General features: G+C 43.4%; 4 protein-coding genes across 4 annotated transcripts; 2 read left to right on the forward strand and 2 right to left on the reverse strand.

Annotated features, from left to right (window-relative positions):
• Positions 1-1,077: 1,077 nt before the first annotated feature.
• abcb11b (ATP-binding cassette, sub-family B (MDR/TAP), member 11b) lies at positions 1,078-13,967 on the reverse strand (the record flags this gene model as incomplete). Its single annotated transcript, XM_079236970.1, has 24 exons — positions 13,711-13,967; positions 13,467-13,554; positions 12,419-12,552; positions 12,160-12,331; positions 11,668-11,792; positions 11,416-11,590; positions 11,173-11,286; positions 10,940-11,050; positions 10,712-10,837; positions 10,068-10,271; positions 9,818-9,988; positions 8,973-9,174; positions 8,800-8,869; positions 8,271-8,391; positions 7,930-8,097; positions 7,371-7,475; positions 6,899-7,060; positions 6,421-6,624; positions 5,439-5,680; positions 4,108-4,264; positions 3,501-3,698; positions 2,339-2,545; positions 1,694-1,840; positions 1,078-1,278 (listed from the first exon to the last, which is right to left on the reverse strand). The coding sequence occupies exons 1-24, from the start codon at positions 13,950-13,952 to the stop codon at positions 1,078-1,080; spliced, it is 3,846 nt and encodes a 1,281-aa protein (XP_079093096.1). The 5' UTR covers positions 13,953-13,967.
• Positions 13,968-19,799: 5,832 nt separating this feature from the next.
• Positions 19,800-22,187, forward strand: LOC306752902 (retinol dehydrogenase 7-like; the record flags this gene model as incomplete). Its single annotated transcript, XM_079236732.1, has 4 exons — positions 19,800-20,112; positions 20,599-20,857; positions 20,941-21,104; positions 21,188-22,187. 4 exons carry the CDS (start codon positions 19,800-19,802, stop codon positions 21,406-21,408), a joined length of 957 nt encoding a protein of 318 aa, XP_079092858.1. The 3' UTR covers positions 21,409-22,187.
• A 322-nt stretch (positions 22,188-22,509) lies between these two features.
• Positions 22,510-26,078, reverse strand: atp5f1b (ATP synthase F1 subunit beta). The gene is made up of 10 exons (XM_079236731.1): positions 25,932-26,078; positions 24,895-25,068; positions 24,616-24,790; positions 24,324-24,445; positions 24,042-24,226; positions 23,776-23,934; positions 23,505-23,627; positions 23,183-23,395; positions 22,895-23,096; positions 22,510-22,784 (listed from the first exon to the last, which is right to left on the reverse strand). Exons 1-10 carry the CDS (start codon positions 26,032-26,034, stop codon positions 22,687-22,689), a joined length of 1,554 nt encoding a protein of 517 aa, XP_079092857.1. The 5' UTR covers positions 26,035-26,078; the 3' UTR covers positions 22,510-22,686.
• Positions 26,079-33,181: 7,103 nt separating this feature from the next.
• LOC306752987 (uncharacterized protein) lies at positions 33,182-58,464 on the forward strand (the record flags this gene model as incomplete). The annotated part of the gene is made up of 35 exons (XM_079236819.1): positions 33,182-33,332; positions 34,224-34,798; positions 36,253-36,273; positions 36,360-36,422; positions 38,341-38,394; positions 38,528-38,572; positions 38,733-38,759; positions 39,149-39,193; positions 39,297-39,341; positions 40,478-40,531; positions 41,748-41,816; positions 41,920-41,988; positions 42,985-43,053; positions 46,228-46,296; positions 47,095-47,163; positions 47,690-47,758; positions 47,877-47,945; positions 48,029-48,100; positions 48,189-48,257; positions 48,381-48,452; positions 48,571-48,639; positions 48,983-49,051; positions 49,376-49,444; positions 50,553-50,621; positions 50,987-51,055; positions 52,171-52,239; positions 52,339-52,407; positions 52,499-52,579; positions 52,728-52,763; positions 53,155-53,191; positions 53,396-53,953; positions 55,882-56,132; positions 56,215-56,449; positions 57,437-57,631; positions 57,824-58,464. The coding sequence occupies 34 exons, from the start codon at positions 33,182-33,184 to the stop codon at positions 57,622-57,624; spliced, it is 3,645 nt and encodes a 1,214-aa protein (XP_079092945.1). The 3' UTR covers positions 57,625-57,631; positions 57,824-58,464.
• Between the last annotated feature and the right edge of the window lie 2,551 nt (positions 58,465-61,015).

Raw genomic sequence — 61,015 nt, forward strand, 5'->3', positions numbered from 1 at the left:
TGGTTTCTGTCTCTTAATTATCACAAAAAAGGAATAATTTGACATTTGGAAAAAGAATGAGCTTTCTTACTGAGCGTTAAACGGGGAAGATGGATACCACTCTTATGTCAGTACACTAATTGTGAAGCTAGAACCAGCAAGGGATTAGCTTTACATAAAGGTAGCAGTAGCAGCTAGTTAGCTTAGCTTATCATAATAACTGAAAGCAGGGGGAAACGGCTAGCTTGGTTCTGCTAGCACCTCAAATAGTATAGCTTTAGAGTGCACTGAGCCAGTCTAGCCATTTCACCCTGCTTTCAGTCTTAACGCTATGCTAAGCTAACTGGATGCTGGATCTAGCTTCATATTTACCATATAGACATGAGAAGTATCAATCTTTTCATCTCACGCGCGGCAAGAAAGCAAAAAGGCTTATTTCTGGAACTATTGCATTTCATAAAAACTTATTTTATTTGTAATTATAATACATACAAATATTATTCTGATCACACTCAGAATTAAGAATATATTCCCTTTATTACAGTCAGGGTACGGTAAATGGTAACCATATGTATACCTGCCATAACTGTGATGTGTTTTGACATGAATGATATAAATAATATAGAATTAATCTTTATCTCTGTCGGTTATTGTTAAGAGGACTGGTTTGGAGCAGTAGACTCAATTCAGTTTATTTTGTATAGCCCAAAATTACAAATTTGCCTCGGAGGGCTTTACAATCTGTACACATACGACATCCCTGTCCCAGGACCTCACATCGGATCAGGAAAAACTCAACCCAAAAGAACTGTGATGTATTGTGCGATACACTTCTGAATCATGCTGTATAAAACGTGGATCATAGATGGACAATTGCCAACACAACCCAAAGGCAGTGAGTAACTTCCTTTCCCCTAATTGGGTGTGAGACTCACAGAAAAGGACCCCAACCCAAAAATAAATAACTGTAACACTGAATAGGTGTATCTTCTTTCTGTTCGATAATTTGGCTTCAGGTCTCTGTCCATGTACAGCAATTGCATTGCTCCTTACACGCTTGGCTGCCTTGATAATTGGTCACTCTTCCCCCCGAGCACGTTAGCTGATTGGTGCTCCCGAGGTAACCAGGTTGTAGTAGGCTCCCTTCCGTGCCATGAGCTGGTCGTGCGTTCCTTTCTCGATCACAAAGCCCCTGGACATGACGGCGATGATGTCCGAGTTCTGGATGGTGGACAGGCGATGGGCAATGACGATGCACGTCCGACCCTCTCTGGCTTTGTCCAGGGCGCCTTGCACGGTCTGTCATGGTACAACACAAACATGAAGCAGTGTTCCGTTCTCCCCACACAGGAGACAATTATAGTAATTTCACAATCACGCGCTGATTACTATCATTAGAATGTTCCAGTGTATCAGTGCGCCTCAGAGGCCTCTTTGGTCCTCAGCGTGGTTCAGCCGTTTGAACTGGAAAAGCTACTGCATAGCCCCGCAGACACAAAGAGGCTCTACTGGAGGGCTGGTACGAACTGTGCGCTGCTGGTGATAATAATAGAGATGATGAATGATAATGACGTTAATGATAATAATAATTAACTGCCGACCCGCCTTGCTCTCTGTGCCCAACGAATATCAAGCAGCTTGCACTGAACTGTGATAAGAAGTGTGTGGATTCAACACACGGTGACGGCGCTGATCAGAGTTTAATGAGGCGTACCTTCTCGCTCTCGGTGTCCAGGGCGGAAGTGGCCTCATCCAGGAGCAGGATCTTGGGGTCGCGGATGATCGCCCTGGCGATGGCGATGCGCTGCTTCTGACCGCGAGACAACTGAGAGCCCTGGGCACCGACGTTTGTGTCGTATTTCTGAGGCGGGATGATAATGAGAATACAGTCGCTTCAACAACAAGTTGAGAGAACACAATTACACACATGTCACTTTAACATACACTTACATTGACATTATCTGTTTGTCTGAGCACTTTATTTTATACTTAATTTAATTCCCATTGCACTGTTGTTGTCGTTGATTGTTGATTGTTGTTTGTCTCGTCTAACGTCTCATGTCTAATGTTCCTCGTTTGTGTAAACATTCCTAACAAATAAACGGATTCTGATTAATCAAGGTGATCGAGATGTATTTAATTTGCCAAGGGAAAATTACTTTCTGCAGCTTTAATAAACATGAAATATCTGAGCTGTCAGCCAGTTGTCGTATCCAGCAAACGACAGTTGTGGACCCCAAACCTAAAACAAATATATGTTTACAGTCTCTCACTGACTACCGTTTGTCGTTAGAGCTGTAGACGGGCCTCTCCTTTTGAGTCCTCACCACAGACATTCCACACAAAATGTCAACAGTACCTCAGGAAGTGCCATGACAAAGTCGTGGAGCTGGGCCTTCTTGGCAGCAGAGATGACCTCATTCATGCCGATTTCCCGTGAGTTGTCGCCGTACTTGATGTTCTCTCCGATGCTGCAGTCAAACAAGATGGGCTCCTGGGACACGACGCCGATCTTGGAGCGCAGGAAGGGCACGTTGACGCGGGTCGAGTCGTGGCCATCAATCAGCTGCGGGAAGCAATTGATTTTACCATTAGGAGAAAGCAATATAATAACCAAAGACTGGAAATACAATCCACTTAATGAGTTATCATAACACCATCTCTGGTGTAATTCTTCTCCTAACTATGCAGAGGTGATGCTGTCCTTTTTAAATCTCAAGCAGGGAATCAGGACTACGCGTTTCCAAACCACTTCCAACTCAATTAAGGCCATTTGAATCTTGGCAGGGATCCCTTACTGGCACAAAGGCAAACCTCCATCCTGTGTGGAGTGCCCTTTTTTATATGCAGCACAAAGTCAGCATAAATGTCCGATTGATGAATGAATTGAAGTGATATGAGGGTCAGAAATACTTCAGTCACTGAATGTCCAGTAATTATTCTTTGACTTTGACAAACTTCTTCCAGTGACACTACAACTGAGTCTCATGAGAGTGCAAGCTGAAGCAGATATGTCTTACTCATTTCACAACGAGATAGCTCACATTTTGACACTGATCACTATAAATCTGTTTGTGTTGACCTGGCAAATGGAAGTCCAATATTAACTTTCCTTTTAGCTCCGTTCTTGGTCTCCATCGGCCTCTCATTAGCTTCTAATTGCTCTGTATTCACCAGCTAGCAGCTAACTTTGCCAGTTAGCTATTTGTTGCTCTGCTGACAGCGTGCAGAAAGGTCCACAGAAGACGGCGTCCAACCTTTCTCACTGGCTTATAGTACTTATAGCACTGAATTTAACTGAACCTTGTGTCAAAGTAATGTTAACAATAAAAAGATCAGAGCCCCTTTTAATATAACAATAAAAAGTAAAAACTATATCTTCCCTCTAATTGCGATTATTAAGTTGCATGAAATAAAAAGTACAAGTACCTCAAAAATGTTACCATTAACAGAATATAATAATTAAGAAACAATTCTTTGAATCAAATGTACATCTGCAGGATGCCGCCGTGTGTCCTCACCACTCTGCCCTGGTCGGGATCATAGAACTTCTCCAGCAGCTGCACGCTGGTGCTCTTCCCGCAGCCGCTGCTGCCCACAAAGGCCAGCGTCTGGCCGGGCTTCACCGACACGTTCAGCCCATTCAGGACCTGGATGTCTGGCCTGGTGGGGTAGGTGAACTTGCAGTCAATGAACTCGATGTTCCCTTGAAAGTTTTCCTGAAAACACAGCGGAGGGAGGAAGAGAGGGGGGGATAAATAACAGAACAAAGGTTATAGGTTTCTCTGTGTTAGAAGAGGTGGCTACCTCTTCTGGTAATACAGAGTTTAATTTAATAATAGTTCTTTCATTATTTAAAAAGCCTTCCATCTTTTAAAGGGCTCCGGGGAGTGTATTTTTCCTTTGCATGTACAATATTTGATATAAGGACTAGCAATCCTTCCTTGTCTCCTCCATCTACACATCTCTCTTTCATGACTAATGCAAAATTAATGAGCAAAGCAATAAAGGAATAATAAATTAGACTTTTCATCATGGAGAGAGCAGGCAGCACTCATTTTTTCATACACTCAGCATGCAATGTGGTGGAATAGCACATAATACGTAGCATAACACATGCCATCGTACCCATTTATCTCCCTTGTCGCTGTAGACACTGATCAGAGGCACGCGGTCCAGCAGCTGGAAGAAACGTGCCGCGGAGATCTTGGCCTTGGCGTAGTCTGGCGTGTAAGAGGAGGCTCTGCCGAGGGCCGTGCCGCTGGTAACGATGGCTGAGATGACCCTGCCAGAGAAGCCAACACAATGTCACTAATCAGACATCTTCTCAATCTTTTTGTACATACACTCACCAGAGAATTGTCCTTCCAAGTCATAATTCTTAATATATATATATATATATATATATATATATATATATATATATATATATATATATATATATATATATATATATTTATTTATATATATATATATATATATATATTCTTAAAACACACCCAGTTTCAAAAACTATTTCATGGTTTGCATTATTTAGCAACAGCTGTTAGATGTATACATTATGTGAGTACCTCTCCATACAGTAGTTGAGTGGTGTAGTGGTGTAGGCTAACCAGATACAAATTAGCATCCCACTTGTTCCCTCTGCAAAAAGCCAATGTTTTTTTTCCCATTGAATTTTAGAATTTTTGCAGAAAAAAAGCTCTGTTGTTAACAAAAGTTGATAACTCATACACGTTTTGTTCAGCAAGATAATCTTCACAGATGCAGCTAATGTTGCTGTAAACTCCACGCTCTCATGAGTGTGAGTATACACAACGAGGCTGTAAAGGCGGACCAGTCGGCGTGATGTCGAGTATCATTGAGCCACTTGTTTGCAACCTTCTTTTTTAAGACCAATAAAAGCTTCAAAATTCACGAGCATTAACTAGCGTATTTTACGTTGCAGAACAAAACGTTCAAATCTCTTCAGCTTGTGTTAACCACAGACCTTAGTTCAGTCAGCTCATTTACACATTTCACGACTCATTCCTGCAGCTCTTTTTGGCAGTGACGGGATCCACCATGTTTAAAAAAATACAAATGAGACAGTGAAAAGCAGTGTCGCCTGGAGTTTAAGGAGATTTGTCAGTGCGTACGCACATACAACCCACAAACTGTGAAATAGGATGACCCAGTAGGTTTTGTGGCCTGTCGAGATATATTTTTGTCGCAAACCAAGCAGACTAGACTTTATTGGGACGGAGCTTAAAGAGAGCCTTAAAACGGAGAGTTTCAGAAAGAGGGAGGATACAGGTATATTCAGTCAGACAGTATGAGAAAAATAAGCAAACATGTTCGAGTAGAAACCCAAAATACAAGTAAAATACAGACCCTGGAAATTAGCATTATATGTCAACTTTAATTGTGGATTAAATAGCAGTAAGGATAAGGAAGACCTGACAGCCTTCTCCTCTCACCTGAACACCAGGCTGAAGTGGAGCCCCTCCTGTTGCACTAAGTAACCTCCGAACCTGTAGGAGGCGGAGTTGGTCAAAAAGACGACGCACTGGGAGAACCCATAGCAGGCCCCGTACACTTTAGCCTTCTTCAGGGCCGCTTCGTACGGAGCGATTAGCTGGGCCTTGTATGTGTCCACAAACATCCTCTCCTTGCCCAGACCCGCGATGGTGCGGATGTTGTTCAGCGCCTCGCCGGAAATCTACAAATAAAAAAAGACTTGTGTTGAAGGTCTGATACCAGATTAATAAATGACAAAGTTAAGGTAAAACAAGACAGATAGTTGAAAAGAAGTTGTTCCTAATTAATTTCTCAGGTTTTTCACCTGTGGAAACTTATGATACAGATAAAGCATGTGCTCAGTCTGTATCTCTCATATCTTATCTTATGCTGCTGCAGAAAGCCAATTTCCCCCACAGGGATCATTACACTTCCAATCTAATCCACTTCATTGAGGTGGCTTGGGGTTACTGCATTGGAATAAATGAGATGGTTTAAAGGAAGTTGACAGTACATTGATTGTGAACTCTCACTGTAACATGGTGGTGTTTCATGCACTACGTGTTGTCGGTACTATGACAACATCTGAGGCCTGGGTGGCCTCAGTATTGAGCCAGACAGCTCTGTGCCTGGCTTACCAAATTACAGGAGCAGCTAATGAAAAAGCTACTGTACGAAGGATCTGAGTTCAGCTGCAGGGCTGGGGAGCTTTATCCTCAGTGATGAGAAAAACTGAAACCTGGAGCTTAAAATAGACACTGTGTTTAAGCTGTCTCTTATCTGCTGTCGGAAGACGCGTCAGCTGATGACGCCCTAATAATGACACGTTGCTTTTGACGTGGAACACAGAATACTGTTCAAACTGGATGCTGATGCAGTCGTGAACGACGGGTGAAAATAGATGTTTGGTGAAGCTGTACAGCATAAACAACAAAGTCTTACCTGTCCGGCGGTCTCCATCGCCTGCTTGTCCTGCTTGGCGAACCCCGTGAGCATCTTGGCCTGGAAGGCGCCCGACAGGGCAATGAACGGCAGGAAGCACAGGATGAGCAACGTGAGCTTCCAGCTGAAGAAGAAGGACATGAGGACGGCCACGCCGATGTTGGTCAGAGAGTTGACGATCATGCCGATCTGCGAGCCCGTGGCCTTCGAGGAAGAAGTGGAAAAGAATGGTTTGAATTCAACGCACATTTTGATTCAGGATACCACTGCCATGTTTCTACAGTAGCCCAGAACAGACAAATCAAACACTGGCTGTAGATAGGACCTTTTGCGCTTTTACCTGAAGGCCATTGTAGTTCTCTAATACGCTAGGAAAGGGAAGGATGAGTTCAGTTTCTTTCATGTGGTTTAGCGCTGAATGTGGGACTGAATTACTCTTTAAAAATCCCTCTCTTTTTATATTGCGGCCATCACTCACTCCTTGAACTTGTGAGGCATCGGTCGCCAGGCGGGTTGTCAGAGCTCCGGCGCTGTTCCTGTGATCATCAAACCAGCCGATCTCTTGGCCCAGCATGGCCTGGAAGCCGAGCCGCCGTAACCTGCGGGTCAGCAGCTCTCCAGACTTGGAGAAAGCGTAAGCCTGGAGACACACGCGCGGGAAGTGTTTTTATAAAATCCAAAATACCATCACAGTGATCTTCAGCATAATGTAAAACTAATCAGAGAAAATTGCGTCTTTGCCGCCCCGCTCCCCCAAAAGGGTGTCAGAACTCTTGAATCAATCATAGAACAGCTTCTCTGCAAAATGGAATATCTTTTTCGTTCAAAGAAGGTATTAATTTGAGAAAAAAAGAGGAGCTCTCTGGTGACTTTCCCTCCAACCTTGAATGCAAGGAGGGGGCGAGGCCGGCAGAGAAGCACTAAAGCAATCAGTCTGGCTGCTACTCTACCTGCAGCATCTGGGTGAAGAAAGTGACCACGCCGACCATGACAAAGAACACGCAGATACTATCAATCTCCTTCTTCTGAACCACGACATCTGTTATTGAGAATGTCTGCACAGAGAGAGAGAGAGAGAGAGAGAGAGAGAGAGAGAGAGAGAGAGAGAGAGAGAGAGAGAGAGAGAGAGATGAAAGAACAGAAAACAGAACAGAAACATGTTAATATCGACCATCATACACAGACACTTTGAAAGGACTGGACTAAAGGTTGCACATGGTTAGCGGTGTCAAACGGTTGGAGTTAGAAACACATCAACATGGTTTGGCTTAGCTTTGGACAAACTATTTGATTGCAATGGCAGTTTGACCATGTATGAAGAGTTTCTATGTACATTTAGAATCAAAAGTATCAAAAAGTATATTGCACGAAATAAAATGCCACCAATGTATACAGGCCTTTTGCATTACAACCAGGAAACTGAAATTAATGTTTTTCCAACTCATTGAAATTAGATTATTATTTATTTGTGTGTATTTTCAGAACTTGCGATGACATCCGGAACCTCACCGCCAGGATTTGACTGAACAGTAGAGAGTAGACGGGGTTGACCCCTCCATTGATGGCAGCACCAATGGATCCAAAAACCATATAGGGCCACTCGGGTAGGTTGTACTTCAGGATCCTGCTAACTGGAGCAGGCTCCACTGGTTCTTCCTCGTCCTCTGGGACGGCATTCTGAGCATTCACAGAAACAAATACACATCAGCCGGCAGTCAAAGCTGTTCCCTGACTATACAATCTGAGGATTATTATAGAAAAATGAACACAAAGAACATTTCAAGTGGTTTGATACGGTTTGTAATTATATGTTGGACCTGCTTCAACCTCCCACATATAAAATTGGATACCGTGAATTTGTCTGCCTGTGACACAGAGTAGGCTCTGGGGCCGAGCTCTCCAACCATGGGAACAGCAGACTCTGGGATCAGATTGGACAGCTGAGAATGGGACCGCTGGCGAAGAGAGGCTCTGCAAAAACAAAACAACTTCCCATGTCAAGGAAAAAACCCACAGCTGCTGATATCCATCTCTTCATGCACATGAATATTCATTCAAAGGGAACAGGAATGCGTTCTGCTGCTGGTGTTCTCCGTGCACTCATTACTGGGTGCTTGTAACGGTGGCGTTCGAGGACCTCAAGCCTCCTCCGCTGTTTGCAGCACTTTGTAAGTGGCTCTGGATAATAGTGTCAGCTAAATGATCCAAATGTCGAAGTAATTGTAAGAGAGCAATTAAGTAAAATGAAGGTGCCAGTTCCTGCCATGACACAAAATGACTGCTGTAATAATCCTATTTAGATGCAGTCAGGACCGTGGAAATGGATATTACAGTTTACACAAATAAACAAATGAGTGATGAAAGGCGGGGGAGTAATACCTCAAACTGGCACGGTAACTGCCTGCTCTGGATAGATTCAGTCTCGCTGTTTCTTCTTCTTTGTCAGCCACTAATGCAAGACATCCAAACAAAGGGCGGCGATCACAATCAGCAGACCCTCATAGTTTCCACATGTTGACAAATATCCTTCTGGCACATTAGGTTGGACCTACTTTGCCGAGCCTTCTCGTTCAGAGCCTCGTCTCCCTGGCTCTGCAGCGTGACCAGAGTGAAGTAGACGCCCTTCCTCTCCAGCAGCTCGTTGTGTTTGCCCCACTCCACGGCTCGGCCGTGCTCGAAGCCCACGATCACGTCGGCGTTCTTTATGGTGGACAGGCGGTGAGCGATGGAGATGGTGGTGCGACCCATGCGTACCTGTGACGAAACCAAACGTATGTCGGGACTAAGAACAACAATCTTCCATGCTTTTACACCCAAGTTTGATTTCACGTTGTTGGCTGTGAAGTGGATTTATTTTCTTATTTCCTTATCAAGTACTTTCCTTTATCTATAGGTCTTATTGTTTGATATGTGGTAGAAATATCCTCTTGCCGTTATATATAATTACAATGTTAATTCAGTATATTGAAATAAAAAGAGACCGCACACTCAGACTTCAGTATTGCGCGGCTTTTCCAATCGCTAATAGAAACCGTGTTAACCTTACAGCAGCACAAAGGGTTTAAATTCACCCGACTGCGCTGTCAAGCAAATAGCATCTGGTACTATTTGCACCTATTTAAATTGCGCAATATGCAGAAGGTTGGCGCAAAATGTATCCCCTTTCTATGTAAATGAGCCTCGTAGCCAAAACAGTCCAATTCACACAAAAACTCTCAGTCACAGTGAAGTGTTTTTTATGTCTTTTGTTGTCAAAACAAAAAGATGACTCTAAACTACATTTTAAATTCAAAGGTTTTTCTTTGTATTGTCCTGTCACCAGGCTGACAACACAATGCAACCATAAATCATCCCAACCTGAGATGAGAGCAGAAGCTAATTCAGCACATAGACTCACTTTATCCAAAGCCTCTTGAACTATAGCCTCGCTCTCGTTGTCCAGAGCGGAGGTTGCCATGTCCAGCAGCAGGATGCGAGGATTCCTGACCAGCGCTCGAGCGATGGCGATACGCTGCTTCTGGCCGCCGCTCATCTGACCGCCACCCTCCCCCACTAAGGTGTCGAATTTCTGTTTTTAAATGACAGGGAAAGTTATTAAGCCGGTTAAAACTCGACATGTTCACACTTGGAAGCCCTGAAACCGTCACCTGCGGCAGGTCCATGATGAAGTTGTAGGCGTTGGCCTGCTTTGTGGCAGCGATGATGTCATCCTTTGAGACGCCGGGTAGACCGTAGCGTATGTTCTCACTGATGGTGGTGGCAAACAGCACGGGCTCCTGCTCCACAATGCCAATCAGCGAGCGCAGCCATTGGATGTTCAGCCCTCTGATGTCATGGCCGTCCAGGGTCACCTGAGTTGGAGGGCACAGAGAGCTGGTTGTGTGCTAAAATTGATGGACGATGCTATTAGAGTACTTTGCCTGCTATAATGTGTGTTCTTTTTTCTTTTTTTGCAACAATGCTAGTTTCAACTGGTAAAGTTGTTAGTCTTGTGCATAACCTTCATTATGCTGGAAGGGGCTTTTTCCTCCTCTGGAAACTGAAAGCAATAAGAAAGTAAGGTGTGCAAAGACCTCTAATTTAAGTAAAAGTGAAAAATGAGGCTGTTAGGACCCATTGGCTGAATAATGAAACAGATTATCATGTTCTTCTATCACCCTCGGGGGACGGTTATTTTTGAATCGACTAGAATAAAGTCGGCAGCGACAATGTGTCGAGGGAATCTTCAATCTCAGCGGTGGACAAAAAGCACCACTGAGGAGAGAATCACTGTCTCGGCTGTCAAACCCACCATGCCCTCTTTAGGGTCATAGAAGCGCTGGAGGAGCTGAACGGCAGTACTCTTCCCAGCTCCGCTCGGGCCGACGAAGGCTGTGGTCTCCCCGGACTTCACTGGGACGCTGAGCTGGTCCAGTATCTGAGAAGAGATCACATGACGCCATGGCAAAAATGTGTGTTTCCAGAAATCAAATTCTCCCCTCAGCTATACATGACAACGAGTGTAGACGCATGCAAGTACCTTGACTTCAGGTCTGGAGGGGTAGTGGAAGGTCACATTGTGAAACTCAATATCTCCTTTGACCCTGTCTAGCTTGTATCCAGCCTCAGATAGACAATCAATCTCCGGCTCCTGGCAGTAGCACATTTATGAAAAATGAGACTTGTCAACCCAAAACAAGGGTTTCCTGTAAATAAATACGGCACCTTATAAGGGTTAAAGTCTTGCAAAATGATAATATCAAGCATTCTCACTCTCTCAATAGTCTCGAAGATGATGGTAGCAGCGCCACGGCCTGAAGCAAACGCCTCCAGACATGGGGAGGCCTGCCCCAAATTCATGGCTGCGATCAAAACACCGAAGAACACCTAGAAGGAAGACGTCAGTGTGTTATCGCTCCAACGGCTCTTTCGGTTACATGGAAATGGTGAAATTCAATGTGTGAGTGTTTAGTACACTTTTCCCATTTGCTCCAATGCTGATCTCTGGTGTGATACCTGTAGTAGTGTTCCTGCTGTGTACTCCGCAGTGTTCACCACCAGGTTGGAGCCATACCAGAAGCCCAGAGCGTAGCACAGAAAGATGACCAGCCACATGTATCCGGTGAAGAAGCCCATGATCAGACCCTTCCTGATGCCCACACGCTGCGCTGAGATCAAGTTCTTGTCGTACCTGCAAAGAAGAAGAGCTCATGCACAGCTGCATAGAGGAAAAATTCGATCCTCAACCTTCATCTGGCAAGTTTCTACCTTTGCACTTCTTTTTTCTCCCCACCAAAAGCAGCCACAGTCCTGATGGAGGAGAGGACTTCGTCTGCTATGGCTCCGGCTTCGGCGTAGGCCTGCAGCTCCAACCCTGTTAGCTTCGCCACGAACTAGACAAGAGAGGAGGAAGTAAACTCAAGTTAAGTCAAAAAGACAAGTCAAGAGAAGTCACGTCAACAACTCGAGTCGAGAGAAGTCGAACCAGGTAGACAAGTAAAGAGAGTCTAGTGTTAAAGTCGGCTGATGAAAGGTCGAGTCAGAGGAAGTCAAATCATCACGTCTTCAAGTCAAGAGAAGTTAAATCAACAAGTGAATGCAAGTTTAGTACAAAAGTCAGGACAAGTCAAGTCATCAAGTCGGCAAGTCAATAGAAGTCAAGGTAAGTTGACGAATAGGCTTAAGACAAGTCTAGTGAACAAGTCCATAGAAGTCAAATCAAATGAACAGATGCCAAATCAAGTCAACAGAAGTTCTCACCATGGCCATGAGACCAGCTGCAAGACCGATCATTGGGCTCGCTGCGACAATGACAAGCGTTAACTTCCATCCTTTCACGAAGCCGATGCAGAAACCGCACACAAAGGTGGTGAAGCGCTGCAGGAAAATGGAAACTTGGTCCGCGATGGCGTCGTTGATCTTGTTGATATCACTGTAACACAGATATATAACCACGTTAACGCTGACACATCAAAAATGTTCCATGGCACAGGAATCATGTGATCATCGCCCCACTCACTCTGACATGCGAGTGTTGAGCTCCCCCACTGAGGTGCAGTCGAACCAGCCGATCTCCATCCGCATCACTTGGCTGAAGTACATTTTCCTGATGAGTTGAATCTGCTTGGCAGCGGCCGTCACCCACAGGGAGATCTGTGTCGTAAAAGACCGGTTGCGCTCGTATTTGTTAGATATTAAAGCAAACAGGGCAACAAGATGGTATCAGGACCCTGAGCTTCAACCTCCCTTTGAAGGGTAAAAGGAGAAATGTCACGTAAAACATTTAAGGGGCACTATATGAATATTAAATGATGAAGTTCAGCTTATTCGACATAAGGAGTACAGCTTAGCCTCAGAAAACAGCTGTATAAAGACTTCCGTGGCTTTGGAGGAGCTTTTGTCAAGTTTGAGAAAATAACTGATGATGCATTATGGGAAATGTAAGATCAAGCGATTTTCACCCATTCTAGGAACTAAAATCTGCATATCTCTGCCTCTCCTGCTTTGATTAGATCAAAATCTGTCTCTGGTAAGCCTCCTATCTTTATGAAAGTGAAATACAATCTCTAAACTATTAAGTGCTCTATAATCCAATAGTGTTTTAAAGTCAAAGTAGTCCCTATCCTGCAAATAAGATTCAAACCATCAAATGTGCCATAAGGTCCCATCCAGTTTCCCAGTCTAGTAATATGTTGAATGTAGTCGTGAGATCCAATATATTAAGAACTGTTAAAACAATTGTACTTGTTCATTAGTGAGGGGTCTAGATCGATAAGAAAGGCTTAATAACTGCATGTTTCAGAGCTTGTGGAAAAATAGCCAGAGATAATAGAAGAGTTGACTATGTGCAGAAGATCTGGTGCCATGCAGTTAAAATATATTTATAAAAAGTCAGAATATCAAAGCAGCAGGAAGCTTTAAGAGGTTGGGCAATATCCTTCAAGATCTAATGGGTGATGGGATCAAAATATGTCATGCTGATTGAATTGGTTTTAGGTGGATGGCACGTACAAATCTAATTTTAGATCAGTCTCTTTGTATGAATATAATGACATGTGAAGACCAACCTGAAAGTACCCCAGCAGGAACACAGCTGCTGCAATTCCAACATAATAGTAGGCAAAATTGGTCATTTCATGTTCAATGTCGAGAATCCTGAAAAATAGCACAAATACGGCAAATTAATCATTTATGAAGAACTACCGAACCACATGCACTCCAACGCAGATCTCAAACTTCAAATATCACATCTTACACCATATTTGATGTTGAGAAAAAGGCCATCTCATGCATTTCTCACAAGCCACTTACCCACACGCCCTGTTCTTCAGCGGTATGAACATCTCCCACGTTGAATTGTTCATGAGGCTCCCGTCCGTGTAGTTGCTCTTCCACTGGATCGTGTTGTTCACGCACTCCTTCCTGTCGTCGCGCAGCTCGTTGATCTCGATGTCGTAATCGATGAAGGTGTCGGTGAGCATGCCGAACACCAGCAGCATGAGGGGCTGGGCCGAGCCGTGCAGCACGGCGCACACGGAGCCCGCCACCATCATCAGCACATCTTTGCACGTGGCGAAGCGGAACTGGAGAGGTGCGTTTACAACACTCGCATTAGGTGGACAGAACTCAAAGTGGACGTAAGGAAAGAAGCCATGCGTCACACAGCGAAGAACGCACATCTTACCAGCTGAAAGAAGCCGACCCTTATCGCCGGTTGATCTGCAGCTCCCTGGTTTCTGTTTGGAATAGAAGGCTGATTAGTTTTTATTGGAGGTGAATGTGTGCAAGGATACAGTTCCTGTATTGCCATCTTGTACTCACTTCTCATCATCCTTAGAACCTTTTGTGGCCCTACATGGAAAAAAACAAAACACGCGATGAGCTGCTAAACTTATCTCCCTGTTAACACTTTGAAAATATAGGCACAGAACACGTCTATAGGTGCAGTGTGTAGGTGTGTGCGCCATCTAGCGGCGAGTTTGCAGGTTGCAACAAACTGAAACTTTTCCTAAGCGTGTAGGAGAAGTACGGTGGAGATGGGAAATGGCAGAGCCAGAGTTTTGTTTGCCACGGTTCTCATTTTTAGGTGGTTAGGGTTAGTTTCTGCTGTAATGGATCATCAAGTAATAATTGTTCATTTAAAGGCACTTCTATCAACCTCTGTTCCTTTTATTCCCACTTTTCCTCATCAGCGCTGCAGATATTGAACCAGCCCTTTTACCACTCGTTCCCTGGCAGATGGTCAAGATGAAGATGTGTGTGTCTGTCTGTGTTTGGCTGCTCCTCCCTTTGATGCTGGAATTCACCAGTCAAGATCATTTAATCTATCAACTATGTATGTAATGTATGATCCTGTACGGTGGCCCTGAAAGCTCAATGCACTGCAAATTAAGAGAGATTAATCAGTGATGAAAACAATCCTTAATTGGACCCAATCTTGCATTAAATCGTGCAATAAATCATAATTTCTAATGCACATTGTATGCATTACTTAAACATGTGGTTTGTACCCTTTTTGTTCAGTGTTAACCTATTTTCTGATGCAGCAGCGCTGTTAAAGACACAATACAACTATGACATGTATATTTAGTCTGACCTCGTCTACCTACTAGTCAAGTAAAGACAAGTTTAGTCAACTAGTCAAGTAAAGACAAGTTTAGTCAACTAGTCAAGTAAGGACAAGTCTAGTCAACTAGTCAAGTAAAGACAAGAAAGTCAAGTCACACATAGTAAGTATTACTTGAAAAACTCAACCCATAATTAAAAAACAGTCATGTATAACCCTTAAAACAATATCCAAGATGAGTCCCAAAAAAGCATACTTACTTATTGGAGCCAGCTGGTTCTGCAGCACAAGAATAGAAAAAGCATTCAACTTTTTTTACAATTGCATCCGTAGATGTAATATAATAATTTCATATTTTTGTATTCAAATAAAATAACAGATCTCCGTATTATTTGATAATTTTTGGAGTATTTCTTGTTAACTTTTGTTGTGCATTACCGTCATTGGAAAGGTCGTAGCTGTGGTTTTCATGTCCCAGTTTTTTTATGTTTTGCAATTTCACTGATCCGGTCGGCATGTTGACACTTCTAAAAAAAGCAGAAATAGAGCACATTTCACATGTCCAAAGACAGAATAATTAGTGTTTCGTAATGATGGTAATGCCAAAAATGAAACCCCACATGAGGGAGCATTTATTTAGGACTTTCAAGAGAGAATGGGACATACCTACACGCTTCCTTTTGAAGTCTATCTTTCTTATCCTCGTTTGAAACCCAAATCCGCAGCGCTCCTTCACTTCATCCCAGACCTTCAGTTGCTACTAATTATTGCAGTGAGCAGCACACTGAGTCTCCCGTCAGCGAGACCCACCTTCTTATTGGACAGGACTGGCTGGGACTCAGGGTCAGAGTGTGTTGTTTGAGGGTAAGTGTCCTATCGGTTTATGCTGCGTAAAAGGCCAGTGAACTCAGCAGGGCAAATAGTTTACCTGCGGAGGATAAACCACACTATCTGAACGTGACTGATTTACTCACATTGTTATGTTATCCTTTAATATTGTACAGTGTATTTGGCACACTGTGCAGCAGGCAAGGTGCCAGTTCACATACTGGGCACTGCCGAGGCGCTAACTGGCCCCATCCCTCTGACACCTCTCCAGCTGCATGTCAATGCCTGCTGTCTGTGCATGTTTGGCCTGAAATGAATGACAAAAATATAATAAAGTAATTCTCCTTCTGAATCGCATGCGATTGTGTTCAAACATAAAAGTCCAGTTTGTTTACTTGGTGTGGACACGGATGCTACAGCTCCTCTCAAACTGGAAACTGAATCGTTACGCTCGCTTGATTCAAGCTAACTTTATGACTTATCTTCGCTTTTGCTACATAGTGTTTGCACATTTAATATCTCATCACACACTCGAAGCTAGAACTCGGTGTGACCATACACGTGAGCATGGTTAGTGCTTGGATGTAACTGCTGGTTGACATTTAGGTCATTGCCCTCGTCCAGCTCGACTTCCTCAGCAGCTTCATGTTGCGCATACTTCTGTCATCCTTTTTCACACTTCTAAAATCTAAATGTGTGTTTACTTACTGATGCTGTTGAAGGTTTGCTTACATCATTAGGTCTATATTTCAGGTTTTAATCATTTGAGACAATCACAAAAACATGCTTAATTTTCATCTTTCAATAAGCTTTAATTATGTCTGAGAATACAAAAGCCTGCTAGTGATTTATTTTGTGAGAAATATGACGGACACGCGTACAGATGAAAACAACTGGATTGCTCACTGGTGTTAATATACTGTCGGTCATTCACTGCTGCCTTCAAGCGCCGTCAGGAAACTACAAAGAGGAATATGTTGTTTTTCATGAATAAAGTGTAATATTTATTAATGCCATGCATGAGTGTTGTGTTAAGTCAAGTTAAAGGGAACTGGGACTCCAGTCCCATCAGAAATATTGAACAATGAACTGATTACACACAAACAGTAAAAAAATAACAGTGTTAATTGCAACTTTAAAGGTTGCAATTTTCCATGTTTGCCCAGGTTGCTGTGACATTTAGAGGTTGGGAAGGCTGCATTTACAACTGAGCGTAAATTACTTTATTTTGTTTAGCACCGCTGTGTAAATAACAACCATCTCGTATATTTCTATGACATATTTTTCCTATTGAAACATTGAACACAGCCCGGAAGCATTTACATGCGCAAGACATTTGTAATTGCTTCTTTATTATTGGAAATATGAGTGCTTGAAGGCAGCGTTTGCACAACAAGGGAATTTACAAAACGGCACTACTGCCACCTTGTGGTATAAATGTATAGACATATAAAAAGTCTCAGATGACCCTGCACACTCTGTAGAAACTGTGCTGTTACCTGTAAATGCAGTTATTTCACACATACCAAGAAAGGAAAAAAGCTCAATAACCTTAATAACCTTGAGTTTAGATAGTTCTCTGGAAACGTCAACTGCTCTCTTACATAATGAGGGGAAATAGGAAGAAGCTAGTTTTCTACCATTAGCACTGCAACTTGCTCATGCTGGAGAAGGTCAAACAGTCAGCTAAAGGCCGAGATGTGTTTTAAAACGATAACACGTCGGTGAATATTGAGCTTAAATTCATCAAGTGGACAGAGATACGCCTCCACTGTGACCAAAATGGTGTTCCTTGTCTGCCAGATGTAGAAGTATCATTTGTTTGCTAGCACCGCTTCTTGTTTGCTAGCACCACATAAGAAGACGCTACCTCCAGTAACGGCTTCTTATGGCGACTGTACGTCAGTTCACCTTATAGTTGGTTCTTCTGATCCCTAGTGGATAAATATCAAATAGCAAAGAACATGAATCTAACGTGAGAACCTAGAATGCTAAATGTCCATTTTAAAAAGTAAGAAAGTGACATATATTTGCATTCATTTGTTCATGCTAATTATTTTTTTTACTATAGAGTTGTTTTTTTCACCACAAACAGAAGATGCACCAACCATACAGATGTAGCTAGCTAGCTAATGGTACAAGCTAAAGACAGCTCAGGCTAAGCTAATGCTGTTTTTTACAATAACTTATTTTCTGTTATTTCACCTCCCCCTCTCCTTTTTAATGGCGACTTCATAGGTTCATTATGTGAAGCACTCCACAATTTTTGATTACTGCACCATTTCTCTCAACACTGAAACAATGTTTATTCAAATGAACACGTCTTAGCCTCACTGCCACATGTATGTTTCGTACATTTCAGATTTTTGTCTGAATGATTTCACAAAACATTGTGAAATTCTGATTTCACAAAAGAAGGCATGATGTTTCGTGAATCATTTCGGACTTTAGTGACACCAAGTATTTATCATACAAAGAGTCTGGCACAAAATCCTTCCTCTCAAACAGTGACCAAGTACTGTGAGCGACACACAATAAGTTGTCACTTGATGAGATAAGCTTTCAAACTGTGGATCACAGGTAGATTTTAACCGCCTGATTTTGCTCATACTGGACCAACTAACAATTAAAATGTTGCTTAATTACCTGTTAACACAGATAAGTAAATACTATGAATTCATATTTCTTAGTTTGTATTATTCCATTACTTTAACTGTTTAATATACAGTAAATCTAAATAGATGACAGTCATGTTGGGTCGAATACAACTCACAACTTCTAGGCACGCCTTTATGTGTTGTCAACATCACTGACTGATCAACCATCCCAGAACATGACCTATGCATTACACCCTCCCGTATTATTATACAGGAGACATACATAATTAAATAGGCCACGTAAGCATATCAATAAATGAGCTATTAATAAAATTCACTCAGTAGTCTTTAAATGAATTATTCACACAATGGTGTCATTGGACTTTGCCCCCTGAGCCTGCTTGTACTTTATGGCAAATGTTATCCAATGTGTCTCTGTAGACAAGCGGCTGTTACTTTTCTCGCCGGTAGGTGGCGGGGTGGGCGGGGTGGGCGGGGCCTCCGCTCGTCTGTTGGTCGCGAGCTCAGATATCGGTAGGATGCGCACGCCTCACCGCTGGACTACTTAAACCCGATGCGGGACGTCCAGGAAGAGCTTCTACGCAGCAGGTAGGGTGTGGGGTCCGGGTCCGGGTCCGGGTTTGGTCTTTTAACGCTTTGTGGACGCTGTTAACTCGAAGTTAAAGGAGTTTAAAATGAACGAGCAATTTATATTTAGATACTGTGTCCGTTTGTTTGTGTTTTCATCTATCTGGCGTAGTTAGGAATGCAATATGCAACAAACCGCCGCGGGTGTCACACATTGGTGTATCAGTCCGCTCGCTCGGTTCATTGCAGTAAAGCGATAAAGGAGTTAATAAACCTCACTATGACGTTGTGGCGCCGACAAAGTTAGTGAAGCAACAATGAGGAAGTTCATTTTAACTGCAAGAAATGTCACTTATCATATATTTTAGTGTTAAACATGTTTTAAAAGTAACATAACTATTGCTTCCTCGTGTTATAGTTTTATTTTTGTAGATATGTAAGTTTATTCAGGAGTTACTGTTCTAACTGGACGATTAGACCTTGACCAGTGTTAGTGTGTTGAAAGAGTTCTCCTGTGCTTACTAGCTTTGTGACGTGAGATAGGATGTACTTGAAATGCTGACGTAAAAGTACACGAGTATTCACAAAATGTACTTCTATACAAGCCAAAATGCTGTCTTTGTAGTGTTATATTTGTATGTGTGTTATTACTGCATTGTTGATAGTAATACATCAATGAGTATTTTACTGTTGTACTTGAAATAAGTGGAGCTCATTTGAACCATCTTATATAATGTCTATTGGTTAAAGTATAAAGTAAACACATACAATACAAGAAGAGGTGCAGTACTTGAGAGAATGTGATTTGCCGCCTTGCAGTCATGTTCCTGTACCTCCTGGGGCTGGTCGCGTTCTACCTCCTGTACCGCTGGTTCAGGGAGCTGCCACATGTCCCCGACAAGGCCAGCAAGTATGTGTACATCACCGGCTGTGACACCGGCTTCGGCAACCTCCTGGCCCGCCACCTGGACAAGAAGGGCTTCAGGGTGATCGCCTCGTGCTTCAGCGAGAAGGGAGAAGAGGATCTGAGGAAGTCCTGCTCCAGCAACCTGACCACAATGCACCTGGATGTGCGGTCCAAGGAGAGCGTGGACAAGGTTACGGCGATGATCAAGGAGAAAGTGGGGGTGAGCGGTGAGTGGAGGGTCCAACCTGTCTTTTTGTCGAAATATAGCCCAAACTATTGGCTTGATTGCCATGGAATTGTATGCAGGCATTCATGGTCCCCAGAGGATGAATCATGCTGACTTTGCTGGTCACCTGACTGGTCCTCTAAGGTCCCCACAAGGTTGACAGATGTGTGTTTGAAGTAGCATTTCTCACATGGATTGCAATAGCATTTGGTACAGGCATTCATGTTCCCCGCAGGATGAACGCTTATAACTTTAGTGAGTCCTACTGGGGCCTTCGTCAGGTCAAAAATAACATTTTTGGTAGATTGCCAAAACGCACCCAACTCACTACCCTCACGCAAAATGTACTCAGCATGTATTAACATGCTTTGCATTTTTCTGCTCTCTTAACTGTGGTGCAACTCTGCTCTTTGTGAAGGGACTTAATGGGGTCTAATTTAGTTAAAGAGAGTTAACAGTGACTTAGTTGACTGTGTGATCCTCCCAGGCTTATGGGCTGTGGTGAACAACGCAGGCGTGTCCGTCCCCTCGGCCCCGTGCGATTGGCTGTCCATCGACGACTACAAGTCCATGCTGGAGGTCAACCTCAACGGAGTGATCTCGGTGACGCTGAGCGTTCTGCCGCTGATCAAGAAGGCCAGGGGACGGGTGGTCAATATAGCCAGCGTGTTCGGGAGGATCAGTCCAGTGGGCGGCCCGTACGCCATCTCCAAGTACGGCGTGGAGGCCTTCAACGACAGCCTCAGGTGAAACATTAACTTGCACAATCAATACTTGAGAGTTATTCTCTAGTATTCTTTCGCTGATAATACGAAGCGTTTTTGTTCAGGTTGAATATGAAGCCTTTCGGTGTCAAAGTCCTCTGCATCGAGCCGGGGTTCTTCAAAACAAACGTGACCGACGCCGGTATCCTGAGCAAAAGCGTGAAGACGCTGTGGGACCGACTGCCCCAGGACATAAAGGATGACTACGGAACGGAGTATCTACCGAAGGGTAAATTGGGATTGTTGCTTTTCTACATTTATGCCTGTTTAATTCATCCGTTTGTTTAATCATTCCACACATTTTCCTCCCAGCATTAGAGTTAATATCCAACAAAGTTGCCAAGCTCAGCGACGGGGATCTGATGAAGGTGGTCAGCTGTATGGAGCACGCCATATCCGCCGTCCGGCCCCGCACCCGCTACTCCCCAGGCTGGGACGCCAAGCTGTTCTGGCTGCCGCTGTCGTACATGCCCACCTGTGTTTCCGATTACATCTTGACCAAAGAAGCCATTCCTATTGCCAAGCCGGCGTAATGAATGGTGCAGTTTATATCCTCCTGTGTACATGTTATGCAATACAAGTTTCTCAGTGTATTACTGATATATTCATGATCAAAGCCTTGCTCCTATACATGTTTGTGTAGCTAACACAACACTATGCCATGCACAAAGTACTTTCGGTGTCTGTATCCCATCTCTTTACGACCGTGTACTTATTCAAGGCCAGCTTATCTACAGGTAGATAGGACTTTGTTCAAATCAATGTGATTGGTGTGTGTGTGTGTGTGTGTGTGTGTGGAAGGTCAGGAAGGAGCCATATTACAAAGTTCATTTGTACTTTGTGGAAATCCAGCTTAAATTATAATTTGAATATTGCTATTCTAGTGATTAAAAAAATAAAGAGTAGACGGCTATTGTAATTTGCATTGCAATTGTAAAAGTGCACAATAATATACGGACTGGACTTTCACAAGAGCAGAGACACAGGACTGATTTAGTTTCCACAGAATGTATAAAATGCCTGCCGTAGATAGTGTTATTAAATGATTGTGAGTCGTCAGGAGACATTACACATCTATGACTTCACTTGCGACATTGTTGTGCTGCAGGTGGCTTATACATTCTTCCAGGAGAAACATTTTATCCACTTTCCTCAGTATTTAATCAGGAATTTGTACAGGAAGTACTGAAAAATACTGGCACATATCTGGTCATTTCAGGATGTGCTGTACCTACTAGCATGTTATGTGACTGACATTAAGTTGCAAATCATCTTCTTTATTAAACATTAGTCTTGTCCCTCTGGCCTAGAAAACCTGATCCCAAAAACCTCAAACTCCTGGCAGTCTGCAAAATCAATCTATGCAATGTAGAACCAGCTGTAAACACTACATTTATGATACAATATTGGCTCATGTTCTCCCTTAAAAGTTGAAACAAACACTCATCCAATTGTTTGTCCGGTTTTATTTCAGTTCGAGAAAAGCTGCAACACAGTTCAGAACGCTTTAACATGACTCACACTGCCACCTAGTGGTCAGACTGGATGAGGACAGCCATTTCATGAGATCCCTTATGAACAAGATTCTAAACTACAACTATTAAAAGCATGAGAAATATACAGTTGACAAGTAGTTGTGTAAAGACAGCGTTTTATTCCATCTTCCATTGGAAACATTAAATAGAACTTTCTTTCAGGATGACGAGACGGGTACATTTTGTATTTTGACATGTTTTACAAACCAAGTGCTCCTAGCTGCAGAACCCCTCTTGTTTTTAAATCCTCCCTTAACGGTTACATTGTTTAGATGTTTATGCGAGCTCCTTCTCCATTCTGGCGGCCTTCTCAACCACTTCCTCGATGGCGCCGACCATGTAGAAGGCCTGCTCGGGCAGATGGTCGTACTCTCCTGCAGGGGAAATCGGGTAAAGAAAATATTAGTACGAAAAGAGCAGGCAAAGTTGAGGGGCACAAATCTAAAGTGTGAATGATCAAGGACTTTTACGTGACATCTCTTACCGTTAAGGATGCTCTGGAAGCCTGAGATGGTTTCCTTGAGGGGCACCAGCTTTCCCATGTGACCGGTGAAGACCTCAGCCACCTGGAAGGGCTGGGACAGGAAGCGCTGGATCTTGCGGGCGCGGGCCACCGTCAGTTTGTCCTCCTCAGACAACTCATCCATACCCAGAATGGCAATGATATCCTGCAGGGATTTGTAGTCCTACAGGGGCAAAGTAAAATTGTTAGCGTCACCCAGAAAAAAATAAAAATAAAATGCAGGTTTTAAAATACAATTAAGGGCCAAACCTGAAGGATTTTCTGCACGCCACGGGCAATTTCATAGTGCTCTGTGCCGACGATGTTGGGGTCCATGATACGGGAGGTAGAATCTAGGGGGTCGACAGCGGGGTAGATACCCAGCTCAGCGATGGCGCGGGACAACACAGTGGTGGCGTCCAAGTGAGCGAAGGTGGTGGCAGGGGCGGGGTCAGTCAGATCGTCAGCGGGCACATAGATGGCCTGGTGGAGAGAATTGAGGCAACTTTTAATAGTAGCAAATATTTTTTGCACATCATCTTTTTCATAAAACAGGACAAAATGTGAGTGGACATGTACTGGCAACGTTTACCTGCACAGATGTGATGGAGCCCTTCTTGGTGGTGGTGATCCTCTCCTGCATGGTACCCATGTCAGTGGCCAGAGTGGGCTGGTAACCCACAGCAGAGGGGATACGCCCCAGCAGGGCGGACACCTGGGAGTAGGACGACTTTGGTCATTATCAAGCTCTCCGGTCAACAGTCTCAGTTGTAGCAAACGCAAAACTGAGACGTTACAACTTTATTAACTGCAATAACTGTTGCGTTTTTGCATTAGACGCACGCAATGGAAGTTTTACAGACCTCGGAGCCAGCCTGTGTGAAGCGGAAGATGTTGTCGATGAAGAGCAGCACATCTTGACCCTCCTGGTCACGGAAGTACTCTGCTACACTGAGTCCAGTCAGAGCCACTCTGGCGCGAGCGCCGGGGGGCTCGTTCATCTGTCCGTAGACCAGCGCCACCTAGCAGGGACAACCATCGGGTGAGCGGTGGACATTTGCTACCATGACATGGTTAAAAAAAAAAAAAAAAGTGACTTTCTGCCATTATTTTGTGTCAAAATCCTCACCTTTGAGGTGTCGTCCTTCAGGTTGATGACACCGGACTCAATCATTTCATGGTACAAGTCGTTTCCCTCGCGGGTACGCTCTCCCACACCGGCAAACACGGAGTAACCACCATGGGCCTTGGCCACGTTGTTGATCAGCTCCATGATCAACACAGTCTTGCCCACACCGGCACCACCGAACAGACCTGTGGGCGTGAAGAGGATTAGCGGTACGATATTAACAAGGGGCTTCAAACATTCCAGCAAATAAGCAGTCACTCAAACTTGTGTAGCAGCACATACCGATCTTTCCTCCCTTGGCGTAGGGGGCCAGCAGGTCCACCACCTTAATGCCAGTCACCAGGATCTCCTGCTCCACACTCATGTCGGTGAATTCAGGGGCCTCAGCGTGGATGGGTGCAGTGCTGTGGATAAAAATAAAGATATTTCCAGCTATTCACCAAAGAGCAGATGTGTTTTTGCAGGCTTTATAGCCCTCAACTTTTTATTTTTTTATTTATACCAACAGCAACTTTATAGGCATTTTTTTTAGCATAAAGCATTTATTGTATTGTTATTATCAAGGTGAACTCACTGCTTGGTGGAGATGGGACCCCTCTCGTCGATGGGCTCTCCAATGACATTCATAATCCTGCCCAGAGTCTCGGGACCCACTGGGATTCTGATGGGGGCGCCAGTGTCCAGAACCTTCTGTCCACGGACCAGACCCTCGGTACCATCCATAGCAATGGTACGCACCGTGCTCTCCCCTGAACACAACACATTTCACATTGATTTCCCCCTGTATACAAGTCACCCTTCTGCTCATACTGGGGTACAGGACTGAAGGTTACACTTCACAGCTGCTGCTCACCAAGATGCTGTGCCACCTCCAGGACTAGTCTGGACTCACGGCCGGCGACTTCCAGGGCGTTGAGAATGGGAGGAAGGTCGTCGTCGAACTGGACGTCGACTACAGCACCGATGACGGCCACAATGCGCCCGGCAGCCACGGTGGTGGCGGCAGCAGGTGCGACATAGTCTCTGCCTGTAAAGTAGCGGGTGGGCAGTTAGCATCCGTGTGTGCAGTTAGCATACGTGAGCGCTTACAGCCGTGACCTTGCGATGCCAACGGTACTCGGGAGCCCTGAACGCACCACGCAGTCCGCTGAAAAGCACTAAGACGAAACACTGCGTGTCTGGCCGGCTCAATGTCACGCGAGCGTTGTCGGCCAAACGATGAATTAGCTTTAAAAGAAACCGCAATGAGCCGCGTGACGCTCTGTAACAAGTCAATAAGTGTACATAGAAGTAGACATTGATAGTATGCACGCTTGACGAGTCATTTCACCAACTAAACAACGTTATCTTAAAATGACTGACAGCTGAATGAAGTATACTTCGGGCTAACATTGCGGCTACTGCTAATGACAAACGCAGGACATTCAATGGCGAGTTAGTTAGCTAGCATGTCATTTAATCCTCACGCTCATTTATTTTTCTGCATAGACTGAAAGTGGGGAAATGTTGCAGACGACTTAACTGCGTCGCTAATCTAGCAGCCGGACGTGGTTAAAACGCAACATGTAAAGCTAGCTTAGCATGCGCTGCACAGTGTAGCACCGCCTCATGTCATTACACAAAGGTCATTGCTGCTAGCTCAAGGAACACACAGCAGAGTCGTTTTCTGACGCGTGACATCAGTCAATAAGAGCACATATGCACACGTGTGGCCACGTAAACGGTTTGAGTCACTCCAGCAGATGTGAAATTAGACATGTTAATGTGAAAGGCCTGCTACGCCGCTGACAGGCGTGTAGCTAACGAAAGCTAACGCTAACGCTAGCCGAGCCCCTGCCCTTCTGACAGACTTTTTTCTTCGTAGGATTTCGCTCAGCATGCAGGACTTACGTGACAGGACGGCTGGGGAGCCGACGAGGGCCTTCAGGGGCTGGACCCCAGGCTTGAGAGCCTGCAGTGCCCCGGTGCAGCAACGTCCCACAGCTCCTAACATTGTCAAAATGGCTGAAGGTGGAAAGAGACGGAGGAACTTGCGACTTTATAATGAATGGCCGAGTAGGCGTACTGCGCGTGCGTGCAACGTAAGGGGTGGATTGAGCATGCGCAGATGGTAAGCGCCTCTAGCTGACATTCTGCCCTCCAGGACTGGACTGTTTGACAGTGACTGTTGAATGACAGTCCAGACTACAAGTTAAATATAATACACGTTTCATATTATTCCAATTATTGTACAGTGTTTCATGTCAAGGGGAGTTCAGTTTTCTGCTGCACGCCTGACATGTGTTGTTCTGGTCTGGAGTCCCTTAGATCACCAACAGTGTCCTCAATCCCCAGAGAAATAGCAAAAATATCCACAGTTGGTTCCATGTTCTGACTGAAAACTGAACAGCTGTGCTTACAGATCTTTATCTTGATATTATTATTGTCTGTACTGTTTTACCTTAATATGATGTGTCAGTTGACCTCAATGGTGTACACTTAAAACATTGTATCTGCACTGACTACACAGCTTGTGGAGGTGGTAAACAGCGATTTTAGTACTGTACTTATGTACCGTTTAAATTTACTTGTACTCAACATTAGTGTTTTTTGTTTTATGCCTTGACGTGTAACAGAGTGTTTTTACAGTGTTACTACTTTTACACAAGTATTGAATCTGACTTTTTCCTCCACAGGCTGCTGAATATGTAATGTGGATTACATTCCCGACACCCACAAACATGCACACGTACAAACTGCATTGATCACGGAACCAATCATGCTCTCTGAAGAAGAGAAGGATGTGTGAACATGCTGCAACCAATATCCAAAGTGTGGTGTATTTTTTGGAAGTGCAATGTAGCTCAATTACTGATTGTACAATACACACGTTTATTGATTACTGTTGGGAAAAGAAAACAAAAAAAAACAACTGCTGGTGATGAGTGGCATAATAAATATACGATAGTTCCTGCTGAAGTGTAGAGGAGTAAATTGTCAAGTAACAGAAACTGGAAATACTCGGGTAAAATACAAGTATCTCAAAATGATGAGTACATGTACCACCACTGCTGGTTTATTCTTATTCTGGGACACTGGCAGCTACACAGTTTCACGATTCAGCAGGATTCTGGTGGCGGGTCGTGCAGCTAGAAGATGAGGCCCAAGTGTAAATAAAATGATGCATAAAAATGATTTTTAACCCAACTAGATGTCTTTGACAGTATCCGTTTTTCAGGGCTGTGTCGTGTCTGCAAGTTTTCCTTTCAGGCTGCACAGAAACCATCTTCACAATAAGGTGCTGTGAAAGTAACAAGACTCTGTCACACACTGCAGTCAAAACATGTACTTAAGTAAAAGTCCCCACTGAAAAGAATGGCCCGTCTCAGAGTCATATATATTATAATATTACATTATAATTATTGATGCATTAATGTGCTGATCACTTTAATGTTGCTGCTGGTGAAGAAGCAACGTTTAATTACTTTATAGACGTCTTGGTAGCTTGTAAATGTCCCTTTTATCTTTTGATAATTTATGATAATACATCATGTGTTGATTATAGTTTTCATTATCAATCTGAATTGGCAATTAGTAACTAGATGTATTAAATACATGTGGTGGAGTAAAACGTACAATATTTGCTCTGAATTGTAGAAGCAGAAAAATGGAAATACTCAAGTAAAGTACAAGTACCGTGTAATTGTACTTCAGTACAGTACATTTTCAATTTCAGTCAGAGGATCAACCTGAAACTATAAAAAGAAAGGGACAAATTTAGAAAAGGGTTGGAGACACGCCCACATTCCCAGTGGAAAGTACACCATTGGTTCGGCTAGGATACAACCCAGTCTGTTGGAGGTTAACAAAAGAAAGGACGCATCAGAGCCCTTGTGCACTTGACCATTTGACAGTGGGACAGCCCTCTTGAGTTGAGTGTCCCACAATGCAACGCAGAAAGGAAAGGGAGAGCACTTTTTGTTCGATGTTTATTTATATATATATATAGTCCAGCAGTCCTGACCTCAACACTTGTTGATCAGCTTGGTCACGCTAAAGTGACCAAAAACACTTGAGACAGATCCTGCTTGAGGAGTGGAAGACCGTTCCACAGCAGTGTTCACCAGCAGGAGCCAGGCTGGTGACCATGAGGAGGAGGAGCCAGGTTGCTGTGGCTGTGGATGCTTCTTCCACACGCTACTGAGGCTCCTGACTGTTTATTAAATCAATACATTGTAAAATTGCCAATATGTCTTGTTTCTTCCTTGTTACTGATATACTTCAAGAGTCAATAGCAACAGCAGAATCAGCTGTTCAGCATTGGCAGAGAAGATTATTATATATATATATATATATATATATATATATATATATATATATATATATATATATATATAGATATATATACATATATATATCTATATATACATATATAGATATATATATATGTATATATAGATATATATATATATATGTATATAGTATGGTACTCCATGGCTTCATGGATGTCTTTCCACCTGGACCAAGTGCCTGTCTATCTGTTTCTGCCAGTACAAACGGTTAAATTAATTGATATCTTGTATACTAATGAAAAGCAAATTTAAACTATAAAACTCAGTATCTAGAATATTCTACAATATTATCCTACAGTATGGAATTTGGGACACAGAGCATGTGAGCTTTGAAAATCCAGAGAGGAGTCCACTATTTGTACACTAGAGGGAGCTGCTGTATTTAAAGAGACAAAATGTGCAGGGGATCTTTGCAAGTGAATGTACACTCGTGTGTGTGTGTGCGCGTTCAACGCATAGTGTACAATCTGTGATTCGTACACAGATTCTATAGAAACAGTTCCCTCAGGTAGAATTGGATGTGGAGCAGAGTCATCCAATCAGTAGTGTGTGTTCAGTTAAAATGAGTTCACCTCTATGATTGTGCTTTCAAAAACACACACACTGATGTTTCCCTCTAGAGTACCAGACTGAGCAAGGCTTGGCATCACTCCTGCTAACCACATGTGACTGTCTTCAGGCATAGCTGCATCTCTACTAGTCTGTATTTGTCTGTGAAAACACAGCACATATTTGAATTAATCATCCACTGCATGCCCCAAAGTGGAGTGTGTTGAGAGATAAGTGAGACTGTTTGCGTTGCCAGGCCTTTGTGCTCCGTGTTGTTGGATCATCACAAGCGCATGCATGGGAATACTCTGAATGCCACCGAAAGTCAACAATCTATTTTAACACTTCTTGTGGAAAAAAAGGTTGCCACGCGGCCAAGAGAGCAACGTTGATATCATTCTCCAGTGGTTTTCCCAAAAGCTTTCCATGTTATCCCTCCTCCGTGTTTGATTGTGATTGTGTTGCAGTTACTGGAGCCAAAAAAACAGCTCACGACGGCGAGGGATGCAGGAATGGACATGTTCCAATGCAGCAGAGGCCGATGCGGTAGAAACGTCTGACGACCCACATTACGGAACGATCCGTGCAAACCTGCTCTGTATTCAAATCCACAACAATAACCTTTATTCAAAGCACCGCCTGCATCATGCTGGGGACAGTCTGACAGCAGGGTCATCAGATCAATATTTACATTTGCCAATCCTTTGGTTTATGACCAAAAACCTGCATAAAGAATAACGTTCCTATGAGCCTCAGCTGTATTTGGTGTTTAACGCTGATTTCCAAACGTTAGCATGCTTTAACATGAAACTAAGACACTGGCTCTCAGCATGGGTGGATTATGAGACAATGGGCCCCTGGGCACAGACAAAAACACCACCTCTCCTAGGACCAAGACACAAAGACTTCATAGTTGTTTAGCTTCTGGTTGGTTTGGTTTTGTGTCTCTTTGTGGTCATTTTATGTCTGTTTGTAGTTGTTTAGTCTAACTTTGAACTGTATTGGTCTTTTTGGAGAGATTTTCTGTTTCTTTGTAGCTGTTTTGCATCTCTTTGTAGTCTTGTGTGTCTCTTTCTAGTTGTTTTATGTTTCTTTGTGGTCATTTTGAACCTTTTCCCGGTTCGTACGTGTCTCTTTGAGTGACATTTTGTGGGAGGCCCTGACACTTTGGGCCCCTGGGTCTGTGCCCGGCAGGCCCGGATAGTAATCCATCCGTGCCTGTCAGTAACAAGGCAAAAAAAAAACTGTTAGAAACTCATTAATGCATTGTGATTGACAACGTACACAACTCCATCTGAACGTTTGTTGGTCGGCAACCTGGAACACATTCCTCTGGTTCGCCATGAGAGCTACACTGAGGCTTATCTTCATCTCTACCTCAGTCTGTGGTGGAGCTTTCAGCTCGAATTAAGATCAGACCAGTGTGAGAACTTGTCGGGACATACTTATCTCACACAGGGTTTGCATTTCACCCGCTAAAAATCAACAGCCACGGATAAAAGTCGGTGCTGTAACTATACAGTTTGTTGAAGGAACATGCATTATCTTGTAAAAACAGTGGTTAAACCTGGAAAGATACCTGGAGGGGCAGGAGATATCAAAGAGCTTCCGCAGTGTCGTAAAAGAAAACCTTCCTCTTCCTCCGTTTGTCCTCTTCTTTCTATACCACACACCTTTTTTCCCCCTAGGAAACTATTTGCTATTTACAATTAAATCAGGAGGCTTGAATAAAAATATACTCTCATGCACTCGTTGACTGAATGTCACCCTAATTTTTACAGGCACTGTGGGGTCTGCTTTTAGAAGGCGCAGACAGCGAACGAGCAGGCTCATTATTTGAGAATCCCTGCTGTGAAAGAAATCACAACATTGAGAACTTAACTTTGAAACAGAATGCTTTTTTTTATAAAAGATTGTCAGAACAGTCGTGCTGAGTCCCATTTCTGCATATATTCTGTGGTTTTCCACTCGTGTACGGCATTTCATATTGAAGTCCAGAGCTAGGCCGTGTCCCAGTTTTGCCATATATTGTGCAATATGCAACAAAGCAAGCGTTAAAACTGTAAGGTCGGACAGCAATGACAGCCTCCTCCTTGTTCTCTCTTCAGGCTAGTTCCAAAACAGACGCGATATTAATGCGATAAAAACGTTTTCGCACAAACCCCTCACTTTGCTTAATTAGCTCTCCACACGAGAGGAGCCAAACCAGATTTGACGAGGTCCATCTTCCAGAGCGATGCATTCTTGAGTGACAGCTCACCTTTCCTTCTTTCAGTAATACAGTAGGCAATAAAAACACACAGCGTCATCCCCGCTGCAGACTTATGCGATTCCACCTCGCAGCTTTTATGGCTGCAGACAGTCTCGTGGGATGTTGAGACTCCTCTGATGCGGGACTATGTAGGAATTATAATATGTTCAGGGAGTATGAAACTTCCCTTTGGTGCTGAAAAGGACACCAGGTTTCAATAAAAAGCAGACTGATTGTGGAGAACTTCTAACCCTTCACGTATGGCTTTGAAGAGACCTCTGCAAGAAAAGAGACAACCAACAGCATCTGAGTTTGAACGTAGACAAGGCTGCATATTGGTAAATTGCACCCATTTTAATGAAGTGAGATGTGAAAATCTAACTGTAGACCAAGAGACAAACTCCTGTCTAAAAAGAATGAAACATGGAGGCTATTTAGCAGTAAATGCTACAGTGGCGCGGCCCTTCATACGGGTTACTTCTCTCCAGCTCCATGTGTGTTTACAGTAAATCATGCTGAGAGAAAGACTAACAACGGCTCTGTGTGTTTTCACAGATGAACCACGGTACGCTGCCCCTGAAAGGTGTGTTGCCTTAAGGTATAAATCACCTATCCAAATGTTTCATCTCTCTGGATTAGAACGAGGGCGAGGCCTCTGGAGGCACAATTACAGAACACATGAACAATACCTACTTTAAAGCAGCGACAATAGATACAATAGTGGATTCAATTATTATGTGTATTGTTAAAAGGTAATGATGAACAGAGAATCATCCCGTACCTCTCAGCTTGATGGAACTATATATCATCTTTTATATGCAAAGTTCACCGTGTTGACTTTTTGTTCACAGCTTGTTCCTGCTGCCCCAAATATCAGTTAATACAGGTATGAAACCCAAGTGAAGTCAGAGCGTCTTTAGCTTCTGTTCCGGTTTCAAACCTCGCCGAATCAAGCGGCGTTTCCAAGAGGTAATCCAATCAAATCGAATGAGCCCAGGAGCTCGGGCGCCGGTCCTCTCCATGGAGTCCGCCATGTTGCACCACCATATTTCTACTGCAGCACCAGAACGGACAAATGAAAAAAACAGCTCTAGATGGAGCTTTTTGCATTTTATTGGTTGAATTTGGTGGCGCAAACAAATGTGCAACCTCACAATGTAACCATTGCAAGTGTTAACCCTGCTTTAACATTTCTGTTACAAACAGCCTTCAGACATGTCATTTGTACACTTCATGCCATTATACGCTTCCTTAACTCTCCAGAAATATCACCAAGAACACGACCTTGGTGCTCAGAGAGCAACGTGTACCACACAACACATTGGCAACACGTTGATAAAGCCTTGTTCTGATTTTAACCAGCTGTCTTGGACAATTATCCCCAGGGTCTTTCCTCTCTGTTCTTGTTTAAATAGCACGGCTTACAAAGTAAAAGAATGAATCTGAAAAAACGTGCGTGGGGGCGGGGGGTCATGACGAGGGATTTCTGGAGCGTCCACTGCCTCCCGGGCACCCCTCCCACACTCCCCCTTGAATGGGAGTGGGTGAGTAAAAAAAAAAAAGGGCTGGACTTCCCTTAATTTGCTGCGAGCTCAGAATGACTTGAATCTGAGTTTCATGAGAGCCAGCACACTAACGTTTTGGCAACGCACTGCTGCTGCTGCTGCTGGTGTCAACATTTGGTGCCCATTGACCTTCAGACTCAACTGAGATCCAACCCTGGAAGAGGACAACCAGCTTGATGCTCAAGACATGGAACCACACTAACTGAATGAATAATCTCTCCTCTTTGCTATTTGCACTTCTCTGAATCCCCTCACTGCCAGGAGAGCTTCATACAGCGGAACTCATTAAAGTCCTAAGTCAGCAACTTTGTGAGTTATGCATGCTTGAGTCTCAAACATACATGTTCAAGCTTGTTCTGAGTATGTGTAGTATGGGGGTTGGCATTGAAATGTGTTTGGGTCTTTTTATCCATCTCTGTCTTCTCTTTATCTCCCAGAGAAGTCATGGTCCCCTCGCTGCACTGGCTCCTGCTACTGTGGGGACTGCAAGGTCTTTTGGCACAGGATTATGAAGAAGACTATGAGGAAGAGGTGGTGACCACAAAGAAGAAGAGCAAACTAAGTCCATCCAATTCTATACCGCAAAATGGCAAATGTAAGTCTTTTATTTAATTATGCTTTACATCTTTTCCACTGATGCTCTTCCTCTGAAAATCGGTGTGGAATTCGTGCAGGTGGTCCATCTCACCAAAAAAAAAAGCTGCTGCCACAGGTGTAAAAAAAAAACCTGAACATGATACTTAACAAGGACATCGCTGGAGGATGCCATCCACTTGGATTGATCATATCTCCAGGGCTCCTCAGAGCCATCCATCTCCTGTGTGACCGCTCAGTGCTCCGCTACCCAAATGTTTTATTTGCTCAGGATCTTGTTGCCCCGGGGCGCATTCTCCCTGTGACATATTTCCGTGAAGATTAATGTAATTTATCACCAACCCATATCAGATCTGTGACCTCTTACCATTGCCGAAGGTTGGTGCAGCAAGTTGAGGTGCTTTTACACCCTCTTAAAAAAAATGATACGCCACATTCACAAACTTAACACAGTTTTCCTGAAAATGGGACATCAGCCTACTATGAAGGTGAAAGAGTCAGTAAACCAATGTTCTGCCTTCTAAAAGCTCCACAGATGAAGATTTATCTAATAACTCTAAACAGAGATGAGAAGTTGGCTCACTCCTTAGTTTCTTCCTTCGTCAGCTCCAGAAGAAAAATGTGTTTAATTACTTTTTACCACTTTACCATTACAGATTTACTAGCCCAACATGGCATTTTACTTGCCAAGTAACTTGCAAGCGGGCAATCTTTTTTACTGAACCCTGGCATGCACATATTTTCAAAAGCTTGGCTCTAGGCTAGCTGGTTCCACTTGTTTCCAGGCTTTATGCTAAGCTAAGCTAACAAGTGTACAACAATGTCAAACTATTCCTTTCTTACATTCTTACATTCCATCTTTAGTAAATTACTTTCTCCTCTTACATTTCAGCGCTCATAAGCGAAGAATGCAATGTGGAGTTAGCCTTTCTGATCGACAGCTCAGAGAGTGCCAAGGACAACCATGCCCAGGAGAAACGCTTCGCCTCGGACGTGATGGACCGCCTGCAGAACCTCCGGCTGCAGACGGGCCGGGGCCTCAACTCCCGGGCCGCCCTCCTTCAGTACAGCAGCCACGTCATCATTGAGCAGACCTTCAAGCAGTGGAAGGGCATCGATGACTTCAAGGCCCGAATCGCTCCCATCGTGTACATCGGTCACGGCACCTACACAACCTTCGCCATCACCAACCTCACCCGTATTTACCTGGAGGAGTCGGACCCCAGCAGCATCAAGGTGGCCGTTCTGCTCTTCGACGGCATCTCGCACCCCAGGAACCCAGACATATTTTCAGCCGTGGCTGACGCCAAGAACCAGGGCGTCCGCTTCTTCACCGTCGGCATCACGCCTGAAGCCAATGCGGCTGCCAATATAGCTCAGCTGCGGCTAATTGCTAGCTCCCCGGCCTCGCGCTACCTTCACAACCTGCAGGACAGGGGCGTTGTGGATAAATTCATCAAAGAGATTGTGAGTAAGAATAATGTACAGATTTTGCTTTGGTAGTCAAAGTCTACTTTTTGATTGTATGCATGATTTGGTCATTTTAGATGAAAAGAAGTAACGCATTCTTCCTCCTACAAATCAAATGTTAAATTTTAAAACAACAAATCTATTGTTATCGTTTAAGAAATACATTATGGTCTTGCTAGATTCCTTCCTGTTTTATTTAGCAAAAAACACTTTTACTTACAAAAAACACTTACAAGAATGTGTAAATGTAATGTGTTTGATAAGAGTCAAAAAGCCATTATGCAGAGTGACTTTTGTCAAATTAATCAACCGTTAGAGTCTCTTACGTCTTTGACACTACCCACTGCTTCATTTCTTGTCTTGATGCATCACTGCTGTCATGGTAACAGGTCTGCTGTCATCACCTATGAAATGCACTCGTGACATCAACTCAAGTAAGTTGGGTGAAATAAAAACTACATTCCTCCTCGACAGCCACGTTAAGTCAAGAAGATGTTCCTTTATTTCCAGTGGTTTATGACGAGGGATGTAGGTAACTTTCAAAAAAAGTATATTTCCAATGTAATTAGAACAAACGCTGCAAGGCGACGTCCTGCAGACACAACCGGGCTGCTGGCCGTAACATATGCTCCACATTAAAAACTCTTTGTGGCGAAGTCGGGTGCAGGAGGAGCACAGCAAGTACACGCACGCTACATCATTCAGCTAGCTCCTCGAACGCCACCTCAAACTCACTGTTGATACAGGCGGTACGCATCTGAATACTAAAAGGGGAAACGTAAGAGAAAACTTGCATTGCGGCTCCTATAGCATCGGACCTGACAGCCTCCAATTCCACCGGCATGCAAGAGTCCAGCAGACCGGGCCACAACCAGCCTTTCATCTCAATGCCCGACACAGGCAGCATCTGTATGTCATAAGCATGTTCCTCCATCTCAGCCGAGACACTGTCTTCAATCTTCAGTCAAAGCATCAGTCTTCACCTGTCAGACCGTCTGTGTTGTCTTCCCTCTGCTACGAAAACATCCCCCTGATTTCACTGATCAATGCATGCGGTTTGTGTTTAGTCTCGCCGAAATTTCCGCCATTTCCCCTTGTGCAGAGAATGCGGTTAGCTTTGAAGAGAAAAAGGCGACCCGTGGGGTGAAAAATGGGACCTGTCTGTTACAAGAGGAAACTCTGAGTCCACTCGCAGAATCAGGTGGAGGAGGTCATCTGTCAAACTGAACCCAGGCCAGCTGAGCGCACATTTAATTTGGTGTTTGAGGAGCAGGTGTTTGTGGCTCCACACAATGATGTAACGTTGAGACCAGAATTAACAGCTTACCTCAGATTTTGAACGTTTTCTACGGTCTGTCGTCTGTAAATGTGTGCTGGTTGGATATAAAAGAAACATATATATGCAAGTAAGTCTGACAACATCTTGACATTATTTTCTTCTTGCTCCACAGACGGCGCTGGCGGATGAAGGGGTAAGTCTCCAGAAGTCGGTCTTTCCGGACATTTCCCGATGTGTGTGCCCAAAATTAGTCTGACTCTCCTTTCCCTTTGTTTGAAGTGTCCTCTGGCCCAGAGCAAGTGTGCGTGTGACAAGGGTGAGAGGGGACCCGGCGGCCCGCCTGTAAGTATCCCTCCAACCCAGCATTGGCCCCATGGATACCCAAAGAGTTCATTATTAAATAATTAAATAAGTCATTATAATTAGACATTTTATTTCAAATGTTCAAATATTTTAGCCAATCACAGCCTCTTGAACAAGCAAGCTCAAAGGCTACTTTTATTTATTTAGCTTAACAAGGCTGCTACAACTAGCGACCTAGCAAAGTAGCTAGCTAGCTAGGCGGGATTGGGAATTTGGGTTCAACCTAAGCAGTTTCTTTCAGCAGTGTTTTGGTTGATGTTTTTTTTAGAGAGAGACAACTCTGTGAAGAGTAAAATAGCAGTCTTGTTTTTGTTGCTCTGCCCAGCAGGTGCCAGCTAACACGGCTAACACCCTCCACCCTCTTAAAGCCCAGCTTGTTAGCCGGCAAAGTGAGTTGCTTCAGCGGCCTTGGAACGCTAAATAATGGCCGTTAGTTCCTGTGTCTGTGTGCTGTGTACTCTTAAGACTCTGCTTTTGAAAACCACATCTTCTCTTTCGCTGTCCCTTAAAGACCATTACGCCCAAGCCGACTCGTTATGTAACGCCATAAAGGACAACACAGCTGACAAAAGCACCTTTGATGCTAACACTCTCCATAATTGCAGGGTTTTGTGGGGGTGTTTAGTAAATCATGTGGTTTTGAGAATCTCAGTTTCCCTGCAGCAGTAAGAGTAAAGCAGTAAAGTAAATACCTTACATTCCTCTAACCGTATATTGAGAACAGGCCTAAACAGATATTTACCTGGAAAATCAGCAGGATCTCGTCTGTCTGTCGAGAGAACCCTGCCCCTCGGGATTGTCTGAGGACACATGGATGAGATGTTGCATGCGTGACTTTCTTCGCCTGCCAAAGCCATGTCGCGATGTGAGCGCTCCTTCAATTACACGGAGAAGGTCAGCCGCAATTAGACACAGCGGTTTCACTTTGATGTATTTTCACAGGATGAGAACAGAGCAATTACCCCGTTAAACCTAATGCTTCGAACAAAAGCTGTTTCACATCACTGGTAGCAGGCGCACACTGGCGGAAGCAGTGTGTGCAGTGCAGAGGCATACAGACTGGGAGATGCTTGAAAGATAAGAGCATGCACAGTCCACACGAACTGCATGAATACGGAGAGAAGAGCCAGACACTTGTTCAGGGTAAGTCCTCTCACACAAAGACATCTTGGAGTCCCCCCACTGACTCATCTGCTGCCAGATACAATGGCCTTGATCCATGCTGCACTTCAAACATGTTGTTTCCATGAGGCCTATGAGAGAAGACGGAAGACTATCGGCCGTCATCTATCATTTTACTGGCGGATAAAACAAATCATTGCCAAACTTGGAGGAATTGTTTGGCATTTTGAGAAATGCATTTGCTTTCTTGCCAAGAGTTAGATGAGAAGATGACTACAGCCAGCTGGCAGTTTGCTTAGCTTAGCATAAAGACTGGAAACATTGTTCTTTCCAAAAGTGATCAAATCAGCCAACTAGCACCTCAAAGGCTAATTGACAAGTTAGGCTTTCTGCTTCCATTTTTAATGCTAAGCTAAGCTAACAGGACGCATGCTGTTGCCTGATATTCAACGGACATATATGAGTCATATGTTCTCATCTACATTCTTGTGATCGGTCTCAAATAAGATCATTAGTTAACCTTTAAAATAAGACTTTTTTTAGGTATTGTTCTTATTCAACAGATTCATTTGGATGATCTCATCTCACAGGTGGCCCTGGATGCTATCAATATGATGTTGTCATGCTTTTCCTTTAAAGCTTGGAAACAGGCACACAGATGCTGACACACCAGTCTATCCTGCACACCCATCTTTCTGAAACACTCCTGATTGATTTCCAAGTCATTATTGCACATATGTTCTTCCTAATGGTGCATCCATGACTTTCTCTTCAGGGCAAGAAGGGTCGATCTGGAGAAGATGGAAGCCCCGGCTCAAAAGGAGCCAAGGTGCTACCTACTCATTTAACCATCTGTTGTTCTGAATTAAAATAAAATACACAAACATATTGTCAGTTCAAGATATTGCTGGTGCAAACCACAAGGCTTTTCCCCGTGAAACTAAAATCCCTCTTTCCTTTAGGGTGAGGGCGGGCTCAGTGGACTTGCGGGTCGGGACGGAGCAGAGGTGAGTTGAGGGTCTTAGTGCAGGTCGATAAGATTAAGTCTCACACATTACTCATTGCTCTTCAAGGAAAAGAGACTTGTCTTGTTCTATGCTCTATGTGGCAATGTTTTGGTTGTTGCCTGTCTCCTTCTGACTTAACAAGACTGTTTTGTACACACAGGGAAAGTCTGGATACAAAGGAGAGAAGGTACAGTATGGATTCTGTTGAAGTCTATGCATATGCCCCGATGGTTTGTCAAAGTACCGGGTTCCCACGCTCTGTGAGAGAAACTGGAGAATTATGTTTTCCAGACCTGATGAAGTGCCTTGAAAGGGAGCTTGCATATAGTTGGGAAATATCAAGGCATTTTGTTCTCCTTTTTTCATCTGTGTTTAATGTCAAGCCTGTCTGCAAGTATCTCCAGTTACTTTTCTTTTAAAGGAGTTTAATTATGTAAATTCCATGTCATTAGTTGTTACACGAAATAAAATAAAAATAAATTGCTCCTAGGAAATGACTTGAATTAACTTGATTTTATGCAAAATTAAAACAAAATGCTATGCTAAGGAGTTCACTTGCTTTTCCTTCTCTTACAGGGAGAGAGGGGGGAGTGTGGCACACCTGGAATTAAGGGAGACAGAGTATGTTGCCCTTTAATGTTGTAAGATCTTAAGGCCTCTTTAAGATGAAATATTGTTTAGGATCACCATTGATCATGAATATTAAGCAACTCATATTTTCTAGGGTCCTGAAGGTACCATTGGCCCAAGAGGAAATCGTGGACTTCAGGTGAAATCACCCATTCTTTTTTCTATTTCTTTTTTCCATTAGTTATTGCTGCTACATCTGCCACCATTCTAGCAGGACACATATGCATTTTACAATGATACAGATTTACAGCTCTGAATTTCTGGGGATTTTGGAAACAATGTGTCTTAAAATTGTAGAATTTATCTTCTGAAATCACAACTCTCACCAGATGATTTAATCAGCTGTAGCTAGCTAGCTAATGAACACTCTGTGTGCCGGTTGAAAACCTAGTCTCCAGCTAGCGTCAGTGTTTCTAGCTCACATGTTTGTAAAACAAGAGCCCTGCAAAGGGTCTGAAATATGATTCTCAAAGTTTTTAATGATTGACAGCCAACCTTTTTTTCTGTGGTGGCTTTTTATATCTCCTTTCTACATTAAACTGCTGAGTTGTTCACTGCAACCACTACGTTGAGCTGAAAGACAATAATTGTGTTTGCTAGAAACAATAATATAATGCTATGACTGAGGCGAGTGAGTAAGGATTAGTATTGTTTTTATGTTAGAGTACCTAGCCCTAGTACTATAATACAACATTAAGAATACAAAATTGTATTCATTGTAACATAACCATGTAAACTTTTTTCACATTTACAAAAGAAAATGCTCTGAGGATGAAGACTAACCAATGAGTTTGGGAAACATAATGCTATATTAGGAAGCAATAGCCTAAACTCTATGCCTAAACTCAGAAATAGTAGCATTAGCATCTTAGCCCCATCTCAGTGGATGTTCCTGTTGTGAAAATGAATTTTTTGAACATAATAAATAATGTGTTAAGCTAATAGTGTGCTCCTTTTCCTTGGGGTAACGACAGGTTACTACTACAAGTAGTAGGCTAGTTAGACAGGCATGCTAGCTAGCATCACTCTCTTAATTTATAGCACACAAACATGGAGCTATAGGCAGATCTAAAAGAAATACACCACCCTCCATCCACAGCTGCACAGAGTACTTCAATCTACAGGTCTTTTGCACACTGCTTCAACATGTGGACGCGTTTAGCTTTCCATTTTCATTTCACTATGTCATGTTCAGTGTCTGATCCTTGATCATCTTCATTAACTGCTACTTTATAATACCCATGTGTAACCCTCACACATTTATCCACGATTCAGGGTACGCTTGGTCCACCTGGTGATATCGGACCTGAAGGTACAATGGGTAAAAAAGTGAGTATTCCTCAGCCTTGATGCCTTTGATATCATGTTTTGCAGCGCTTGAACCAAACCTTTGAAATCTGGAAGTGTTCAAGTACAAAAGGAAACTAAGAAAGAGACAAATCAAACGTCCTCCCCTCCGACTGGTCCTTCGTTTACACTTGAGTGAATTCACTCTGTGCCAAAGACTTCCCTTTCCTCTTCTCCAAAACCAGATGCATATCTGAAAGATACAGGGTTTTATGTTTTTTTCCAGTCTGGTTTGAATTAACTCTCTTTTATCGTTGTAACCATATCTGCGGATTCATCAGCACAAAGATAATAAATAACCTTGTTACCTGTGGACTGGCAGAGCTGAAAAATGAAATGTGTTGCTGCAAGTGGAGGAATATACAGTGAGAAAACACATGTGATGTAATGAAGTGTTTTCTCATAGTAAGGCTACATTCTGGAAGTTGACATTTAAAATGCATTCAGATGAAATCCATTTATCACCGGCATGAATAAATAAATAATAATAATAAGATCACAAATGTCAAGTAGCCCTACAAACTGATCGGATGACCATACATTTGAACACTTATGTGTGAGTTATGCTCCATCACCAGTGGAACATTTGAAGCCCCTCTGAAGTGCCTCATCTGTTATTACCTTGTCAGCTTATTTGTCCGTTCCTGCTTTTTAAGCCCCTTTCTCGTGTTTTATAGCTGCCAATTCTGCCATGAACCCACGCTCCCCACCAAGTGTTCCCTCCTTAATTATTTTTGGAAGAATGTTCACGTTGATTGTCTGGCTGTCATTCTATATCACCTGAATGGCAGACTAATGTCTGCCTTTAAACATTGTCCCAACTTGCTTGAAAGGGCAAGGGAAATGAAAAAAAAGTGCCGGTATGCGCATGCTAACATTTCTACACCCTCTTCACGCCTCTCGCGTGCCCTCATTGTGGTGATTTACGGCCTCTGTGTGAATAATTACATTCTTTAAGACTGGAGCCCTATAGTACATGTCTAAACCCCCTTCAAATAGCAAAATATTAAATGAAAAGCAGGGAATGGGAGAACCAAGGCCGGATTGGTAGTTTTGGTCATCGGCAAACCTGGACAGCTCTACTGATGTCCCATCGTGTCAAAGTGAGGCCATGAACCCAGGAATCAGACTATCAAAGCCGTGTTTGTGCATCCGTTTGTTCACTTTCACATGTCTGTCCCTGCCTGTGTTTTTATAGGGGGAAAGGGGACTTTCTGGGCCTCCTGGAATCCAAGGGGAAACAGGGATGGGCCTTCCGGGACCCAAGGTAAAGTCTGACTCCCTATTGTTTTGGAACATTTAAGTCATGCGTCCATAATAATCTACCTGTGTCTCACCCTGCGCTCATCGTGTCCCCTTCCGCTCCACAGGGGGATGTCGGTTACCAGGGGCAAGTAGGGCACCCTGGTCCTCCGGGACTTGGCGAGCATGGACTACCGGTGAGTCAGAAGCACACACGCCTCACACCAAGGCTACATGTGTTGGCAGTGCAATATTAATGGTCCCTTCGCTAAGCCGCAGTACTGATGCTGTTGTGTACCTGTCAAGCTTTCCATTGTAGCACGGCACAATGTTTCATGTTATTAAAATAATAACATGGAAGATCCATCATCAAAATTCATTGTTGTTTTTGAAACAGGGGTCTTGAATGGAGATATTTCTAAACTAACCTGTCATCACAAAAACTTAATTAGTGAGTAAATTATATAAGCAATGCTATACTCCTTGTCTCTGGCCATGGGTAGATAACTGAACTATGGAGCTTTTATCCTATCTTTATTCAAGAGCGTGAACCTTCAATTTGAGAGCATGACAATTTTTTTCAATTCAGATTTTGTAATGTTTTCCCTCAAAACCTTGTCAAACAGCCCCTATCGTGCTTGGATTCGCTCTGCTTCTGCTTTAACTGTATGCTTGCACTTAGATATATTGTTGCTTTCACAGATTTCCTGCAATCCAGCTTCAGCCCTTCTCCTAACACTCACATTTCTTTCTGCCATAACCCTGTCAAAATTCCCCACGCAATAGAATGCCAGGTGTAGTGTTGAGCAATGAAATGATCCTTCCCTCGTGGCCTGCACCTACACAATGTCACTCAAAGAGACACTTAGCAAACAGGTAGAGACTCAAAATGACCTCAAAGAAATACAGAACTACAAAAAGACGATGAAGTGACCCAAACAAATTACAAAAGAGATGCAAAACAACTGTGACACAAAATTACTTTAAAAAGAGGCTGCACAACTATAAAGTGATATTTTTAGTTCCTCATTGTCTCACAATAGACCTTTGACTTTGGCTAGGTTGCTACTGTAAGCATTAAGAGTGAGAATGCTAACTCTTTGAGCTCACTTTAGAGCAGACAAACACTTGTTTGCTGTTGTTTTTTTGTTGTGAATTTCCAGTGGTCATTTACATCGTTTTGTTTTACTCAGGGGCCTCAAGGGCCACAGGGATCCCAAGGAGAGAGAGGACAGATAGGAGAAGGTCTCCCTGGACCAAAGGTGAGTTTGTGCATTTTATCCGGTTGTTGGGGCTCACAGTATTTTCTTGGCACACCTGCACTCAAACCTTTTTAAAGCTTTGAACCCTTTGAACCCTTTGACCCCATTTCATGCGTTCAATTTCAATTTGTCGACCTAACCTGACCTGCTCAAAGGCCCCGCATGGCCTCCAGATTCCAGAGGGTAATGACAGGGCATAGACAGTGTGAATGATTACAAGAGATGATAACACAACACAGAGGTTCCATAAGACGGCCACGGCTCTCATTACCTCATGGTGTGGTCCGCTCCATTCCCCTCTGAGAGCATGCCGGTGCAGTGATGAGAGGAAAATAGCCGGGACGCCATGTGACGTGACAGAGGAAAGAATGAGTCTGTTCCTGTGTCTGTCTCCACTCAGAATGTACACACATTCACAAACACACACGTTGTCACTCTCTCTCACACACACAGGTGCACACATGCTTAGAATCCAACAACGTCAGATGTTCCCTGCCATTAATCTCATTTATTTCCCTATGAGAAATAAACGTGATGAGAAAGCTCTCAAATATCTTTATGTATTTTAATACTCAATACATTTTTTTGCCTCCATGCCGGTGACATTATGGTTCCGGAGTGTCTGTGCATACGTCCGTCAATAAATTGGTATCAAATATGTAAAAATAAAGAAATAATTAGCAAATATTCCTTGATTTGTTAATGCCGCTAAATATAGAATCTTCTTCTCTGGTATTTGGCGCATTGTTGACGTAGTGTTTTTTTTGCGCTCTATTGTACACAAAGACATTTTTTTTAAACGAATGATGTGAAGACGGATTTTTTTCTTAAAACGGGAAAAATATCCCTTTACAAAAATAACATAAAATATAGGCCGTACCTAAATTTAAAATGTTGACTTAACATGCTGTAGATGTTTGTTAATCTTCCACCAGGCGTGTAAAATCACCCATCACAGTTCCTTCAATGCTTTGTAGTATCCAAGTCTCTTTAAGCACAGACGTGTGTTTACATCCACCCTGATGCCGTGTCAGCTGTACGGAATGAACACACCGCTCTCCAATCAACACCAGACCCTTTTGTTGTTTTGATAAATGCAGACAGTCAGCTGGAATCAAAGGTGATTAAGTTAATGGAATGTTTTTTAGTAATCACCAAGGGAATCCCTTTTTATCTCCAGGATATCACAACAGTGTGGCTTTACATCAGAAGGCTCATTCACTATAATTCAGGCGAAAATAATAATTTTTTCCACTTCCCCCACACCTTCATCTGATTTATCATTTGTCGACTTTCCAACTAGTTTCCACTCCTGAACAGGAGGCGGTATATCTCGTCCCCTTAGATTGGCCTCGGGGGTGCTCGTTTTTTCCTTTCCAGGAGATTTGACCGCCAACTCGCAGGTGGCGTTCGTGTTCTCGAGGAGCGTTCTTCACATGACGTGTCTCGACAAGCTCCGGATTCGCAGGAGCTCGGCAGCAGTGTTATTCCCTTTTTTCCACATCACTAGCACCTTGGCTTATGTGCAAAAATGAGATTGCTGAGTTAAGACAATACATTTATGCTTTTTTGACATGCAAATGCAGCATTGCTAATAAATGTATTTATTTGCCTGTCACTCTGTCTCAAGACCTTGGATGACCTTGGCATAAGGCAAATGTTCAATTCTCTGAGGTTTCATACACATCCAGACTAATGTCTGCACACTTTATTGTACTTACTGTCAACTTTGATTACTGTTGTAATCCCAAATTGTATTTCTATTCCGGCCTTTTCTGATTTTTAAATTTACAGATCCTATCCAGACACATTTCAAGAGATGTAAAATAGTCGTTTCCCTCATGAAATAGTCAGTAACCAAGACTCTAACTACTGAGACGAGGTAAAAAGCACCTCTTTCTCCCTTTGTACAGAAATACATATGAAAGAAGAAATAAAACATACTTCCTTTTAAAAAAAATAAAAGCTCGGTTCATCGCAAATTCAACACATTCAGGTGTTTTTACTGCAAAACCTTATTTGGTCTGGTATGACCAATAGTGTATGGGGGCTAAAGTTAGCTGTTAGCACATTACATAGATGTGGCTGTCTCATCTAATGACATGACATGATGAAGCTCACGTTGCTACAAAGTCTAGCTTTAGAATAAACCAAGCTGAGTCTAACCGTATGTGTTTCAAAACAAAGTAAACTGTCATTAAACGTGTACTGAACTGGCTGGAAAACATGTCGGTGGGCATTGAAACATCATGTTCTTTGAAACAGTAAGCTAATAGGCTAATAAGTAAGAAAAATGTGTTATATCTGTTATATATGTTATATTTCTTCCATTAAAAATCAATGTGTCAAATGTTGCTTTCTCTAGGGAACAGCAGTCTCTTACCCACTTTACAATAGACACACACACTGTACTTCAATATACGGCCACTTAACTACAGGCCACTCCAAGACACGCCTACTGATCCACATAACACGGCCATTCTAAGACAAGATTCAAACCCAATAGTTCAGGCGCTGAAACCAAACTGCAACTGCTTTGAGGGCGTTTCAGGCCTGTCATGTAGTACGATGCACCCTCAGATAGTCCAACGTGCTATTAGGAGGTACATACATCTCACATACAATTATATTTCCTGCGTGGTAGAGAGAAACCTCCCCCCTTCAGGCGAGGAATGTAGAAACAGCCCTCTGATGACAACCTGTGGATGCTTTACATCAGTTTATATCGTAAATGTCAGACGGTGGTAACCAACAGGAAAAGCATGTTGGGGTTAAGGGGTCTTTAAAGTCAGATGTGGGACTTGTAATAACTCACAGTGACTTTGAAAAGCATTGTGTTGCTTTCCGTGGTAACAGCTGAAAAAAAACAACTATCAGACGATGAAATGTCCCGGTCTGGATGCCGTCTCTGTAAACGTTGCTGTCCATCAACTTCAGTCCAAGAGGGACATGTAGACGTAAACATAAACGGAGTTAAAAAGGAATGTTTCTACCCAAACCTCAATCAGAGAGCACATGTGGCTCCATGTGGATATCAGATTATGCAAGAGAAGTCAAAATCAGATTCTCTGTCTGTCTGACTTGTGACCGATCAAAGAGAATGAGAAAGGACGACTTTCTCATGCGCTCTCACATTGTCTTTGTATTCATATATTTTCTCCTATATCTCCACAGGGAGAGCGAGGCCTGGACGGGCCGCGTGGGCTCAGAGGACAGACGGGCGCCGGAATTAAAGGAGGAAAGGTAAGAGTGCAAATAAGACGCCTTCACACGAGCACGGAGACAAAGCCAGAGGGAGAAAATAAAGAAAGTTGGCGGCGTCTCCGCTGAAGGCATTCAGCGTGGTGTTGTATACGAGGTCGCAGTCTACGGGTGATGAATCAAGGTCAGAGCCCAGTGTAGGAGGAGTGCCGCTTCACACTTTTTGGACTGTGGGAAAGTTACAGCGCGGTCACACACAAACACAGAAAGGTGCTCTCAATCAGGACGTGTGTGCAGATCCACGCGGCCATCTGGTAATCCACATTACCAGATGACACATCCAGCGCACAGACATGATTTGAAAAATGTGTAACACAATTTACATAATGTCGCTGGAACATTTGGGAATGAATGAAACCCCAAAAAAGAAAAACGTGGGTCTTTTTAAAACAAAGATCGCGTTGACAGTTTTACTGTGTAGCCTGGTGCTGAAGCTCATCACAGATAATTGCAATGTTTTCCTGTGGTAATGACAAAGCAGCGCCTACGGGCTTCTCCTGTGCATTAACTTCGGCGGTTTATGGCTTTAATGTTGCATGTGACAGTTGAAACGACGTAGGAGTTCTACGTATGAAAAGACTTACATCGCCGTACACATTCATTACTGAGACAAGAGGAAATGCACAGGATCTTGGCAACGAACGCCTTTACATTTGGGTGCTTTCCACATAACAATAAATCATGAAATGTTCTAGTTGGCATCCGCGTATGATGCCCCGTCAATTCGACACCGAACACGCTGTAATCATCATTAACCTTCCTTCATATCTGAATCTGCAGGGGGATTTTGGGCCTCCAGGTTTTCCAGGGCCCCTCGGCCTCCCAGGAGCCGGCATACAGGGCGAGAAGGCAAGTGCTGGAATGAAATGACACCCACTTTGGCGTAAACTGCCGTACAATTACACTTGTGCATATTGCTCCTTGATCCCAAGAATGTAAATCCCAAATAAGTATTTTTAGGGACTGTACAGAAATGATTAGGGTCCTCTGTAGCTCCCCATCTCTGCATGACGCTAGCCACGTTGCATTGTGGGTAATTTACGCACCAGAGTTTGACAAGGAAGAATGTGTAAGAAAAAGGGATATCTCTGGTTCTACTTCATTGATATTGTTCCTTTTTTTTAACCCGTCCATCATGAAACCAGCAATGTTATCGGAGTGCAGATGAGTGGACTACTTTTTTTAGCTTAATAATGGCAAGTTTCACTTTTTTGTATGTTCAACGACTAATAACTGGAAAGAACCAAGGGCCTTATGTGTTTTCAAACTTGGCCATCTGTCAATCATTTTGTACAATCGCTTAGTCGTACAGTTTTGACTAAGTGTTAGTTTTAGATGTTGTCTCTCTTTATTACTGTCTATTTAATCCTTGCAGGGCGTTGAAGGACCAAGGGGGCCGCCGGGTGGCAGAGGCCTGCAAGGAGAGGGCTTTCCTGGATCCAAGGTTCGTACCTACACTCAATATTGTTTCAGGGACTCAGTAATCGAAGCTACAACTCAAAATGTGAGCAAAAGTGTTCAATGAGATCTGGATTAAGTCGATGTTGTCTGGTCTCACACAGGGGGACCAAGGTTTGCCTGGCGAGGTCGGCTCCACAGGAGAGCGAGGGGCCGGAGACCCCGGATCTAAGGTGAGTAAAAAGTCACATCAGCAGCAAACATTTATACTTGTACAGTGCTTCAATTTACCACACATCCACAAATCTGTCCTCAGGGCGAGCCCGGGTCAACGGGGCTGTCTGGTTTGCCGGGTCTGCCGGGAGAGGACGGAGCCCCCGGACAGAAGGTAGCTTAAATCACCTCCTACTGCGTCTACATGTTTCCTTTCCTCCAATATCAAACCGCAAAGTAATACAGTTGGTCTGTGTCTTTAGGGTGAGCCGGGACCAGTAGGTTTCAGGGGGTCAGAGGGGGCACCTGGAATCGGCACCCAGGGTGAAAAGGTAAAACAAAAAGTGACACTTCCTGCTTACTTTTTTCCACCAGGACTTTGCTGACCTGCAAATAATGAGGAACATCACAGCTGCTATCAGATTATTAACTGTATTCCCAATGTGATCTTTCAGGGCGACCAAGGCCAAAGAGGAATAAGGGGCTTGACGGGTCCACCTGGCATTGCTGGGCCCTCCGGACCAAAGGTGAGGAGCGGTTGAGCTTCATTAGTCAATATGTTTTGAGGTGAAACTCTGTCCATAATGGTGAGGAAAGATGTGAGTTAATGATTTTGACCTCTTCTCTTGCGTTCATCTTCTTCAGGGAGAACTAGGGACACAAGGAAGGGGGGGTTTACCCGGTCCACCCGGCCGCTTTGTCTCCGGGCCCAAGGTAACTGCTCCCATGTATTGACTGTGAATGTCCCAAATGTTGGTAAAATGTTGATAACAGCTAAGCAGCAGAAGTCGACCGCAGTGGTGGTGAAGACAGCAACTCCCATGATGCCCCGCTGCTTCACGATCACCAAACCAGCTTGATTTAAATACAACATTCATCTACTTAAATTAGAACCATACCAACTTCTGGGCAGTGGGAAGGGGAGGGGCCCATTTGTGGGTAAAACCTGCCCTGACTGTTGCATCATGTTTCATAATCTCATCAGAGGTTTTTGCATAACTTGTACAATATTTCCCTTCATCTAGAATCTAGAGTTGATGAGTGCCCTGTGTTCTAGGGGGATTTTGGCCCAAGTGGTCCTCCTGGTCCGATTGGCGAGACTGGCTACGGACTTCCTGGTCCAAAGGTACCACCCTTTACAAATCTCTATTCTGAAACACAACAGTGTGTTTGTTACTCACGTCTCGGATCACACACCTAAAGCAGGCCACCGTAGCTGTTTGTTTGGAGAGTCAATGATGCGGCGTAATGAGAGGCAGATCCTGCTGCACATGTTCGGGATGCATTCAACCTGCCGTGCTGTCGTTGAGCCAACATTTGTTCAAAATGTGATGTATTGTACAATACAGAAGCATGGGGAGGAGCGGAAAAGCACGTGTGCATTTCTTTGAACGTCTGTATGTAAATCACTTTGTATCCTTTGCGTGAACGGTTCATTTGTCTGCCCTAGGGGGACCGTGGAGATTTAGGCCCTGCAGGTCCATTCGGTCCCAAAGGAGATGGCTTCCCCGGGCCCATGGTGAGGAACTGATTTAGGGACTGACGTGCCCATTTGTCCACTCATAAATCTGTTCATTCATTCCATCCACCCACACATTACATTCGGTCGCCATCTGTCTTTTGCCTGTCTTATTCCCCCCATCAATTCCAGCCCTATATCCACATTTATTACTATAAGTTACAGTACCTGTCCCTCATAAACCTCTACCTTAATTAAGAACATAGCGAGGAGACACAGTAGAGGAATCAGGGGCCAATACAGAGCAAAGGGAAATCTGGGCTTGGTTGATAGGTTGATTTATATATTGTTTCCAAGAGATCTTATTGTTGACAACCGGATCAAATATAACAAAATACAGTTAATAAGTTTCAGTTCTGCTCGTTTTAGAAAACGCGTCCTTTGTTTAGATCATCAAACAAACAATAGATCATAATTATTTGTGTTTGGATGCTGGATCATAGCTTGCATTAGCAACATGGCTAACTCTAGCAGACAGAAATAAACATTGATGTTTTATTTTTGGTTTGTTGTTTGTTTTGTTCCAGAAAGAAACCTAGATGTTTGTTTATGGCTGCTCTTGGCGTCATCGTAGCTCCATTTTTTATTTTCTTTGTTGTGTAATGTGTAACATGGCTACCGCTAGTAACCTGCCCAATATCTCAAGCAAGAAAGAACCGTAAGAACAACCCAGTTAGAAACTGAAACCGCGATTGCATTGCTACTATATGATAAAGTAGAGTATAACAGTATTTTATTTTCATAGGCTACATTTTTCACGGGAGATTGTACCCGGTGGTCCAGAATTGGAGAGAATTGTATAGTAAAAACAAGGCTTATAGAGAACCAATCTAAATGGCGATGATGTCATTATTTCATAGCCATTACATTGTGTGATCAACATTTATAGTACTTCATAATGATAGGTTAAAGCAAAAAACTTGTCCATTTCCACATTTACAGCTCACTAATAATCACAGTACATCTTTTTGTGTATTCCGTACACAAACCGCAGCACAAAGACAATAGTTTGGGACTATTAACTTCTTGGAGTCTCTGCCAGTTTCCTAACAGAATGTCAAATAATTTCACCATCTGAGAGAGTATTCTACCTTTATGTGTCGTTTAGGGCCCTCCTGGTCTGCCTGGACTTTCAGGAGAACCCGGCCAGGAAGGACTGGGCATCCCCGGACCAAAGGTGAGAACTTGGAACCGTCAGATCCAAAATAATGATTGTTAAGGAAGTGCATGTCGTGACAATTGACAAGAGCGTTTTCAGCGTGACGTAATATGATACGGATGAATTAGTACTGCAACGTTTCTCGTTATTAACCTATTAATTAACCTATTAATTAACATCATTAAATGTCCTATACGGTAAGTTCTGTTCATCAATTTCAGAGCTATGTTTAAACCAGCGCTGAAGATGAGTGGAAGTATCTTCCCAGTGAAAGATGTGCTGGTCATTCATTTGAGGAAACTAATTAAAGGAAGCACGATTCTGCTCTGCACGGGACTCATCTGATTGATGGATTGTAAATCGCTGTGTTTTCTCCCTCGCAGGGAGATGTCGGTTTCCGAGGGCTTCCTGGTTTACCGGGACCTGTGGGCGAAGGCCTCCAAGGACCTCTGGTACTTCATAGCTTTTCAGATGTGACTGTTTCCGCAAACACCAGCCAAGGACAACATTGCGACGTGTTTACTTGCGCAGAAAGCGCGATGTGATTTAATTTGACATAGAACCAAGTGGATGAGATTGAGTCATATCCTCTGAAGGATTACCGCTTTGCTGTAGTCAAAGAGTTCCTAAAATGAAGGGGGAAAAAAAGCTTTGTCTTGTGTGCGAACATGCCAACCACAGGGGCCTTATATTCTAAAGGCTGACAGTTCATTTATTTCGGGGTATTCATCTCAATTTCACCCCGCAGCGCTCTGACACATTGGTGCAGAGAGTGAATCTCCACAGACGTATGTGTCTGATGAGAAGCAAACACCCACATGTCCCCAAATACCCCATCCAGAGTCCCCGCAGGCTCCAGACCAGTGTCTCTGCAGGTCCGGGCGCTGTCACAGGCATGCAGCGCGAGGCAGGATTTAATTGAGGACTCAACTAAAGCCGTCCCGTTGGCAGACTCCAGCCCTTTTATCCGTTGAGAGAATGGTGGTGTCAGAAATTCTTGAGTCAGGTTTAGAAAACGGGGATAATCCTCACCTTGAAAATGCTTTTTTCTAGATAAATGACAGGCTGTTTCATTTATATCTGTTCAAGAAAGAGGGATCATTGGTTACACATGTGGGATACACAGCTGGTCTGGCCTGCAACATGCTCGCTCTAGTCGGGTTCAGGTTTTTATTCATGGAGCAAAAATAAGGTCACCCGGTGCTTTCTGTTTGAAGTACTTTTTTGCAATAATAATGTGTGTCTGACAAATACTGGTATAGTAGTATTTGGTACCGCTCAAAAATGATCATTTAGTATATGATCATCATGCTGTATTGAAGACGTAATAGAAACTACAATGTTTTACTAAGGTAATACATCAAGTGAGAAGTTTTCTGCAAGATTTTCTAAATAAATAGATACTTTGAGATGGTCTGTAGGTCTGGGGTTCAGGTTCTCTTTGGATGGGGTTTGGCCTGCCTATCAATGATGTGTATGAGAGGGCCAATGATACCTAAAGCTTGAGTGGGGGGGGTCGTAAAGTGTCACAAATTGAAAAATACTCACTGTGTTCTCTGGACTGCAGGGTAGCCCGGGGCGGCCTGGCTCTCCAGGGCCAACGGGGCCCCAAGGACAAGGAGTCCAAGGACCAAAGGTAGGCAAACAATTGTTGTCCTTCTTATAGAAGTTCATGTATCTATAAACTCTACCTGAGTGCCCTGCACATAGTAGATAATCCATGTGTTTGCTTCAGGGGGAACAGGGGTCCCAGGGCGTGACGGGGCCACGGGGGATTCCCGGAGAAGGTTTTCCTGGAGCTAAAGTGAGTCGCCATGTTGTGCAGGACTTCTGAAAGCCGGTTTGTGTGCACACGCCGTGTGATGCGTCCTGACCGCTGACATGTTGTGTGACAGGGTGACCGCGGCTCGTCCGGGGAGAGGGGCCTGAAGGGGATCAAAGGAGAATTGGGAGATCCTGGAACCCCGGGGCAATCTGTGAGTGACACTCATGACGTCCATTTATTGTGGACTGCTTTGTGAGCATCTTGCTCTGATCCTTATCACTCATTATAACAAGTGTTTGTCAGGTACTGGAATTCAGCCTCATTCACAATAATGCAACTTCTGTGTACTCTCATCTCAGGGCCGAGCTGGGGTCAAAGGTGAAGCGGGCCTCACTGTGAGTCTTCTCATTCTTTTATCTACTTTTTCCAGTGTTGGAATGTAACTAACTACATTTACTCAAGTAGAAATTGGAGGTACTTGTACTTCACTAGAGTATTCCCATGAGACAAATACTTTTTTTTGACATTTGTCTGACAGCTTTAGTTACTAGTTACTTTTCAGATGACATTTTTTCACACCCTTCCTGCCCAGTGAAAAGCATTCATCTCCAAATGTGTTGATTTTGAATTATAATCTTTGTAATAAACTGGAGGATGAAGTGCTCCATGAACACATATCGCTATTTTTACACACGTAAAGGATCTTGATACTTCTTTCACCGCTGATTTTCAGATGCCGCTCATGTTTATTTTTACACTCACACTGTGTTGGTGTATTAATTTCAGAGAGAGGACATCATACGGATGATCAAGGAGATCTGCGGTAAAGTATCTTGTGATCTTTGCAATATTTATTTCACCTCTCAGTATTGACCTAGCAGCACAGATGTTACTAGAGACAATTCCCTTTGTGAATCCGAGCCACTGTCTCGTCTTAGCTGTAAGTCATTGGATCAGATTCTGTGGGGGTCGAGCTCGTCAAAGTGACATTTCAGCCGTGATCTCATGCGATGTGATGTGATTCCAGGATGTGGGATCAAGTGTAAGGAGAGGCCCATGGAGCTGGTGTTCGTCATTGACAGCTCAGAGAGCGTGGGCCCGGAGAACTTTGAGATCATCAAGGACTTTGTGAACGCGCTGGTGGATCGGGTCACGGTGGGCCGCAACGCCACCCGTATTGGCCTGGTGCTGTACAGCCTGGAGGTGAAGCTGGTGTTCAACCTGGCCCGCTACGCCACCAAGCAGGACATCAAGCAGGCCATCAGGAACATCCCGTACATGGGAGAGGGCACCTACACTGGCACGGCCATCCGTAAAGCCACGCAGGAGGCCTTCTACAGCACGCGGGTGGGCGTCAGCAAAGTGGCCATCGTGATCACCGACGGGCAGACGGACCAGCGGGAGCCCGTGAAGCTGGACATCGCTGTGCGAGAAGCGCACGCCGCCAACATTGAGATGTTCGCCTTGGGGATCGTGAACACCTCGGACCCAACGCAGGCTGAGTTCATGAGAGAGCTCAATCTGATCGCCTCTGACCCGGACAGCGAGCACATGTTCCTCATCGATGACTTCAACACCCTGCCAGGTGAGAGAGACCTTTGGTCGTGTTTAGTGGGTAAACTGTGTCAATAACGGCTCAGAGATACTAGCTTCATATTATGTTGGGTAAGAAATGTCAGTGCAGGGCCAGGCTAGCTGTTTCCTCCTGTTTCCAGTCTTTGTGCTAAGCTAAGCTAATCACCTGCTGGCTCTGGCTCCATATGTAGCATACAGGGACTGTTTTTACTGTTGTTTCATGCTGTGCTTTGAAAACTGGTGAGAGGTTTTATCCAATTTGCAGATAATTAACTAAAACTAAACTAAAAACTAAAACATAGCTATGATCCTTTAACATCTCAAATGTTAGATACTATAATATATCACCCAAGCTTAAAACTAGTGTCATTCATTTTTTCCTGAGCATCCTCAACTCGCTAGTTTTTAACATGACTGAGTGTCTACAGACCAGATGAATGCACCAGATGAAACGTCTATGAAAAATGTCATGGCAATGGTTTTGAAACATTTCACTTAGTCAAGTTGACCAAAGTCAATGGGATACATCGTCCGGGGACCATGAATGTTTATAATCCATCAAACATTCAAGCGCTGGGATCGTCCAGAGCAGGGGTGTCAAACTCATGTTAGTGAAGGGGCCGCATGCTGCCCAATTTGATCTCAAGTGGGCCGGACCAGTAAAATCACAGCATATAAACGCATACATAATGACAATATTTCTCTATGTTTAAATCATTGGTGAAGGTTTTTGGATGATAAACCCTATTTTAAGGTATTTTTACAATAAACTAGAAACATAAAGACCAAAAATTCAGACATCAGCCCACTGTTTACCTGCTTGGGCTCTCCTCTGCAGATTCCCTCGCAGTTGAGCAATATTTATAGTAATGTCAGTGGTCTAATGAATTCTGACTCTGGGTCAATGTATAGCGTGCCCTAGGGCTGGGCGGTATGGCCAAAAATTCATATCACGGTATTTTGTAAGATTCTGGCGGTTTCACGGTATATCACGGCATTTTTTTTCCAAATAAACACATTAATTTATTGACGTCGAAAAGGGCCGTCACTGCCACCGTTATTCACCGCTCGCAACTGGCCAGCAGCTGTTTTGATTGGGACATAGGGTGCTAACATGGAGGGATTTAGGACCCAGGGGAATACCTTGATACTATTGGCGCATGCGCCGCTGTAACGACTATTTTCATTCTTCAGCCGGCAACAACATTTAATGTTTACAGTCACATATACGTACAGCGGTCTGAGCTACTTACGTCTCACGGATATAAGTTGACTCAGGGTGTGCAAGACATGACATCGCCAAAAGGCATGATGGGTAAAGCCCGCCCACTGCGCTGCACAAGAAGAGGCTTCTTCCTTCACAAGAAAAGTCTTCCTGTGTGGGCGGTGCCATTTACCCAGCATGCCTTTTGGCGATGTCATTTTTTGCACACTCTGAGTCAAATGAGTTAACATGAGACATAAGTAGCTCGGTCCGCTGCTCCTTCAGCTTCAAGCTGTGAACATTAAATGTTGTTACTGCCAAACGGCGGCGACCGGTATGACGGTATGTGAACAATTCATACCGTACGCTCAACTGAGACTGGTATACCGGTTCAACCGGTATGTCGCACAACCCTAGCGTGCCTGTTTTTCAATCAGTGGTCGGTGATTCGAGACCCAGCTCAGCTTTCTTTCTTTTTTCTGCAATTTTAACAATCCCGCGGGCCAGACTGGACCCCCTGGCGGGCCGGATCCGGCCCGTGGGCTGTATGTTTGACACCCCTGGTCCAGAGGTACCGGTCATCCGATTTGTTTAGGCCTTGACCAATGGGCTGTCCTGACCTAAACTACTCAAGGTCAATGTCAAGTGTCTTGCCAAAAGCAGTGGGATTGATAACTACACACTAGACGTCCTGTATGGCTCTGACTTCTCCTCCCTGTGTCTTTCTCTCTCAGCGCTGGAATCCAAGCTGGTCAGCCAGTTCTGTGAGGATGAGAACGGAGCCCTGATATATAACAGACTAACTAACGGCTACAACGGCAACAACGGCAACATGAACGGCAAATACGCCGTCGGTAGCTACGGGTACCAGCCCGCGACGGAGCAGCAAGTGCTGAGCGGCCGTCAGTCCGGCACCAGCACTCAGAGCCAAGGAGGCCGGGTCGAGACCACCCTGCACGGCGGCAAAGGATCCAGCACAGGACAAGTACGGAACGTATGAGCGTACGCACATCATGAAAAAGGTAGTTATGAAACTGTTTTAACACTGCTGGTTTTGTCACCGCCAGGGAGGAGGAGGGCAGCGCGTGTTCACCGAGACACAGGCGGGAAGTGGGCGCGGGGACACATTTGACCGCAACACCTCAGTCATCAGAACTCCTGCCAAAGAGGACTCCTCCAGTACGCGAGGCTCCTCCTCCTCCTCCTCCTCATTTTCTTCTTCTTCTTCTACAAGAATTACCACATCATCCTCAGGTGTCTCCATATCGCACGAGCCTGCGCTGAGGCCAGCTCTCCCCAAAGGTACAGACAGTCTATTCTGCTCTTCTACGTTTAGATAATTCATAATTCATTAACCGGTGCAGGAGGAGGCACGACACAGTTGCGTGCGTCACAAAGCGGAGAGGTCGACCACAACAAACACGCCAATAGTAATTGCAGAGAAACACTATCAACAAAAGAAAACAAGCAAAGCTGCTTCCTGTAAACGACTCCTCGGGCCACAGAACATTAATCAATCATACCTCCAGGTTCCATTAAAATCAAACAAGCAACAGTGTTTGCCTTTCATCGTAGCCGCTGCATTAGTGATTTTAAATGCATCATTCCTCCGAATGTTTTCAATATAGCACTTCCTGAGAGACACGTTTGAATTTTAAAAAGGTTAGATTGAATGTGAATATAAAAGCCTGGGGTTGAGTGTATACCAGCTGCTATGTCTCGTAGAAACCTCTTCAACACCATGAGAGATCTCTGAGGTTTCAGTGAAAGACACATGTGGCCCCTTTTAATTTTACCCTTGACACACACATTGGCCTATTCACTGTGTATAGAGAGTAAAAATGTACTTTGCTGAAAGTTAAGGATGAGATCCTTTTTTCAATCAACTTAGTCTTGAGTGTAAAAATCTTAACCCAGCCAGAGGCAATTATCTGGAGAAAAACTGATGTCAATTTAAAATGTATTAACTGAAAAAAATGAGGAATATTTAAGGATACAAGAGCAAAATTAAGACTAGTCTAAAAAGATGTTGTTTCCTGAACTAGCGCTTAACTAGTCAGATGCTAAGTAACATAACACAATCCTAAATGCATCATCTCTTCGAGTGTGTGTGTCTGATAGAGTCTCCAGTCCAGTGTGCTTAGAGTACATGTGGCAGGAGGGGCTGTGATAAGTGCTTTGTGATTGACAGGCTCAGTAATGAGGTCATGCAGGTAAGGAGCAGAGGGAGGCCAATTATTTTTGACGCTGTGCGGATGATTTCATAGAATCGTCTATTTCTTCCTGCAGAGGTTGTACCTTTGGACCCCCGCTGTGGCCTGGTGCTGGACCAGGGCACGTGTCGGGACTATAACATCCGCTGGTACTACGACAAGCAGGCCAACGCCTGCGCCCAGTTCTGGTACGGAGGCTGCAACGGAAACAAGAACCGCTTCGACACAGAGGAGGAGTGCAAGAGGACGTGTGTGATCGTCTGACCCACCGGTACGCTCTCATGACTCATCTCTTCCATATTAATGCATGTATGTCATTCACACCTGTTTAACGGCGAAACCTGTCAGTTTCTTTCATCTTTTTTTTTTTAGCAATTTCCCTTAGCCGAAATGAGGCTATAACAATTTTATCGGATCCAAATGTTTCAAAGTATTGACTCTCTCACATGCTCTCTCTTTCCAGGAGGCCGAGTGAAGGCATCTGCCTTACATCTGCTATAAATACTTCAAGGAGGGGCAGCTAATCCCAGCTATTTTTTACAGGGTTATGTAAAGTTTCTGCACAATCCTCGGGCATGTACATGTACTGGGATGTTCCGTGTCACGGTTACATTTTAGTTTCCATTCTTCGTGCCCCCTCTTGTATGACTTATTGATGATCCTCCTCTAATTACAGTGAACGGGAGCTCCGCTGTTCTGTTTTTTTATTCCAGCATCTAATGCACAAGATCCTCCATCGCTCCTACTCAGGAATACAGATGAGCTCGCTCTCTCTCTCTCCGTGTGTTCTCTTCCCCAGGGACTCCCCGCACCTCTCTGACATGATTATGTTTTTCATACACGGTCCGTGAGTGCTAATTGTGAAAAAGTGGAGTGGCCAGTAAAAAAAATGCCTTTTTAAAGACGGAATCATAAATCGCGTCAGTCAGTCAGTGTGTCACGGAGACATAGTGTAGCTGTTCGTTTCTTTACTCAAACAATCACTGTATAGGTGCATAACCACAAGAGCCAATAACACACAAATGAAGCCTCTCATCACGTATAATAATAATACAATGTAGTTTGTTATTTTTTCATATTAAAATGATGACTGATGCTCTGTAACTATGTGTGCTTGAATGTGTTTTTTTTATTTGTTATTTTCTGAATGAAAATGTGATGTTTTGTGTTTTACATGATTGCATTTCTTTCTTACCACTAACTGTCTCCGTTTGTTGGACAGTAAACTGATGCCCTCTACTGGGTAACACGTGCTGATGTCACTAAAGTCGGTGCTACAGTGCGAGACACTAGACTTGTACTTCCATTGTTGAGCGGCTGCTTTGTCGCTACATTAACCAGCTGTACTGACTGTATCTATCCATATTGTACCGTTACATGGATAACATTTGATGTCAAACATTTGTAATAAATCTGATCTAAACTAATATATGTGTGCAATAGCATCACATTCATGGTAAGGGACTGCATGCAGATTATATTAGCTTTATTGGCTTTATATGAAGCTAGACTAGATTATGGGGCAAATTCAGCAGTACATGTTATCAATTGTTTTTCTGATTAGTTCTGCGTTTTCAGTTTTTGGGCATTTTATACATCTTAGTTCAGAATGGCTGGAATATTGGGTCAACAGAAGGTATCATTTGTTTGCTATACATTCGGAAACCACAAGTTTCACTTTTAATGGTGGAAAAAATAAATATGTTCTATTAAGATATTGGATGTTTATTCCTTGCATTTTGACTGGTTAAAGTAGTTGTGTGAGTATTTTAGGGCATTGTTGGGAGGGTTGTTGTAGTTGTCAATAGAAAATATTGCGACAGGGTGAACCCTGTCGCAATATTTTCTACCCTTCTCCCCGTCCCAATCATTTTCATACACTCCCTAAACTTTCCACAAAAATGTATATATATATTTAGAAATCTGCTTTATTAAAATGCAACTTCAGTCCACCCACTGCATCATTATGACACGTGAGAGCTGTATTTGCTTGAAAAAAAAGCAATGCGGCATGGGACGCTGACGTTAATGAATGTGCGGTCCCACCGCCTCACTCCACTTTTTTGGTAAAAGTGACGTGAGCATGAAAACACGGCGGAATAAGCGAGCTAACGTTAGCTTGCAAACTAGCCAGCCACTAAAAAAATGAATGCTTCGTCTCCACACACATTGTTTCACAGCATGGAGAAGCACATTGCTCTCAACAAATATTCAGTCAATGACAGCTTAATTTCCAGTCCACAGATAAAAGAGAACAGGCTTATCTCAGATTTGACCTTGATGATTAGGGCTGATTTAACACTGTAGGTGGCGTTTTGAGGCCTTTTTAACTATGAAATGACAATTTATTCATTTTTAGTTTGGGAATATCTGTTAATATTAACACCAGCATAAGCACAGTCATGTCTTTAAGTTAAGTGTGCAGTCACTTTAATCTACTGTGGCTTTGGGGAAGTGTCAGAGTTTTCTTACGCAGAAATCTGCTCTCCCCTTCTGCTTAAATTACATGTTAGACACTCCTCGACAAGTAGTCTGATCTATCTTTAGTGCTGCCCACGGGAGAAATGTTACCTAACTCTACACACTCCTCACACTGTATCAGGCCACACAAATAAGACTTAACAATACAAGATCTTATTGATCCATTCCAGACACATCAGTGTATGGCTTTTTCTTTCTTTTATTTTTTACATTTTGTACTAAAATGTGTGACTGAGCAAATTGACACCATTTATCTTTAAGAAGAAAAAAAACACAGTGAGTAAACATTTTCAGCAGTGGAATCAACTGATTGAGGAGTTTTTTAACGGGTTTAACTGCAGAGCAACCCATTCACACACGGTCACACAACCAAGCAGCTGGACATTAATACAGCCCACGGGAAAAGGGAGACGCCTGTTGATTGGTGGACAGAACAGCTTGTAAGTGCAGCTTCACCTGTTTCTCCACACAGCTGCTGCACCCAAACCTTTCTGGTCCTCTTTTAGCTCAATGTTTTTGTGCTCTTCAATCTCAGTTAAATAATGCCACGCTGTGATAAGAGAGAGATAAGATAAGATAATCCTTTATTAGGATTATTTTTTTAGATATAAAAATGATTTTGTTGGTTGCTTTGAGGAATTGTAGCAAAAGATTCAGCTGAGGAAAAAAGTTTAAAATAACAGTAAATCTTAAAAATAGAAATAAAACCTAGAATCAAGATTAAAGAGTCTGGATTTTAGTTACTGAACAATCTCCCATGAAAAATCTCCAATTTGCTGATTCAATTGTGATATTTGCGGCTTTTCCTTATCATATGTAAATGGACCATTTTGGGTGTTTGGACTGTTGGTTGAACAAACCGTGAAGTAATATGAAGATTGTACCTTGGGATCTGACAAAATAATCAGAAAGTAACATGATAATAAAAAAGTAGTTGTTGTTTGCAGCCCAATCTGTGGTGATAAAAGTGATAATAATTCAATTGTCTAGAATTTCATACAGCATAATGACTAACGGTCCTGATTGTTGCTTATTCTCAATATATGAAGTATGAAGAAAATCAGTACCATTGATTTGCCTGTAATAGACTTGAAGAAAATGAATGAATGGAAACCAGAAATAAATGAAAAGGATCTATGTACACATCGTTTTGAACATGACTGCGATAGCTCTA

This window comes from Taurulus bubalis (assembly GCF_910589615.1).
Source record: "Taurulus bubalis genome assembly, chromosome: 21".
Lineage (NCBI taxonomy): Eukaryota > Metazoa > Chordata > Actinopteri > Perciformes > Cottidae > Taurulus > Taurulus bubalis.

Excerpts from the sequence above, each read along its gene's own strand:
- atp5f1b (XM_079236731.1), bottom strand. The coding sequence starts at position 26,034 with ATGTTAGGAGCTGTGGGACGTTGCTGCACCGGGGCACTGCAGGCTCTC. Across the intron at positions 25,069-25,931 it reads CTCCCCAGCCGTCCTGTCAC|GCAGAGACTATGTCGCACCT; the intron begins GTAAGTCCTGCA and ends GCTACTTTACAG. Across the intron at positions 23,628-23,775 it reads TCACACAGGCTGGCTCCGAG|GTGTCCGCCCTGCTGGGGCG; the intron begins GTCTGTAAAACT and ends TCCTACTCCCAG.